Source organism: Tiliqua scincoides, chromosome 9 (genome assembly GCF_035046505.1).
Source record: "Tiliqua scincoides isolate rTilSci1 chromosome 9, rTilSci1.hap2, whole genome shotgun sequence".
NCBI lineage: Eukaryota > Metazoa > Chordata > Lepidosauria > Squamata > Scincidae > Tiliqua > Tiliqua scincoides.
This window is the reverse complement of record NC_089829.1, coordinates 10119052-10189914: the sequence shown is the minus strand read 5'-3', so window position 1 is coordinate 10189914 and position 70863 is coordinate 10119052. Positions and strand designations below refer to the sequence as shown.

The 70863-nt window shown below is 47.2% G+C and overlaps 2 protein-coding genes and 1 non-coding gene across 4 annotated transcripts; 2 read left to right on the top strand and 1 right to left on the bottom strand.

Annotated features, from left to right (window-relative positions):
• The first annotated feature begins 24292 nt into the window (after positions 1 to 24292).
• On the top strand, positions 24293 to 50284 carry LOC136659972 (ATP-dependent RNA helicase DDX19B). Its single transcript, XM_066636885.1, has 12 exons — positions 24293 to 24410; positions 31964 to 32012; positions 32806 to 32859; positions 36459 to 36594; positions 39752 to 39844; positions 40368 to 40470; positions 42320 to 42434; positions 43494 to 43671; positions 44200 to 44437; positions 46035 to 46197; positions 46991 to 47182; positions 48143 to 50284. Exons 1-12 carry the CDS (start codon positions 24354 to 24356, stop codon positions 48202 to 48204), a joined length of 1440 nt encoding a protein of 479 aa, XP_066492982.1. The 5' UTR covers positions 24293 to 24353; the 3' UTR covers positions 48205 to 50284.
• On the top strand, positions 34979 to 35119 carry LOC136660783 (small nucleolar RNA SNORA57). Its single transcript, XR_010794911.1, has one exon. It is a non-coding gene; the product is annotated as a small nucleolar RNA SNORA57 (small nucleolar RNA).
• Positions 50285 to 50655: 371 nt separating the features above from the next.
• UBXN10 (UBX domain protein 10) lies at positions 50656 to 61922 on the bottom strand. 2 transcript variants are annotated; one of them, XM_066636888.1, is made up of 3 exons: positions 61866 to 61922; positions 57978 to 58093; positions 50656 to 54310 (listed from the first exon to the last, which is right to left on the bottom strand). In XM_066636888.1, exon 3 carries the CDS (start codon positions 54293 to 54295, stop codon positions 53417 to 53419), a length of 879 nt encoding a protein of 292 aa, XP_066492985.1. In that variant the 5' UTR covers positions 54296 to 54310; positions 57978 to 58093; positions 61866 to 61922; the 3' UTR covers positions 50656 to 53416. The 2 variants fall into 2 exon arrangements, with proteins under 2 accessions (XP_066492985.1, XP_066492984.1); XM_066636887.1 differs by lacking the exon at positions 61866 to 61922 and adding an exon at positions 59497 to 59698.
• Positions 61923 to 70863: the final 8941 nt, after the last annotated feature.

Genomic DNA, 70863 nt, shown 5'->3' with positions numbered 1-70863 from the left:
GCCTCTGCTTGAAGATCTCCAGTGAGGGAGATGACCTAGCAGTGAGTTGAGGGGGGGCATGATGAACTGATGAGGGCTGCCCTGTGCCTTGGGTCTGCCTGCTGCCTGCAACTCACTGAGCCACTTCAGGCAGCTCTCTGATCCTCTTCCCACTCTTGTGTATGCACCCGGCAATATGAGACCTGCCCTTCTTCCAGATGCTTGCTAACAGTCAGCCTGGCCTGGTTGTCTCATCAGCATTCACCTGTGCCCTCCTTCCATGTGTGAATACACTAACTGACAAAAATATGGTTGGCAACCTTCAGTCTCGAAAGACTATGGTATAAGCCTACAGCACCCGGTATTCCCAGGTGGTCTCCCATCCAAGTACTAACCAGGCCTGACCCTGCTTAGCTTCCGAGATCAGACAAGATCAGGCAAGTGCAGGGTAACAGTTGCTACGCTAACTGACACTGTGTGTGGGAGGGACAATGCTACGTTTGGGTGGGCGGCACCTGCACATTATTCTGTGTGTGCACACATAGAGGGGCCTGGGGGGTCTTAGACATGGAGAAGGAGAAGTCAGAGAGCTGGTTTGGAAGCTCATGAGCATATCCAGCCCCCAGGGATTATGGGAGAGGAGGAGAGTGGTGGGCTAGAGCTGAAGTGAGCACTTCCGCTCTAGCCCACCATTCTACTCTAGCCCACCACTCTCCTCCTCTCCTCCACACTTCTTCTCCCACTTTATCTCCCACTTCCTTTCCAAATTCAGAGAGCAGGAGGGAGAGAGAGCCTAGGAAGCAGGCTATCCCCACCCATCCCTTGCCTGAAGCAACTGCCCAAGGCAGCCCCATGGGCCATCCAGCCTTGAAAAGAGCCACTGCTTCTTGGGTTTCCCTTCAACAAAAGCTGACAGTATATAGTGGTTAAAAGAGTCTGAGCTGTGACTCAGGATGTCCCTGGTTCAAAACTTGCCTCTGCATTGAACTCACTTGGTGGCTTTATACAAAGTCCTTCCTCTCAGCCTCAGTCTTCCCCATCTGCAATATGGGGATAAAGCTGTTTATCTTTCAGGGTTGTTATACAGAAATATGAAGTATTGATATTGAAAGATAAATGGATTCATAACACTTCTAGAGTGGACCAGGGTGGGGGCAATAATCATTTCAGATCACAGGGGTATTTACAAGCATGCCCTTATTTCCAACGAGAAAATTTCTGACCACGTGGCTGTGGAGAGAGGAGAAACACTCTGACTTCGGGAGAAGTCTGTCTTGCGTGACTGCATTGTTCTGTTTTAATAAATTGGGGAACAGATATCCGGAGATGAATTGGGGGTGGCACCTCAAAGGCAAACTCATTTATTTTAACGCAAGCTTCTGGGGACTGCAGCCCACGACATCAGATGCTCGGGAGCCAGGAGAAGCCAGCCATGAAAGAGGGAGGTCAGAAAAGGAAAATGTCAGTGAGATAGCAAGGTCAATTCAGGGGATCAAAGCTGAACCAGTAAATAAGATGCCAGCATCATCCAAGCCTCCAGATGCCTCCTTCTATTTCAGCTACAAGGTACCTCTGAAAGGGGTGACTCAGGGAGCCATCCTAACCAAATTGCCAGCACAGACCTAAGGGCAATGCAGCTCCAAGGTAAGGGAACAAACATTCCCTTACCTTGAGGAGGCTTCTGGGACTCTCCCCACAACTGAAGGATGCAGCACATGCCCCATTGGCATAGCTATGTCAAAGAGCTGGAACGTTGGTTAGGATTTCGGCCTCAGTCTCTTGTCCTTTGCAGGGAGAGGATAACCATTCCAACACAACATCCTTCTCGGGGACTTATTGTTGGTTCCTCTCTTTAAAAAAAAAAAAAACAATTGCAAGCCCCTTGAGGGCAGAGAACTATTTTCTTTTCATTCCTTTTATTGTGCAAACCCTTTTGAGATTGTGTTTCTGTTAACAAGCTAAATAAATAAATAAAAGGAAGCTTTTCTAGTGCTTTTTGTGGCGGCGCATTAATGGCCACATGGGCAGGGCCATAGCTGGGAAGTTTTCATTGACTGTCTTGGGGAGATCCCAGGGCTGGCCTGTTCATGACGCAAATGAGCCTATTCGCAGTGGATTGGGGCCTGAGCAGAGGGACTCCCCCAATGGAGGACGCACTTCCTTCCTGGCCCCTTCCTCTACGGTGCTCTTCAGTCAAAACAGTGAATGTAGAAGGCGGAAGAATGAAGGTGGAGGAAGGAGTGAGATGGATGCATTCTGATCCTTGGAGCAGTGCAATCTGGTTCCTCACTTTTCTCCACCAGGTGCTTTAAAGGTGGGGGAAGGAGCTCGATGGCTCTTTCTTCTGCACAGACTCTTTAAACAAAGGAGGAAAGGATCGGCAACTTATGGCCCATGGGCTGGATCTGGCCTGCCAGCCGAAATCCATCCCATCTGGAGCTTGATTTGGGAGGCAAAGCCTCCCGCCCAAGTTGCTGCACGCTAGACAGGGAATGGTGGAGCCACTTGCCCGGCTCGTAACGTCCCTCTGCCACTGTGCTTTGCCTCTCAAGCTGAGCTCTGCATGGGCTATTTCCAGGTGCTTGACAACCTGGATGTTCAGCAGTGATGTGATGACATCACCGCTGAATGTCTGGCCCTGTAAAAGAAAAAGGTTGCTGACCCCTGCTCTCATGGGTCCGCACTGGTGCACGGACCCTTTCAGAACTGCCACACCAGAGCCCAGTGGTGTTTCCAGAAGTACAGTGATGACATCACATGTCATTGCCGGAATTCTGGGAATGTCAAGTTCTGAGCTGCGTGGAGCTTGGCTTGCCAGGTTTTGTGCTGTGAGACAATGCCACTTGGAAGGGAACAGAGGGCAGAATTCTCTGGAAACTTCAAAAGTCTGCAATGAAGAAGGAGTCAGGTAAAGGGGGGGCAGTAGAGTTATATGCACACAGTTTCATCTGTTGCTTTTGACCAACAGCATACAGGAGATCCTGTAACTGGTAGGTGCTTTGTAGGGATGGGGGACTCAACTTGGAAGACTTGTACTTGAGTCTCAAAACATGCATTTTCACTGACTCATGCACATGCAAGTCATGCATGTTTTGAAATCGGAAGTGACTTGGGACTCACAGGTTTTTCTTGAGAACAAGTGGAATTGACTCAAAAATCACTGCTAAACTAGGCATGCCAGGGTTTCCCCCACCCTTTTAAAGATCTGGTTTTGGGGAGATTTTTCTGGCGCCCAGTGCCCTTGCAGTGCCAACCTTTCCCATGCAGACTGGCAAAGTGGCACTGGCCAGCAGGAACAGTTGGCGACACAGTTGGGGATGCCAAGCATTTCCTCTCTGACGTACTCGCAGTTCCTGTCCCATTCCTTTTTTCAAAGGTTACAATTTCACAGATCAGCTGTGTAGGAGGAAGGAGGGATTGAGTATGGACACAGATACGGACAAACATCTCCCACTTCCCCACCAAATGGCTGTTTGGCGAGATTTGAGATGGCCAGGTCAGATGTAACCAAAAACCAGAGATTTCTGAGGTGGGTCCTGGTGCCATCACAAGAATGCCAACCTTTGAAAAATGAGGGGAGGGCATTCTGGTACCAGGGCTGAGCCCGGCAACAACCCCCTCAATGGACTGCGATGGTCTTTTGCCCACTGTCTGAGAAAAGAAGACAGGGAGGTGACAAGGAGGGACAGGGTTGTAATCATGGGGGACTTCAATTATCCTCATATTGACTGGGTCAATTTGTGTTCTGGTCAAGATAAGGAGATCGGATTTCTTGACGTGCTAAATGACTGTGGCTTAGATCAGCTAGTCACGGAGCCCACCAGAGGGCAGGTGACTCTGGATTTAATATTGTGCAGTACACAGGACCTGGTTAGAGATGTAAACGTTACTGAGCCAGTGGGGAACAGTGATCATGCTGCGATCTGTTCTGACATGCACGTTGGGGGAAGAATACCAGGCAAATATCTAACAAAAACCCTTGATTTCCGACGGGCGGACCTCCCTCAGATGAGGAGGCTGGTTGGAAGGAGGTTGAAAGGGAAAGTAAAAAGAGTCCAATCTCTTCAGAGTGCATGGAGGCTGCTTAAAACAACAGTAATAGAGGCCCAGCAGAGGTGTATACCGCAAAGAAAGAAGGGCTCCACTAAATCCAGGAGGGTGCCCACATGGCTAACCAGCCAAGTTAGAGAGGCTGTGAAGGGCAAGGAAGCTTCCTTCCGTAAATGGAAGTCTTGCCCTAATGAGGAGAATAAAAAGGAACATAAACTGTGGCAAAAGAAATGTAAGAAGGTGATACGGGAGGCCAAGCGAGACTATGAGGAACACATGGCCAGCAACATTAAGGGGAATAATAAAAGCTTCTCCAAATATGTTAGAAGCAGGAAACCCGCCAGAGAAGCGGTTGGCCCTCTGGATGGTGAGGGAGGGAAAGGGGAGATAAAAGGAGACTTAGAGATGGCAGAGAAATTAAATGAGTTCTTTGCATCTGTCTTCACGGCAGAAGACCTCGGGCAGATACCGCTGCCCGAACGGCCCCTCCTGACCAAGGAGTTAAGTCAGATAGAGGTTAAAAGAGAAGATGTTTCAGACCTCATTGATAAACTAAAGATCAATAAGTCACCGGGCCCTGATATTACTGCTGATCTCTTGACTAAGATATGCAACTTGTCCCTCAAAACGGCCACGGTGTCAGAAGATTGGAGGATAGCAAATGTCACACCTATCTTTAAAAAGGGAAAGAGGGGGGACCCGGGAAACTATAGGCCGATCAGCCTAACATCTATACCGGGTAAGATGGTGGAATGCCTCATCAAAGATGGGATCTCAAAACACATAGATGAACAGGCCTTGCTAAGGGAGAATCAGCATGGCTTCTGTAAGGGTAAGTCTTGCCTCACGAACCTTTTAGAATTCTTTGAAAAGGTCAACAGGCATGTGGATGTGGGAGAACCTGTGGACATTATCTATCTGGACTTTCAGAAGGCGTTCGACACGGTCCCTCACCAAAGGCTATTGAAAAAACTGCACAGTCAGGGAATTAGAGGACAGGTCCTCTCATGGATTGAGAACTGGTTGGAGGCCAGGAAGCAAAGAGTGGGTGTCAATGGGCAATTTTCACAATGGAAAGAGGTGAAAAGTGGTGTGCCCCAAGGATCTGTCCTGGAACTGGTGCTTTTCAACCTCTTCATAAATGACCTGGAGACAGGGTTGAGCAGTGAGGTGGCTAAGTTTGCAGACAACACCAAACTTTTCCGAGTGGTAAAGACCAGAAGTGATTGTGAGGAGCTCCAGAAAGATCTCTCCAGACTGGCAGAATGGGCAGCAAAATGGCAGATACGCTTCATTGTCAGTAAGTGTAAAGTCATGCACATTGGGGCAAAAAATCAAAACTTCACATATAGGCTGATGGGTTCTGAGCTGTCTGTGACAGATCAGGAGAGAGATCTTGGGGTGGTGGTGGACAGGTCGATGAAAGTGTCAACCCAATGTGCGGCGGCAGTGAAGAAGGCCAATTCTATGCTTGGGATCATAAGGAAGGGTATTGAGAACAAAACGGCTAATATTATAATGCCGTTGTACAAATCGATGGTAAGGCCACACCTGGAGTATTGTGTCCAGTTCTGGTCGCCACATCTCAAAAAAGACATAGTGGAAATGGAAAAGGTGCAAAAGAGAGCGACTAAGATGATTATGGGGCTGGGGCACCTTCCTTATGAGGAAAGGCTATGGCGTTTGGGCCTCTTCAGCCTAGAAAAGAGACGCCTGAGGGGGGACATGACTGAGACATACAAAATTATGCAGGGGATGGACTGAGTGGATAGGGAGATGCTCTTTACACTCTCACATAACACCAGAACCAGGGGACATCCACTAAAATTGAGTGTTGGGCGGGTTAGGACAGACAAAAGAAAATATTTCTTTACTCAGCATGTGGTCGGTCTGTGGAACTCCTTGCCACAGGATGTGGTACTGGCATCTAGCCTAGACGCTTTTAAAAGGGGATTGGACAGGTTTCTGGAGGAAAAATCCATTACGGGCTACAAGCCATGATGTGTATGCACAACCTCCTGATTTTAGAAATGGGCTATGTCAGAATGCCAGATGCGAGCGAGGGCACCAGGATGAGGTCTCTTGTTATCTGGTGTGCTCCCTGGGGCATTTGGTGGGCCGCTGTGAGATACAGGAAGCTGGACTAGATGGGTCTATGGCCTGATCCAGTGGGGCTGTTCTTATGTTCTAAGAAAATGGAACAATTGGTCTGGTTAGAGCAGCCTGACTTCCCTAGCCAGATTTCAACCTGTGTGCACCTTTGCTATTGTGTCCCTGCAGTATTTGTGCCGTTCTTCGTGTTTATTTTGGTTTATGTTTTCTTTTTGCATTTTTGGTCTGGAAAATGGAAGAAAATGGAACAATTGGCCTGGTTAGGGCAGCCTGACTTCCCTAGCCAGATTTCAACCTGTGTGCACCTTTGCCATTGTGTCCCTGCAGTATTTGTGCCGTTCTTCGTGTTTATTTTGGCTTATGTTTTCTTTTTGCACCTGTGCTGAGGCAAAAACCTAGCAAATTAAATTAACAAGCAAACGTTCTGAGATTTTGCTCAGTGTGGCTATGGCTGATTGCAAGAACACACAACCTGCTTTTGCGTGTGGTTAACTGTGGAATTGTACATCATGGGGAACAGAATGTTATATGAAACATGTGGAATCACAGCGATACTTCCATTTTCAGCTGATTGCAAAGGCCATCACTAGAAGGGTGGGAAGAAGGAAGCAGGGTGGGGATGTGATGGGGAGGGATGGGAAGCCATGAGAATGGGGGAACGCAGAACAGTAGAGGGGGGAGAATGGCAAAGGGTCACTGCAGGGTGTGGAATGGCTTTGTTCATTTATTTTCCATTAATTTTTCCCTTTCTATCCCACCTTTCACTGAAAGACCCAGGGCTGCTAACACTGAAAGACCCAGGGTTGTAGGAAAGCTGTTTGCCCAAGTTGCTCTAAAGAGGTTCCATGTACTTGCAGAGAGCGTCTATCCAGAATCGCAGTGCGGATTCCGAGCCAACAGGTCCACCACTGATATGGTGTTCTCCCTTAGACAGCTGCAGGAGAAATGCAGGGAACAACGACAGCCACTCTTTATAGCCTTCATAGATCTCACGAAGGCTTTCGACCTGGTCAGCAGGGACGGCCTCTTCAAGATTCTCCCCAAGATCAGATGTCCACCCAGGCTCCTCAGCATCATCAGGTCTTTCCACAAGGACATGAAGGGCACTGTTGTCTTTGATGGCTTCACATCAGACCCCTTTGACATCCGAAATAATATATAACATGTTAGTATTATTGAAAAATACCAAGATTTTAACCATTTTGCCCAATGGTGTCACACACAACCCCCTTGTGTGTCACCCAGTGCAGTCCACACCTCCTTACCAACACCACTGCACTCAGTTGCAGTCTTTCAAATTTCTTCCCACAGACTTTTGCAGAGAAAAAGAATCAGGAGGCAAACTGAGGCATTTGTCTAGGAGCCCATATTAATGTCTCATCACCTTTCCCAAGGGTTGCCTGAAAAACAGTATGTAATTTATATTACATTAAGGACTCAATCCTAACCAACTTTCCAGCACTGATATAACTATAATGCAGCTGTGAGGTAAGGGAACAAATGTTCCCATACCTGGAAGAGGCCTCTGTGACTGCCTCCCCACCACAAGATGCAGAGCATGACCCAATGGCAGGGCTACACCGGCACTGGAAAATTGGATAGGCTTGGGCCCTAAGGTTGCAGGTCAAGGCAAATTTACATGAGTGAAAGTCCTACTGAACACAGTGGAATTTTTAAGTAAACTGATAGTCAAGCACCCTCACAGTGTAATCCTACCCAGAGTTACTCAGAAGTTAGCCCAACTGTATTTAATGGGGCTCACTTCCCAGCTAAGTATGTATAGAATTGTAGCCCAATACCTTTTTTTAGATTTGTCAGAATTTTTTTTTTGTAATTCCATTCTTCAGTTTTCATACTTTTGTTTTAAACTTATTGCAACCTACTCCAAACTTTAGATCTTTCAGTGAAGCAGGTCAAAACAGGGGTATGTGGCAGCTGAAGAAAGCTTTCTCATTCAGAAATGTAAAGTTGATTTTTTTGTTGTAGCCTTAGAGGGCCATGGCTCTTTCTGTGCTAGGATGAGCTCTTGCATTTCAAAATCTACCTCTCTCCACTTCCTTGGCACATGCCAATCAAACCCGGCTCAATGACAGCAAGAGAAGATGAGTCTCCCTTGAATATCTTCACAGATGGGTAGATTCATACGCATATTTTAAACACATCTCCATAGCAACATCCAATACAGAGAATACTAGCACATCCAGGAAAGGCTAGGCATCCTGGGAAGCCCAGCTTTTCTTTAAAGAAAAGACATTCCTACCTCATGGCCTCAGCAGGCCCCAAATTGCATGATCAATGCATGGTGGAATCTCTATAGCTACAGAGAAGAAGCTCAAAATCAGAACTGAGATGCCATGCTGGGGAGGTGGATGGGTAACCATTTTCCCAATCTGAATTTCCTCTTAAGAAGTCCCCATGGCAGGAATGATTTGATGGATGGATGGATGGATGGATGGATGGATGGATGGATGGACGGAAACTTTTCTTGCTCTACTCTTCACTTGACAAGTATCCCAGAGCATCTTATCTAAAACTTCTCTATACCAGGCAAATAGCAGTGTGGGGGCCATTTAATTGGGAAAATAGGGCTGCAGAAAATGTTATGTCTCCTTCCACCAGGGTCCCAGATTCATGCCCCCAATCCCTGGGGATGCTAATTTTGTTTTTAAGCTTCAGGAGACCTGATAACCAATCCTATGGTGAGGTGAATATCCCACTGATTGGGTCAGATCTAAAGTAAAAGACATCAATGGCTGGTGAGAAAATGTAGCGTCTCTCACCTCCCCTCACACCATTTTCCCTCTTTAAATCGTCCCCCCCCCAAACCCCACATTTTATGTACAATTCTGGCTGCATCTATATGCACACTTTCTTCTGAACTTACTTCCAAGGATACATGCATGGGATTGTTTTGTTTAAGTGACCTATCAAGGAGCCATCACTGTTTGGCTCTGAGACACAACTCCTTCCCGGCAGTGGGCAGGCCTGTCTGAAGCACAGAAGGGTCATTCTTGCCACCAACTGAAGGACGATGCATAGAGAAACAGAGACATCATAATGAGGAGAGAGACAGCCCTGGCACCCAGCCCAACCTTCGCTCAGTCAATTAGATCAGGTTTCTACATTAACTTGTCAAAGCAATGCAGTGCCCCAATGCTGCGTCCAGGTTTCCAAAAAGCAAAAAGGAAGGCATCGGGTTATACAGTGGTTTGTCTGATGCCTGACTGTGGAAAGGGGCCATTAGCAATGCTGATCCATTGCTAATGCCCCCCCCCCCAGTCATCCCCAGTTAATGCAACCCATACGGTGGCCTGAGGCGGCAAAATTCCCTCCAGTCTTTAATAGGTGAAATCAGAGCCAGGCTTTTGATCCTCATTTCTTTTCCTTAGGACCACTGACGGAACCTTTTCCCCACTGCTGCACACTGTGTTGGTTTACTCTGCAGTAAAGTGTCCTCCATCGAGTTAAAAGCTAAGAGGTTGATTAATCAAAAGAACATACTTGCAAAAAATGAATTGTGTTGCAACATTGTCCCTGTTGCCAATCCCCATTGGGCCCTGGTGGGCTTATTGGCTAAGGGTGGGTAGCAGCTGTAGTTGACAGTGAGACAGTGTTTTTGACAATGTTCTCACTGACAGTGAGCCATTAGTTGTTTGTTTGATTTTCTCTGTAAACTGCTTTGTGAACTTTCCATTGAAAAGCGGTATATAAATAATGATAATGATAATTTTGACAGTGAGAGCCCCCCAGGCCCTGGTTTACTGGGTAGTGGGGGGGGGGAGAACAGTGGCAAGAGCAAACCCTCTGGAATTGGCACATGCCCCACCAGACCTCACCTGTGGAGCCATCTCTGATCTTACGTTGTCACTGGAACCCAGTTACTGACATAATGCTATCCATAATGCTATCCTCACCAATCAGCTACCTGCGGTGTCTGCCCTCAACTGGATTCAGAGATGGGCCAGCATTGTCAGGAGTGATGTAGCAAGCATGATATGGTGATTTACAATGTACATAAAAAGAAAAGAAGCTTGGTGCACAAAATCCAAGGGGTACAGGAAGCAAATGTACTGATCCCCACTGCATTCATCCCAGTGAGATTCAGAGAAATAGCTCTTCATCCAAGGACTTAAACCTTTAACAATATCTCTGTCAGGCTGGTCAGAATCTGCAGCATTTTATGTATGACCCAGTGGAACCCCACAGACCTCTAGCATCACATGGTTCCCACTGTAGTTCTGCTTCCTGACCACCCAGGTGGTGTCGCTCAAGAGCAGCAAGGAGCGGGTGATGCAGTCCCTCCCCTTACAAGCCACCACAGCGCTGTAGGGAATATGCCTCCCTTGTCAAGAGATGGGGTTTGAGACCCCAGCCCCTTGCAAGCAGACTCATGGGAAAAGGCCCCTGGTCTATTCCTGACTCACCAGGACAGGACAGGACAGGACAGGAATTCACCATTTCCTCTTCCCCCTTGCGCCTGCCAAATATGACAGCCCTATTAGCTCTTTAATTATTATTTAATGAAACTAGATTTGCAACCCTTTGCTTGATTGGGGGAGGGGAAGGATGTTCTCTTCCTCTCTCCTTTCAGCCTCATTCACCCTCTCCGATGCTGCCTTTTCCCATTGACAGTCTCCTTGTGGTTGTGTTCTTCAGCCTCCTCTTGGGTCTAACGACACGTTGCCATGGCGAGGCCTATGATGTCACCTTGGAAAAACAAGGCAGCGAGACCCCAAAGTTCATTTCGGTGCATACAGTCGGGACGCAAAAGTTAATTAGGCAATGGGAGGCGGGGGAGCAAAAACGCAGCTCCGTCCCTCGTACAAAGGAGCAAATATACCAGTTAATTACAGAGCCAGGAACGGCAGGCAGAGAGAACCAGTGACAAGTTGCAGGGAGACAAGAGGGGAAATTGGATTCCGCGTCTTCTCTTTTATCTCCTGATAGAGCTCCTGTACTCTCAGATCCATCTAACAGGCAGAAACCGACAAGGGTCTCCACGATCTGAGTATACCCATAAGGGCTGCCAGGGCCCCACATAGGTTAAGAGAATCAAAATTCCCTTTCCCCAAGGAGACCTCTGGCATTATATAATAATAAAGAGGAGGAGGAGGAGGAAGATCTCCATTATCAGCATGGTTATCACATTAACATAAGAACAGCCCCACTGGAACAGGCCATAGGCCCATCTAGTCCAGCTTCCTGTATCTCACAGCAGCCCACCAAATGCTCCAGGGAGCACACTAGATAACAAGAGACCTCATTCTGGTGCCCTCCCTTGAATCTGGCCTTCTGACATAGCCCATTTCTAAAATCAGGAGGTTGTACATGCACATCATGGCTTGTAACCTGTAATGGATTACACAAAGAACTTTGTTGAACTTTCCCAGAGCAATTGAACACCTGTGTTTTGGGGCTGTAAGCCAAGTAGAAAGACATGAGAAGATAAGAGCCAATTATAGAGGAACCGAGTTGAGATTATTAAGAGGGTTTGTGAAGAATAAGATTGAGGAGTTTAAGTATTTAAGTATTATATAATAAGTAGCAGAAATGAATTGGTTAGAAACTTAAAAGATGGGCAGCCCAATCCTGAGCTGCCCAGGGTGCCCAGGCTTGGCAGCACCAAGAATGGCTGCTGCCGGATCCTGCACACCCCGGGCTACCACACGAGGCACCTCCGGAGAAGGGGACTTTCATCCCCCTTCAGGTCCAGCCTATTTATACACAGATTTTTTGTACACAGGTTTGACTCAACATGAACGGCCCCTGCAGATGGGAAGGAATGTGATGATCCCTGGAGAAGGGGAAAAATGCACCCCTTTAAAATCAGTTTAAAAAACTGAACAGTCCTTTAACAATAGCCTCCTTAATGAGAGAGAGAGGGCAGCTGGCTGACAATCCATCAATCCTTCTCTCTCCGGCGTTACCCTCCCTTCCCCCTGAGCACGTGAAAGAAAGGTGATCACTTTGCATTGGTGAAGGGAGTGGCTGAGTGTAAGCTCTCAGCTCTTTGTAAGCTCTTGGAGGAGAACTGATTGATGGATTGTCTTCTTAATTACTCTTATCTTACGTCATAAAGGTCATCAAGGCTGTTTTTAAATCACTGGAGCAAAGAAACTTTGTTTTTTAACTTGATTTGCTATAGTGCGTTTTTTGCCATCCACAGTGAGTGCTTGGAACAGAACCCACGCGAATAATTAGTCTCAACCTGTATATATAACAAAATTGAATAGAAAAGGACAACAAATACAGAATCCTTTTATTTCTGAAACATTAAAAATATGGCGTAAATACATGAAAATCTTTGCACCTCCTATATCTCCTTTATGTCCTTCTTGGATCATCCAAATTTCAAGTCCCAGGAGAAATATATACAATTTAAACATTGGAAACAAATTGGAATTTATAGAATTAGAGATTTATTTGAATCAGGGAAACCAATTACAACCAAACAATTAGAAGAAAAAGCAAGTCAAATAAAAACTAACTGGTTACAAATAAAATAAGTGAGGAATTTTGTGATACAATTATATAAAAAATGTGGCCCTATGAGACCATTAACGGAATTTGAACAATATTGTTTAGAAGAAAATAAGAATAATAGAAAAGGATTAACTTCATTAATATATAAACATATTATTGAGAGAGAATATGGAAAGGGTCAGGGAGTTAAAATAGTTTGGGAAAAAGACTTGAATATTGATATACCAGAGGAAGTATGGATGAGAATATGGAACAAATACCCCTATAAATCAATATCAGCTAGAACGAAAGAAATGGTTTTAAAGGTAGTTCACAGATGGCATTTGTGCCCCACAAAATTACATAAAGTTAATAGAGATATTTCAGATATGTGTTGGAGGAATTGCGGAGGGAAGGGGACATTGGAACATATATGGATTTTTTTGCCCTAAAATAGAAAAATATTGGCATGATATAATTGAATGGATCAGAACTTATTTCCGATCCTGGAGCATATTTGAGAGGCTGCCTTCTATAGTCCGGTCCGTTCTCTGAGGTCATCAGAGGGGTCCCTGTTGGTTGTGCCCCCATTAAGAGAGGTGAAGGGGATGGTGGCCAGAAACAGGGCCTTCTCGGTGGTGGCACCTACATTATGGAACTCTCTCCCCTTTGAATTGAGGACAGCCTCCTCACTATTAACTTTCCGGCGAGGCCTGAAAACTTTTTTATTTAGGAAAGCCTTTGAGATCTTATAATGGCTGCTTTTATTAATTCAATGTTTTTTCTCTGCATCTTATTGCTGACTGCTGTGTATTTCATATTTTTTGTTTTTAATTGTTTAATATTGTTTTTATCTGTATTTTATATTGTATTTTAATCTATTGATTGTGAGCTACCTTGGGTGCCCTTCTTTCATTGCAGAGATTTCTGAACAGGACCTGGCAGTAACTTTGATGGAGAAATTGACTAATAAGGCCAGAATGTATAGGGGGAAAATAAGACACAATCATTTTGTGAAAATTTGGCAACCTTTGTTGACATTGTTAAGGTTATTTTTGTATGGGATGGTTGGTGTAGGATCCCTGCTTTGTCCCAGTGTGAACAGGTTGCAAGAAAAACAGCAAATACAGCAGAGTACTTTCAGCAGATATATTTGAGCAAGGGATATCACAAGTAGAGTGGTCAGTAAGCAGTCCAAGAGTCAGCATGAAGAGCAGTCAATCCAAGTATAACAAATCCAAATCAGTTTCCAACAATACACAGTCAAAGGTTCAGTCCATAAGTCAGTAATAACATATACATACAGTATCCAGCCTCCTCAGTCACTGGCAGCAGTTCCTCAGTTATCTCCAACAACTCCCCTACTGCTGCACTGGAAGCTCCAACAGACTAACCTTATGTAGTTAGCTTAGCCAATCAGTGCTGGCTTGGTCACACCCAGGGTGTGTCAGTCCCAGGTGCCTGCTGATTCAGCAATCTACACCTGCTCCCTGAACCAACTTGTAAGCTGTGGTTCTGCTTCCCTCTGAACTCAAAGCTAACATTCTCCTCCTTGGTTCAGGTCATCTATCATTCTCAGACCCTTAGTCCCAGCATCTCACAGTTTTCTCGATGCTTAGTAGTTCCTTGCACTTTCGTCAGTGCGTCCGCCACGTTCTGGCTTGAGTCACAGTATGTTAGGTTGATTAAACCATCAGACACACATTGCTCCACATTTTGGAAGCGTACATCTGTGTGTTTGGACCTCCCTCTCACACCAGGTGTCATAGCCATCTGGATGGCTGCCTGATTATCCTCCATTACTGTAATTGGTTTAGGTACCTATATGCCAAGATCTAACATTAACTGGTTGTACCAAATAAGCTCCGAACACATCAAACTCAGCGCAGCAAATTCTGATTCACATGTGGATAGCGACACATGCCTTTGCTTTACAGTCTTCCATCCCACTAAGGCTTCCGCCAGAAATAGTGTCTTGCCTGAGGTTGACTTCCTTGTCTCGGTGTCTGAGGCAAAATGTGCATCCACATATGCTGTAATACTCAGACCACCCTTAGGTTCAAGGTACAAGGACAAGTCTATTGTTTGTTTTAAATACCTCAGGACACGTTTGGCGGCTAGCCAGTGTTTCTGTTTGGGTTGGCTTGATGCTCTGGCCAATAAATTACAAGCCATCACTATGTCCGGTCTACTCCACTGGCTAATGTACATTAAACTTCCCAGTAAGGATTTATACATGTTGGTGTCAAACATGGGACTGGGTGATTCATCCTTCTCGAAGTCAGTCTCCATAGGTGTCTTCACCCCATTGCACTGCTCCATGTTAAACTTTCTTAGCAAGGCGGCTATTTTGCCTCTTTGTGAGATTTTATAGCCATTTAATACTTTGGTAATATCCAATCCAACATAATTGTGTATCTCCCCCAAGTCACGCAATGTAAACCTTTTTCGCAATGCTTCAATAAGGACATTTGCTTGTTCTGCATTCTTACATAGTATTGCAAGGTCATCAACAAAACATAGTACAATGCATTTCAGCTGGCCTTTACCCCTGGTAAAAATACATGGGTCAGCTGTGCCTTGGTGGAATCCCTCCTCCTTCAGTGCAGTAGAAAGGCATTGGTTCCACTCGTAACCAGATTGCTTTAGTCCATATAGGCTCTTTTTAAGTAGCCAGTATCCTTTATCAGTTTCAGCAGTCCCCAAAGGTTTCCTCATGTAAACAGTGTGTCTAAGTGGCGCATGTAAATATGCGGTCTTAATATCTAAATGCCTAATTTTATACCCTTCCTTCGCTGCTAACACCAGCGCACTATACAAGGAACAATTTCTGAGAGTGGGTGCGAACAGTTCATCATAATCTGTCGCTTCCTGTCCAAATCCTTGTGCGACTAGTCTGGCCTTACATTTTGTCTGATTATTTGCATCCCTCTTCACCTTGAATACCCATTTGCACCCAATTGCTTTCTCCCCTTGTGGGAGATAGGGTTCCTCATACACATTTAACTCTTGCATAGATTTCAACTCAGCATTGATAGCTTCCATCCATGCTGTTTGTTCACTTAAAGGCATGTCCTTATGAGGAAGGTTCAATGGACACTTGACAAATAGTCCCTGGTTTGAACTGATCAGGTTCCCTACGTTCTCTGGTGGATCGACGGGGTATACTGACATCCTCATCAGTCTCATCAGTAGGTTGTGGGTCTGGTATCTCAGTCTCAGGTTCTGGCTGCAATCCTTTTTCATCCATATCAGGGAATGTCTCCTCATCCCTAGGCTCCTCCTTCAGTATAGGAGGTAGTTTTTTAGGCGATTTCAGTTTTACTGGGACAGATTTCTTTGATTGTAATCCATTGTAATCTGCCATCAGGTAGGATGTGGCAACACATGGCCCCAAACGTTCCCACCCTGTAGTGTCCTCTAAGAATTTTGCACTTGCACTAATAACAATGTCCTTTGAGTGCAAGTACCCAAATCTGTACGCCTTGTGGTTCGCTTTATACCCAAGGAAGTACATCTTCCTGCTTTTCTGTTGTCCTTTACGCCTTTGTGTCTTAGGTATGTGTACATATGCAGGGACACCAAACACATGTACATAGTCCAGAGAGGGTGTTTTCCCATGCCATATCTTATATGGTATCTGTCCTGTGCCAGAATGCCAGATCACATTTAAAGTATGCGAAGCACACATCATTGCCTTGCCCCAATATTTAAATGGTAGTCCAGACATGTGCTAACAGACACAGCTAACAGCTAACAGACATGTGCTATTGAGTTGAATGAGAAGGAAAATGATACAGGAGGTAATTTGGATTGTTGGTTTCTGATTTTTTAGGATTAAAAAAAAGGGAAGAGCTATGTGTATGTGAAGTAAGCTCTTTGTATTCAATAGTTCTATCTCTCTTTGAGTTAACTTTTGGTTGTGTTTATTTGGATAGAAAGCAATGGTCTATAGTTATTGGTGATTTTGCAATTTTTTTATGCCGTTCCTTTTGTTCATCACATTAATGTATGTCAAATAAAAAATTTTTAAAAACAAACAAACCAGTACTGCATTTGACTTGAATTGTGCTTCAACAATCACATCTCATTACAGCAGTTTGTCATTGTTTCCTCTTCATGCTGGCTTATAAAAAGGCACAGGCTGTATCAAACTACCAGCTCTGCAAAACTAGCTTGTAAGGAGCCAGCACTTAAAACTACTCAGAGCTCACATGATCAACCAGCTTGGATCCAAGACTGGGCAGGAGGTCTGGTCTAGAGGGTAGAGCCTGCATTAGCCCGAAGATAACATCTGAAGGTTGCCAGTTCAAGGCCACCTTCAGCTCCATGAATGGCGAGACCTTGATGCAGCTGACAAGCTGAGCTGAGTTATTCCACCTGCTCTTTGGTGTGAGCGAAGAAGCACTGTGTCACCAGAGGCCATGTTGTAGGGGCCAACAAAGAGGCAAAAGACTCAGCCCAATCCTATGCATGTCTACTCAGAAGTAAGTCCCATTAGAGTCAATGGGGCTTACTCCCAGGAAAGTGTGGATAGGATTGGGCTCTCACAAAGAAGAACATCAGAGCTCATCTGACTGTCCATAATATGAGGAACTCTAAGATCATAATAGGCCAGTCCAAACTGGATTGATCATCGTCTGAAGAAATCGAAAAGTTCCAGGATGTCTGTCAAGGTGGAAACCAGGAACAGAATAGTACCATCTGTTAATGAATAAAATGTTCACCATTTAAATAAATAAATAAAAACCCTGACTCAAGGTGACACTCAGAGACAGACAGTGTGCTTATCACAGCCAACCTTAAAGGGTTGAGGCAGCTGGGTGGTGCTGGCAGCTGGCCCACAGGCCAAGGCCCTAGATAGCTTTAGTAAAATCCAGAGGGTTTGCCAGCCAGGCTCATTGAGCCTGTCAAACATCATCTGAGCAATCATGGCTCATCTTCGAACTTTGCTACCTCAGAATGGACACCCAAACATAAACCTACTCCAACCCTAAAAGTGACCAAGGAAATAAAGCCACAAAAATTATACCCAACCCATCATCAGTCTGGGGTAGGCGTAAAAACCACCAGCCTATGGTGAATTTGGCAACACTCTGGGGTGGGCAGGGAGGAGGAGAGGAAGAGGCAGGCAGGTGGGGAGCAGGAGGTAGTGCTGGGACCTGGCAGTGATGTCGGATCCCAACCCTGTTTCCTGAGCACCGCGGAGCAGCTTCAAGCCACTCCGCTCTCCTCAGACTTGCGCCACCTCAGGAGACCCATAGGGGCTGCAGTGTCGTACCCAGGGTTAAGGGGAAGAGCTTTCTTTGGCTGAGCCACTGTGAAGAGAGAGAACTAATGTGCGCCTGAGGCCAGTTTTTTTATGTTTGCTGCAAATCTACAGAATGGTTTGCAAGGATTTGTAAGGATTTTAGCTTGGCATCTTTTATTTTTTTGTTTTTAATAAAGCTTGTTTTGCAGTTGACAAAAGCTGTCTGAATGTGGCTCCCATTCAGGACAGAAAAACCCACTGCTCTGGAGAGAATAGACTTATGTCCCAAATCCTATCCCCCACCATCCTACTTGATTTAGCCACACTGCCAGAGCCGAAAAACATGCTATAGATGGGGGGAGTGGATCAGATTGCCAGGGAAAGGCAAGTCAACCCTTATGAAACAAAACTCTTGCACTGTTCAGTGTTTGGGCTACAGCTGAACCCTACATGAGTATTAATAATGTTCAATAGCAAAGTGCTTATAGTGAATGCTTAATAACAAGTAACTTATAAACTTCCATCATTTTGCTCTATCACTGATCTCAAGCTGCTTCCCGCCAGTCCCACCCTGCTCAGCCCCAGCTCCACCACCTTCTGCTCTCTTATATGGTTTCTCCTTTTTGCAGGTTCTTAGATGCCAACTCAGGTGTGAGCTGGTAATAAAATTCTCTCCACACTCCAAGCATTTGTGTTATTTCTCCCGTGTGGGTTGTTCAATGCACAGTAAGATCATAATTCCTAGTGAAGCTCTTTCCACACTGCAAGCATTTGTATGGTTTCTCCCGTGTGGGTTCCTTGATGAGAGGTCAGGTTTGAGTTCATAAGAACGTAAGAACAGCCCCACTGGATCAGGCCATAGGCCCATCTAGTCCAACTTCCTGTATCTCACAGTGGCCCACCAAATGCCCCAGGGAGCACACCAGATAACAAGAGACCTGCATCCTGGTGCCTTCCCTTGCACTGGCATTCTGACATAGCCCATTTCTAAAATCAGGAGGTTGCACATACACATCATGGCTTGTAACCTGTAATGGATTTTTCCTCCAGAAACTTGTGCAATTCCCTTTTAAAGGCATCCAGGCCAGATGCCGTCACCACATCCTGCGGCAAGGAGTTCAACAGACCGACCACACGCTGTGTAAAGAAATATTTTCTTGTCTGTCCTCACCCTCCCAACATTCAATTTTAGTGGATGTCCCCTGGTTCTGTTGTTATGTGAGAGTGTAAAGAGCATCACTCTATCCACTTTATCCTTCCCCTGCATAATTTTGTATGTCTCAATCATGCCCCCCCTCAGGCGTCTCTTTTCTAGGCTGAAGAGGCCCAAACGCCATAGCCTTTCCTCATAAGGAAGGTGCCCCAGCCCAGTAATCATCTTAGTTGCTCTCTTTTGCACCTTTTCCATTTCCACTATGTCTTTTTTGAGATGTGGCGACCAGAACCGGACACAAAACTCCATGTGTGGCCTTACCATCGATTTGTACAACGGCATTATAATATTAGCCGTTTTGTTCTCAATACCTTTTCTAATGATCCCAAGCATAGAATTGGCCTTCTTCACTGCCACCGCACATTGGGTCGACACTTTCATCGACCGGTCCATCACCACCCCAAGATCTCTCTCGTCATCTGTCACAGACAGCTCAGAACCCATCAACCTATATGTGAAGTTTTGATTTTTTGCCCCAATGTGCATGACTTTACACTTACTGACATTGAAGCGCATCTGCCATTTTGCTGTCCATTCTGCCAGTCTGGAGAGATCCTTCTGGAGCTCCTCACAATCACAATCACTTCTGCTCTTCACTACTCAGAAAAGTTTGGTGTCATCTGCAAACTTAGCACAGGTGATGCAGCACAGGTTCCAGCCCCACATTTCTATACTAAATCCAATCAGTGAGAAACAAGAAGATGGCGAATTCAAGCCTTTGTTACCTACCCACCAGAAAGAAAGGGCGTCCTTACCCAGAGAGGTCGAAATCTCATAATTCACCAGCATGACCTCCCAGTACAGAGCCTTTCATGCTTTCATGGCCAGTACTATGAGTGTTGTAGTAAGAATTATTTGGGCTTGATGGCCATGGTCTGTGAAGTATGAAAAATTTCATTTCCTAACATTTTGCCCACAACTATGCTGGACGTTTTCAGAGGACTAGAGTGAGAACCACAGATGGTTCTTCTGCCTGGGAATACCAGGTGCTGTAGGCTTATACCATAGTCTTTCGAGACTGAAGGTTGCCAACCATAGTAAATGTCAGTAACTGTCCACTAATCCTCCTCTTGTTCATGTGTTTCTTAAAAGACTATGGGCTTTCTTTCCTGCATGAATGTTTAGAGTTATGTATATGATGTTGTTTGGGGAAGAAAGATGGAGAGCTGAAGAGTGGGTAGCTGCTAAGGACAGCAGATGTGAGTGGTCCATGCTGGTGTCCCTAACAACCCCTATCTTCAAACTAGGGCAGCATGCAGACGGCCAGATGTGGACATTTTTTGTAAGATGAATGTTGCTGCCTCGACAGCAGGCCAAGAAGGGCACAGCGTGAGGTAGCCCAAGCCCCAGTTTTGGGCCTGTAAGTGTTTGCTTGGTACTTCTTCCTGATCTTGCCAGATGTGAACTGATATCCAAAACAAGCACAGGGTCATGGGGTTACAGGAGAGGCGAGAGGGCAAAAGGGCTGCCCAAACCAATTTTAAGGTCAGTGTTGTCTATGGCCTGGATTCCTGCAAAGCTGGGGAGACGAGGCTCCTCACGCCTGCCATGCAATACGAGGAATCAAAAAAGAGAAAGTGCCCCCTCAAGAAATACTCAGCTTAAGAAATCTCTGACAAAACACGATGACAGTCATACAAAAAGAGGGTTAGTTACAATACTCTGCAGGTCCACTGATGGGCGTCCTGGCTCTTGCACCCTGAAGTTCACACTCTTTGGCATGGGCTCCTTCGACTAGAGGAGGATCTTGCAGGACTAGAGACCACAGGAGAGAAACACGCCTACAAAAAGTAGGACACTTCCCTAGCTGTGCCTCCAACATTGCCCTGGTGATCTGTCCCTTACCTGAGCAGGCTGCCCAGATTCTGTTTCTGCTCCAAGCCAAAGTGGAGACTGTCTGGAATGTGACAGACACTGTTCTACTGTTCCACTCCCTGTGCTGGAGACAAACGTGATGGAAGACTTTGGTCAACAAGATGCCTCACCCCACAGGGATTCTGCCGGCAACCACCCCAAACCCAGAGCCCCTTGCCCAGCCCCACCGCTCCCAGGAAGAAAGTAGACAAGAGCACCCAGGGGACTGTGGAGAGAACTATTCACTCAACAATTCACTATTCACTCACGGAAAGTACTACAGACAGGGCCCTCCCTCCCCACCCTAATAACCTCAGAGGGGAGAGCCCCACCTCTCCTCCAGCAAGGCTCTGCTTCTCTAACGCAGGCCAAGGGTATCCACAGCAGGCAGGCCTGGAAGGCAGCCAGAGCTAAAGGACCAGCAGCAGAGCCAGGCCGAGGGAGCCCCGAGCAGGGGGAGCAGGCAGCTTCTTTGCACACGACCTCAGTCTCTGCACAAGGCCCTCTGTAGGCCTCAGGCCTTGCCCTGCCCTTTCTTACTCTACAGGCTTCCACAGTCTTGGGGGGGGGGGGAAGTCAAGCAGGGGCCAAGGCAAGAGCTCCAAAGTCACTGTGGAGGGTGAAGCCCCCAAACCACACTTGACCCTCTGAGTGTCACTCCTTGAGCCTCTTCCGATCCTCCCTCTCTGATCCAAAAGGCCCGACTGAGAGGAGCCCCACATGGCCGGATTCCTTTTCTTCCCCCTTCCCTCCTGCCCCCTTCTCTCTTCCTCCCCCGCCTGTCCAGCTGCCTCCCTCCTATCCAGGAAAGCCCCTGCAAAAGGAGGTTCTGCTCAGCCTTTCCAGGCCCACCAGAGGACCCGCCTTCCCTCCGCTGCCTTCTCTGTCTTCATTCCATCCTCCTGCTGCCTTCCCACCTCCAAGCCCAGTCCATGCGAGTGCAACTTGGTGTGGTGGAAAACCCCCTTGGACTGGGAGGGACTGGGAATAAGTGGCAAGGAGCAGGTGAGACCCACAGAATCCGGAGGACATTTGGGGAAGATTCGGTGCATGTTCAGAGGCAGAAGAGGACAGTATCCAGCAGGCACCAGACTCCTGGACTACGTGTTTCAGCCCCTGTCTCGGTCCCCCATCTGTCTCTCCACACCCAACTGCCAACTGCCAGCCTCCAACTGCCAAGGTTACTGTCACTCTGATTGGCCAGGAGACTGGATTTCTTGACATGATAAACGACTGTGCTTTAGAGCAACTAGGCATGGAGCCCGCCAGAGGACAGGTGACTCTGGATTTAATATTGTGTGGTACTCAGGACCTGGTTAGAGATGTAAGCGTTACTGAGCCATTGGGGAACAGTGACCATGCTGCGATCCGTGGGAAGAGAGCCAAAGAAATCTGACACAAAAACCGTTGACTTCCAAAGAGCAGACTTCCCTCATATGAGAAGACTAGTTAGAAAGAAGTTGAAAGGGAAGGTAAAGAGGGTCCAGTCTCTCTAGAGTGCATGGAAGCTGTTTAAGAAAACAGTAATAGAGGTCCAGTGGAAGTATGTACCGCAAAAGAGGAAGGGTTTGACTAAGTCCAGGAGGTGCCAGCATGGCTAATGAGCCAAGTTAGAGAGACTGTACAGGGCAAGGAAGCTTCCTTCCATAAATAGAAGTCTTGCCCAAATGAGGAGAATAAAAAAGAACATAAACTGTGGCAAAAGAAATGCAAGAAGGTGATATGGGACACCAAGAAAGACTTTGAGAAACGTATGGCCAGCAATATTAAGGGGAATCATAAATGCTTCTTCAAACAGCTTTAAAAAGCTTCTTCCTGCTTCTTTGATGTTAGAAGCAGGAAACCTGCCAGAGAAGCGGTTGGCCCACTGGACGGTGAGGGAGGGAAAGGGGAGATAAAAGGAGACACTGGGCCCAATCCCATCCAATTTTTCAGTGCCACTATAGCCATAATAATGGAGCATGCACTGCATCCTGTGGTGAGGAGGCAGTCACAGAGGCCTCCTCAAGGTATGGAAACATTTGTTCTCTTATCTCGGGGCTGCATTGTGGCTGCACCAGTGCTAGAAAGTTGGATAGGATTGGGCCCTTAGAGATGGCAGAGAAATTAAATGAGCCCTCTGCACCTGTCTTCACAGCAGAAGACCTTGGGCAGATACCACTGCCAGAATGGCCCCTCCTAACCAAAAACTTAAGAGCCCAATCCTGAGCTCTGTGTGCCGACTCACCACCAATGTGCACTGTTGCAAACATGCTATAAGGCACTTTTGCGGGCCCTACTGCTGGGCAAGCACTGGTGCTAGCCTGGCGCTGGGTGAGCGCCAGAGCTCTGCCGCTCAGCGGTAGCGTGGACCGCTGAGCAGTGGAGTGGTAGCTAGGGCATGGGGAGAAGACGGGGAGGAGGTGTTCCATGGAGGGGGGAAGTGGAGGGAGGGTAGGGAGAAGGCAGGGAGGAGTGCTGGGGGAGGGAGGGAGGTGGGAATGGTGGAGCAAAGCTCCACCGAATCCAGAATCTCCACCTGACACGGAGGCTCTTGATTCACCACCAACCTTTAGGTCTGTAGAGAATCAAGTAGCCCCACTGTGGGGCTGATGACAGCCCCTTCTCCCAAGGAGCTGCTGGTGGCTGCCTGGAGTGTGCAGGATGCGGCGGCGGCCATATTCGGCACTGCTACAGCCTGTGTGTTGGGTCACTCAGGATTCGGCTGTAAGTCAGACAGAGATTAAAAGAGAGATCTAAAGGACAAAAATTGAGTGTTGGGAGAGACAGAACAGACAAAAAAAGTTCATTATTCAGCACGTAGTTAGTCTGTGGAACTCCTTGCCACAGGAAGTGGTGATGGCATCTGGCTTGGATGGCTTTGAAAAGGGACTGGGCAGATTGGTGGCAGAAATGCCCATCCAGTGGCGTAGCTGGAGGGGGGCCGTATGGCTCTGTTCCCCCCCCCCCGCTGGTAATGGCTCCGAAGGGAGGGGTTGCTCGCCCATCCCCCTGCCAGGCTGAGTGCTCCGCCCCCCCTCTCGCTATGCCACTGGGCCCATCACGGGATACAAGCCATGATGACTGCATACAACCTCTGGGCTTTAGAGAGGGCCTACCTATGGATGCCAGTACAAGGGAGGGCACCAGGATGTGGGTCCCCTGAGGGCCCCTGATGGGCCACAAGGGGTGGACTGGAGGGGTCCTGGCCTGACCTAGCAGGGCTGTCCTGAGCGTCTTATCTAGAGGGGCAGCAAAAAGCAAGTGGCGGAACTCTCAGTCCCCGGAACGCTCGAGGGCGGGGCCGCGGTTCCGGGAGGGACGCGTTTAGACGCTGCACCTCATCCTTGCCGACTCGCCTCGTGCACATGCGCAGTTCTTTCTGGCGGCGCCGTTGCGGTTGGAGGTGTGCGCCCGGCCCGCTCCTTCCTGCCTGCACTCTCCGGCTCCAGCATGGCCACGGACTCCTGGGCGCTGGCGGTTGACGAGCAGGAGGCGGCCGCGGAGTCGGTGAGCGGCTGGGGGGCGGGGGGCAGCCTCCTGAGGAGGGGGCGGGGCCTCGCCCTGAGCCAGGGTGACACGGGGCTGTCCCCCACGCACGTGTGAGTCTCTGGACACGTGTATAAGGCACGTGTTCGTGCTTCAGGGCAGTGACTTGGAGCCTCCCCTGCTCTGCATGCAGGAGAACATAAGAACAGCCTCACTGGATCAGGCCATAGGCCCATCTAGTCCAGCTTCCTGTATCTCACAGCAGCCCACCAAATGCCCCAGGGAGCACACCAGACAACAAGAGACCTAATCCTGGTGCCCTCCCTTGCATTGGCATTCTGACATGGCCCATTTCTAAAATCAGGAGGTTGCACATGGCTTGTAACCCGTAATGAATTTTCCCTCCAGAAACCTGTCCAATTCCCTTTTAAAGGCATCCAGGCCAGATGCTGTCACCACTTCCTGCGGCAAGGAGTTCCACAGATCGACCACATGCTGAGTAAAGAAATATTTTCTTTTGTCTGGCCTAACTCTCCCAACACTCAATTTTAGTGGAGATCCCCTGGTTCTGGTGTTATGTGAGAGCGTAAAGAGCATCTCTCTATCCACTTTATCCTTCCCATGCATAATTTTGTATGTCTCAATCATGTCCCCCCTCAGGCGTCTCTTTTCTAGGCTGAAGAGGCCCAAATGCCGTAGCCTTTCCTCATAAGGAAAGTACCCCAGCCCAGCAATCATCTTAGTCGCTCTCTTTTGCACCTTTTCCATTTCCACTATATCATTTTTGAGATGTTGGCAAGTCTCGAAAGACTATGGTATCGTGCTCTGAATGGTGGTTCTGGAACAGCATCTAGTGTGGCTGCAAAGGCCTTTTTGAGATGCGGCGACCAGAACTGGACACAATACTCCAGGTGTGGCCTTACCATCGATTTGTACAACAGCACTATAATATTAGCCATTTTGTTCTCAATACCTTTTCTAACGATCCCAAGCATAGAATTGTCCTTCTTTACTGCTGCCGCACATTGGGTCGACACTTTCATCGACCTGCCCACCACCACCCCAAGATCTGTCTCCTGATCTGTCACAGACAGCTCAGAACCCATTAGCCTATATGTGAAGTTTTGATTTTTTGCCCCAATGTGCATGACTTTACACTTACTGACATTGAAACGCATCTGCCATTTTGCTGCCCATTCTGCCAGTCTGGAGAGATCCTTCTGGAGCTCCTCACAATCACGTCTGGTCTTCACCACTTGGAAGAGTTTGGTGTCCTCTGCAAACTTAGCCACCTCACTGCTCACCCCTGTCTCCAGGTCATTTATGAAGAGGTTGAAAAGCACCGGTTCCAGGACAGATCCTTGGGGCACACCGCTTTTCACCTCACTCTATTGTGAAAATTGCCCTTTGACACCCACTCTCTGCTTCCTGGCCTCCAACCAGTTCTCAATCCAGGAGAGGACTGCCCTCTAATTCCCTGACTGTGGAGTTTTTTCAGTAGCCTTTGGTGAGGGACCTCCTTCTGAAAGTCCAGATATATAATGTCCATGGGTTCTCCCGCATCCACATGCCTGTTGACCTTTTCAAAGAATTCTAAAAGGTTTATGAGGCAAGACTTACCCTTACAGAAGCCATGCTGAAAAACCAACACTTTTCATGTGTTCCCAGCACTTTTGTGGATGTGTGTGAATCCTTATTTTATTTATACTTTTTAAGTGCCATTGCTTCACATACTACCTTTACATATGAAAGGTGGAGTCTTGAGTTTATTAATAATAATGTAGTCTTTGGAACAACCCTGAAAATAAGTACTGTTATTCTCTTATTGCAGCTGAGGCTGAGAGGGAGTGGCTTGCCTAAGGCCACCTGGTGAGTTCATGGCTGGGTGAGATTCAAACCAGTGGAATCCTGATTTGTAGCTTAGTCTGTTTTGCCTATAGAACTCTATATGGCAAAACTGATGGCCCTGTATTAACAATGAAGCAGTAAGAATATCTGTAGTACTTTGGAACATTCAAAGCACTTTAGGTCCATTTTGCTATTGTCATTCTGCCAACAACCCTGTAAGGTGGGTCAGTATTATCCCATATTTCTGGTGGGGGGGAGATCAGCCTGCAAGAGAGTGACTTGCTTAAATCCACCTAGTTTGAGGGCCAGTATTTCCAGTCAGGGGTTTCTTAGTTCATTATTAGGTCTTTGAGACCTTGTGCTTAACTATCATTTTAGTTTGATTGTGTACATATATATAGATCATGTTTATGAATATGTATAAGATAGTATTTAGAGGTTTTGGTATTGAACTTAGACCTGGAAGACCCAGGTTCAAGTCCTCACTCAGCCATGAAGCTTCTTTGGAGCAAACATCTTCTTTCTCTACTTCAGTGGTGTTCTAACTGGGGTGTTGCGATGCCCCAGCCTGTGGGTCCTGGCCTCTGCCCCCTTAAGGGGCGGGGGCAGCCAGGAGACAGGGGGAAGGCAGCGGCACAATCTGCAGGATCGCGCCTCTCAGGGGGACTGCAGGGGCTTGGGTGCACTTGCCCAAGCCTCCTGCAGCCTCCTGGGGGTGCGGGGAGCCCTGCGCAACCTTCGGCAGGGCTCCCCAGGTCAGGAAAAGTGAAAGCAGATTGATCGCGCTCTACTGCGCAAGTCTGAAAGTGGAGCACGATGGCTCTGCTTTCCCTTCTGACGGGGCTGCAGGGACTGGGGTGCACTCACCAGTCCCCACAGCAGCTTCGGAGGCAGAGCAGATCTCTCCACTCTCCCTTTCCCTGACCTGGGGTGTCCTGCAGGCACTTGCGCTGAGCTTCCCGCACACAGGGATGGCTGCTGCAGGGACTGGTGAGTGCACCCCAGTCCCTGCAGCCCCGTCAGAAGGGAAAGCAGAGTCAGACGGCTCTTATGAGCCAGACCATGCTTTTTGATGTTGCTCTGCTATGATGTCAGTCACTGCTCAAAATGTGTGGTCACTAAGAAGTTCTACCTAGCCTGTCAGCCTCTCTCCCCCCCCCCCAATCTTTCTCCTAAGTATCCATTTTGCAAAAGGTTGTAATATAACCAATGGCTTGAAGGTCATTCTCAAATCTATCTAAACAGTCAGCATTTTAACCCCCTGGGTTCCAACTCAGCAATATATCTGACCTCTGCTCGACCAAAAGCCAGCATCAGTAACTGAAACTCATGTTTTGTTTTGGGAATTGCATTCTGCCACCTTGCAAACTCACAGTCACAGTGGCTGATAGTTCCTGGAAGCAGTTCCCTTGCCTACTGATGACTTTTTAACAGTCTGCTGTGGCTGTGTGCCCCTAAGCAGGCGCCAGCATATTAGCATGTGTTTTAAAACACAAGTGGATGTGTTTAAAAATATTAACCAGATAGGGTGTTGTAGAGACCATGCAAGTTTTACTGTGAGCTCATGTTGTGAATCTGCGTTGTGGAAGATCAGCTGAGGAGATCATATTGACCTCTATGAGAAGCAGGACTGTCTTGGCGTATCCTTCCAGGGTCTGTGCATTTGTCCTGGCCCTTCTGGCCTTCCACCTCCTGGTCAGTGATGAGCTTTTGGTTGGGTTTGGGCCATAGCTCAGTGGTAGAGGCCTTACTCTGCTTACAGAACGTCTCAGGTTAGGTCAGAAGGTCTTACCGTGCATACAGAAGGATTTGCAGGTAGGGCAGAGAAAGTTCTTCATCTGAAACCAGCTTGAGCCACTGCTAGTCAGAGTTGTCAGTACTGAGCTGAATGGAATGATGGTCTGACTTGGCAGCAGGCACTTCTCTGTTCTTTCCCCTTTGCCTCTGTTCCTTTTCTCCTTCTCCAAAACTGTAAGCATTAGGTTTCTTTATGAATAATTCTTATTGGTTGGATTGCTTTAATGTTATTGTATTGTAAACCACTTTAATATCCTTTTTGGATGAAAAGTGATATACAGATGTGCTCTGGTATTCACAGGGGATGTGTTCCTGCCCCCCCTCCCCGGATACTGGAAACCAGGATATGGAGACCCCCGTGCACCCATAAACCTTAACAGGTGAATAAATCTTCCTTGCACTGAGCGCTGTAAGCCTACAGGCTTACAGCACTTGCAAGCTGCCTCTGGGCAGCCAGTGCATTTAGGAAAAACTGAAGGAGGTCAACAGGAAGTGCTAACTTCACTTCCTGTTGACCTCCTTTTAGATTTTTTGCAAGTGCTCCAGCTGCAGAAGCACTTGCAAAAACTCAAAGGAGGTCAAAATGAGTGCTCCTTTTGACCTCCTTTGAGTTTTGGCAAGTGCTTCTGCAGCCAGAGCACTTGCAAAAAAACTAAAAGGAGGTCAAGGAGTTAGGTCAACTCTAAGGAGTTAGCACTTCCTGTTGACCAGTTTTTCCTAAATGCACTGGCTGCTCAGAGGCAGCTGTCAAGTCCCAGCTCTGTATAAGGCAATGTGAGCTGCCTCCAGCTCAGCGTAAGGAAGATTTCTTCACCTGATAAGGTTTTAAACCAGGTAAATGGGTGCGGGGGGGGGGAGTGCATCTGCAGATACCTGAAATTGCAGGTATGGGATCCATGGATATGGCCCCCCATACAGATTTAGTAAAATAAATTACTAACATCTGTTCCCTTACCCCAGGTAGAACTCTACTGGTGCCAATGATTCTCCTCGGAGCTGCACCTGCTGTTTAGTGGGTGCAGGAGGGCTGTGTCAGGTGGCACAGCTTGGGAGGGGGCATAGAATTTGGCAACAGCTTCTGCCACTCTCCCTCCAGCCTCCCAAGCCCAATCTACCCACTGGCCCTCCCTTCCTCTGCCCAGTTCGGCCCCCTCCCCCAAAAAACCTTCCTGCCCAGCACTCCTCAGATGGATTCATCCTCCTAGTATGGAGGCCCTGGCTTCTCCACTAGTGGGAAAGTGCTTTATGGCACTTTTATGACACCCACTGCCAGTAGTGGGGCTGGGGCACCAGTGGTATGCTGAATAGGATCAGGCCCTTAGTCTCCTTTTCTTTGGACTGAACAGACCAGGTTCTTTTTTTTCCAGACCACTCACTATCTTTTTTTCCTCTGACCCTGCTCCAGCTTATCAGTGTCCTTCAAATGTGGTGGCGGAAACTGGACATGGGACTGCTAGTGACGTCTGACTAGTGCAGATTAGAGCTATGATTTGCTAGAAATGTTCTGCAGTACAGAAAAAAATTGGGAGGTGCTGAGAGAGCCTACCAGGAGACTGCCTTGGTAGCCAACCAAAATTTGTGGTTGCCACCAAACCTACCCACTCTTGTGGAAGGGGTGAGCTCTTATCTGCATGGTCCTACAGAGCATCAGAGGTGCTCGCATACCCCTGAGACCCAGTGCAGCTCTGGGTACAAGCTCCCACTGTCCTGTCCCAGTTCAGCAAGCTGGTTTGCAAGCCTAGTTTAGAGGGGGAGCGCAGCGTGTTGTCGGCTAACTCAGGTGTAATGGCAACCTGTGGTTTGCTCCCAAACTGGAGGGGGAGAGAGAATTGCAGTGTTGCAAGTCTGAGACTCATTTATATAGTGCCAAGCTGTGACTTCGCATTGTATCTAAACTGAGTCATTGTCAGTAGCATGAAGAGTGTAGGCTTGGAGACATTGTCAGTTTAAAAAAAAAAAATCCAAAAGCCTCGTTCCTCTAATGCATTTGTTAGAACCCAGCCATAATGCTCAAAATTTGGGCAAGCTTTGGGTTCTCCAGAATTTCCTCAGGCTGGATGCTAAGTGAAGGGAAAAGGGGGGAAGGGGAGAGCAGGTGGACACCTCGCCCTCAAAGCCTCCAGTTAGTGACAAGATGATTCACTAGGATTCGTTGATTCATTTCCCTAGGCAGATATCTGGCTACGCCCCAGACTTCTGGGACAACCCAAGAACAAAATAGCTGTTGCTTCTCTTCAGAAAATGACATCCAGCAGTTGCTATCTTCTTTCTCTAGTGCTTATTGCAGCACACAGGTCCCTTGGAAGTCAGAGAACAGAAGTAAAAGAGGAATGTGGGAGCTGTAACGATAGCAGAGCTGGAGATGAGTGAAGATTAGCAAAAGCTTTGTTGGCTCATATTGGAGCTTTTGAACCATGCAACAGGGAAGCAACCTGTTTGTGGATTTCTAAAAGCAGCAGAAAAGGCAGGGAGAGAACCGGCTGAAAAACAAATCCACCCGTTTAGGTTTAATTGCAGTGCATCACAACAAAGTTTTTTCTGAAATTGGGGAGGGAGCTGTGTGTCTGATCTCGGTGCACTGACATGACATCACTAGGGACAAACATGACTGGCCAATGTGGAGTGTATGTGGTGGTGATGAAGGAGGGCAGGATAGTTGAATGGCGAATTAGGCTAAACTGCCTGGGGTTTTGTAGTCCAGGAAAAAAATCTGAGCAATAAAGGACATCACCACATCTTGCTACACACAGTGGGAAAAACCTTGCTTTTATCGGTCCTGAAACTACTTCCAAATTTGTTACTGGCTGGAGTGGTGAAGAAACCAAGCTGCCAACCGGGATTTCCCCAGTCTGAACCTCAACTCTGCCAGGAATTCTTACTGGCTGGCCTTAGGCCATCCGCTCCCTCTAAGTCTTCCCATCTGCAACATGGGAATAGTATCTGCTTTTCCCTCAGGGTGGTTGTAAGGGTTACAACAAGATACCAGTGAAGCACTTTGAATGTTCATAAAGGGCCACACAAATCCATATTAAGTAGGTGATCCGAAATTCTGGCACTAAGCGTTTAAAAATATGGTCTCCAACACATATGTATGTAGCAAGATGTGGTGATGTCCTTTGGGACAGATGATTTTGGGAAAGGAGTGGACAGATGAGAAGAAGAGGAGAGGTTATCCCCAGCTCTTAGCCTTGAAAGGGAAGCGAAGCCTCTATGTTCATAGACAGCATAACTGAACAGATGCAAGGGCCAAATGGGTTGACCGTCACCGGTCTGACCTCTGGCAGTGGTCAGAGGCAGTTGGCTTTTTTGAAGAGCAGAACTTTGGCTTGATCCAGCAGGGTGGTGCTCATTGTACAAAGAGCTGTACATAAATGAGTGCTCAACTATTATGTGGTATCACAATTTTTCTGGTGGTAGATCTGAGTGAAGGAGGAGCAATTTCTGCACATGTTCTGTTCCACCAGTGTTGCTGAATCTCTCATTCTACGGATGGGCATTTCATTTGTACCACTGTGTCATTCTACATATACATGTGTGTGTGCTTGCAGGTCTACCCATGCCTTCTAAATAGTGAAAGCTGCAAGCACGATTAAACCGGAAGTGGACTTTCAGGTTTTGTCGCACTTGCAATTTTCACTATTTAGAAGCTACGGAGAGACCTGCAAGTGCTCTGCGGGGCTCCCCATAGCCCCTGGACCCTGAGTGCCCATATGTTTAGTTTAAAAATAGCCCCCTTCCCCCACAAGGGCACGATCCTGGGTATCGCTTCGCTGCCCCCCCCCTGCAAAGACTTACCATAGGAGTAAATCTCACAGGAAGTTTGAGAACCACTGTCCTAAACAAAACACTCACCAATTCTGTGCTCTTTATCTTTGTGTACCTTGTATAATGTAGTTTGTGTGACTATTTTTTGCTCTGCCTTCTTCTAGTTGGGCAACTTGCATCTGAAAGATGAGAAGTCCAAGCCAGCCTCCAATGGTGAGTCTGGTGTGGAGGGGACACGGCACAGTCTTAGCACCTCCACCTTGTTTGGCTCAATCCCTGGCAGCACATCCAAGGAGGGCAGGGAACTGACTTGGATTTGTTCCAGTGAGTGTAACCACAATTAGTGGGTTGACCCAGGCTCCTGGGACTGCCCCTTCTTTCCCTGTCTCATTTTCTCCGGAGCTGTCCACTACAGAAGATAGTGTTAACATTGTGCCCTGTTTTAGAGGTAAGATATTTAGCTTCATTTGTATAAGATCTGGACTAGGAGTCTGATAAGTCCACAAGAAGAGCCCTGCTGCATCAGGCCCAGGGCCCATCTAGTTCAGCTTCCTGTATCTCACAGTGGCCCACTAGATGCTTGAGGGAGAACTCCAGGCAACACCTGTATCTTGTTCCACTCCCTGGCATCTGTCATTCAGACATAGGCTGCCCTTAAAACCCAGAGGTTGCATACAATATCATGATTTGTCGCCTGTGATGAACTTTCTTCCATCTATCTGTCGAGTCCCTTTTTGAAAGCATCTAGGCCAGGTGCGCTCACATGATGTTGATGATGATTAATAAGAATATTTGTATACTGCTTTTCAACAGGATTAGTTCTTGTTATATCTTGTGATAAGGAGTGCCACAGATTAAGATTCCACAGACAGTATTATCTTTTATCCGCTCTGATTTTTCACCAGTCAATTTTAGTGGAAGTTTAGATAGATGCTTGGGAGTTGCATGCACAGGGTATAGTTAAGGAAGACTGAACTAAGCTGCATTATTGTCTATTCACACTTAGGTGCCGTAGTCAAGGCAGATGAGAATGCAGAGAAGACTGAAGAGGAGGAAAAAGGTGAGTGTCGCATGCTCCCCTGGTGAAGAAGCAATGGTTACTGGAATGTGTCCTTGTGTGTAACCAACCCCAGGTTCAATTCATAAGTTCAAGGACAGCCATTGCTGTTTGGAGCCCGGGATTGCCCTGGGCTGGATCCACCAATGGTCTGATGTTCTGTATAGGACAGTGTTCCACTGGTGAGATGTTGCACAGACAGGTTATGTGTGTTTTCTCTGAAGGAACTGTAGCCTAGGTTGACATGGGGTGGAAAACAAAAAACAAAATGGGTTTACTTGCTGAAAAGGTGCCACAGCTCTGCCCTGGCCAAAACCACACTACTGTCCTTGAAAACTCAGGTCCCTAAATGTCATGTGTTGAGGGAAGTCAGCCTATACGTGCTCAGAGAAGCCCATAAATATTGTATTCTTCAACTCTGGGCCTCGCTATAGTAGATAAGTTCCTGGGTTCAATTTGGATCTCTGAAAGTGCTCCCCCTACTGCGGCTTTGTCTTAAAACAAACAAGCAAAATCAACCCTCTCCCATTCCATTTTTAGGATATGCAATTCCACAGAACCTCAGTGCTTCTAAGCAGCCTCCGTTCCTGATGTCTTGAACTGGCAACTTGTGCAACTGGGAGCATTTTTCTATGAAATGCTTTTGGGGGCGGGGTTTAAAAAAATTTCCATGTGATTGGGCACTCGCTGGTGTAATATTTCTAAATTGCTTTTCTACTCACTGCACCCTCAGGCAACATACAATGAAAGTTTTAAAACAGTTCAGCAATTTAACACAATTTTAAAACAATCAGTGAAATGAAGCAGAAGGGAAACAAGTTGTCTGAAAAAAGAACTTTGAAGATGAAAGTTTTTGTGCCAAGTGGGGGCTTTGTGGCCGCCTTCAGGAAGGCAGTTGTGCACAGAGGGACATGAGTGCTGGGCTGCCACTGGATCAGAACAAGGGGGCCCATCCAGTCCAGCTTCCTTTGGTGACCCACCAGCTACCACAATGAGACATCCACAAGCAGAAGAGGAAAGGCAGACATGTTGCATGTCATTGCACCCCTACAGTTGGCATTCAATGGTAGCTCATATTCATCATGATCAGTAGTCATCAGTGGACCATGAATTTGCCTCTTAAAGCCATCCAAGCTAGTGGCCGTTGCTGCATTATGTGGCACAGGCTACTGGTTCCACAGGCTACTGGTGTGCTCTGTGGAATCTCTGCTTTTTGTCCATCCTTCGCTTCCCACCAACCAATTTGATAAAACTGGTTTTAAACTGGATTATCCTCCTCCCCCCCCCCCGTGTTGTGAGAGAGGGAAAAAAAACCTTCCCCTAATGTGACCACCTGACAGCTGGCATTTAGAGGTATACTACCTCTGGACATGGAGGCTCCATGAAGTTCTCATAGCTAACAGTTGAATAGGCTTCTCTTTCTCCATGAATTTTTCAAAAGTCATCTAAGAAGGTGGCCATTGCCACATTTTGTGGCAGTTTGGAACGCACAACTGGGTCTGTGTCTGCCCCAATGCGTGATGGGTAGCCTACTGCTTCAAAATGTGGCAGTGACTTGCTGCGTCGTGCTAGCATTGTGGTAATTTATCCAGATTCATGGGAGCTTGCAGCCTCATCAGATTGCTGGCCTCAACAAACGTCAGTTTTTGTCAGCAGGGGAATTCTTGAACTCTGTGCTGAGCAGCAGGGAAAAAAAGAGGTTCCTGGATAAAGCCTGGCCCTTCCAGCCTGACTCGCTGCCATCCAAATAGAAGCAAAACATTCCCATACACTAGAACAGTGATTTTCAACCAGTGGTGCGGGTACCTCCCGTGGTACTTGAGGTGGTGCCTGGTGGTACTCGTTGGACCCCTGAATCCCCGCTGCCTGGCAGTGAGACCAGAAGCGCCACACAACAAACAGCAGTGAGAGGCTCTCCTTGGTGGGCAGAACTCCAAAGCAAACTTCTGCTCTTGAAAAAGCCCTCCTGTGTGCCCTGAGCTTCTCACCAGTGCTTGTTGCCTCCCAATCCCTGGTGACATCATCCCCAGTTACTTCTGGTGGTGCTTTGAATAGGTGAACCATGTGAAGTGGTATGACAGAGGAGAAACCTTGGGAAACACTGCACTAGGAAAAGCCACAGCCTCCTTTTCTTGGCAGGTCTGGGCGGCTCAGTGCCCAGGTCTGTTATGTCCGGAGGCAAAGTAACCTCAACCCAGTGCTCTGTCTTCGGTGCCAGCGGCTCCTCCATCTGCTGGTTCTATCCTCAAACACTGGGACAAAAAAAATTAGATGCCATACCTGCAGATGCTACCAGGGGTTGATCCAAGGACTGTCTGTCTTTGAAGCAGGGGCTATATCAGAGAGTTACAGTCCCGTCCTGCAAAGGCAACTGGCATTTTGAGAGAGAGAGAGAATAAAGATGATGGTTCATAATCTACAAAGCAAAACAGGGCTGGAGCAAGACAGCCAGCAGGGGAAACAGTTGTTGGTCTTCATTGAGCATCCAACAGAATAAAATGTGTGTGTTTGACTTTAGGAAGCTGACAACTAGGGGGCCAGGCAGCATACACTGGAGAAGGAGTTCCATCCACCCTGAAAAATCCCACATCTGTGTCTCTTGCAGAAGTCAGGGGAGAGCAGAGCAGGGCCTTGGGACATGAACTAGCAGTAGGCAGACCTATCCCTGCATTTTGTGACATGCCACATTGTCCCTGCTTACAAACACAGACTGGGATCCCAAATCTGTCCCAGTCATGACTTCAGCCCACCACTCCCATAGCCTGCAGTCGTGCCAACGGAATGCATACTACATGTTGTGGGGATGATCCCACAGAAAAGTAGTTTTTTTAAAAATTGCCTCCTGTTAGGCTCTAACCTAATCAGCTGTGGGGTCCAAGAAGAACCGGGTGGTTTGGCAAATCGAGGATGGGATCTGGTGTGTTGAGATCCACCCCTCAAGTCTGCTCCCCATCCCAAATCTCCCCCTCCGCACCCACAGTTCACCCCTCCATCTCCTTACCTGCTCTAGTGCAGTCTGGGCGGGCCATTGGCGTGCGCTGGTTGCTCCTGGTGTTTTCCTCTGGTGGCTCCCTGGTGCCCAGCAGCACTGTGCCATTTACAGCTGTGCTGTTTACTACAGTGGAACGTAAGTTCTGTTGTGGTAACTTTGTGATAGGATTGGGCTTTAATTCTCGCTGACGTCAAATCCCAGTGATTGATTGTTGCCCCTGAAGAAAGGCAGCATACCTAGATCATAAGGGCAGAGACTTGTGTGTCCTCTCTTTGTAAAGCACATTGTGCACAGATGGTGCTGTATCAATAGTAAGTTCCAGGGATGTGTTGGCCTGCTTTCAGTGGGACTTAGTTGTAGCTGGCTTCTTTAGACATGATCGATACAGCTCATAAGGTCAATGGGGGTTGAATGGAACCTCTGTCGTCTCATAATTAAAATGAAGCCTGCACTAACAGTGGTTTTGGCATAGTTTTTAAAAGCCAGACTGAAGGCAGTGCCTTATACTGTTGAGTGTGCATCTCTCCTGTGTGCTATTTTGTTGTTTGTGGGGATGACCGTGCAAAGATTTTAACTCGGCTCCTTTCCTCCCCCACCCGCTCCCCCTCAGAGGACCGAGCCGCCCAGTCGCTGTTGAACAAGCTGATCCGCAGCAATTTAGTGGACAACACAAACCAAGTGGAGGTGCTGCAGAGGGACCCAACGTCCCCCCTGTACTCGGTGAAGTCTTTTGAAGAGCTGCGGCTGTAAGTGCATTTCTTTGCTACTCCTGTAGGGGGCTTGTGGTGGTGGTGGTTCTTTATTTCACATGGCCCACTCAACTCCCTTCCATTTTTCTCAGTAGACTCTTCAAGGGGAGCCTTCCTCTCTTCCATTGTTTATGTAGCACTATCAGTGTGAATGATGGAAACAGAGAGGGAAAGGGGGTGGAGGTGGGGCAGACGGGGGAAGCTGATGCCATTGTTTGAGCATCCTGGATTGAAACAAGTCACTGTAGGGAATGAGAATGAGGACAGGTGCCAAAGCCTTTGCAGAAAAGGTGGGGGTTGAAAGGAAGCCAGGGAGGAGGCGTCCTGCTGGTGTTCCAGGAGGCAGCCCCAAGCAGGAGGGGCAGCAAGGGAGGATGTTCAGACTGTTGCCCTGCACAGAGTTTTCCTGGTTTTCAGTAGGCTTCCTGGTGCCAGAATGCCCCAGCTGGCATGGACCAGGGTGGTAGTGTGCTAGACTGCACTGCTTCCATGTGCTGGTGGGGAGGTTGCTTTCAGATGTGTGCCTTTCCCAGGTTTCTTTCCTGCCTTTTTTTGGTGCCCCTGTCCCGCCCTTCCTTTCAGGCTCTTTCACCTACCACTAGATGCTACAGCAGTGGCAAGTGGAGCCTGGCTGGCAGCACGGGGCAGACAAAAGCAAGCATCTATAGCTTATTGCTTCCTCCGCTGCATACCGAGAGGGAGATGGAGAGCATCTTATGTAAGGAGATGCAGCCTCTGTGCATCTCAAAGAAGCAGAGGAAGCTTTTCAGAGAAGCAGATGAGTTCCAGGGGACCTGTAAAGAAGTCCTGAACAAGAGAGCATTAAAGGTACCAGGCAAAACTGGAGCAGCTTCTTTCTCCTCGTCCTCAGCACAAATACATGGCAAACCCTAATGCTGGATTGCCACGACTTGTGCTACCTGCTGATTTTCCTGTTGTGCATGAATGTGAGGGGTATGTGTGCTTGTTGCAAGTACAAACTGTGCTAACTGCCTTACTGAGTTCCTAGTCCTCATGGGTTTAAAGAAAAGCATGGGAGCCCATGGGCATTGTTGACTGAAGCTGCCGAGAACATGAAAGGGCTAACCAAAGGTGGGCAGTGTCCTCCTCCACGCTGATGGATATTCCTCCTCCCTTGCTCCTGTCACTGTGGGTCTGTTTCCTTTCCCACTTATGGGTTCAAAGGCAAGCTCTGTCTTCCGTACTTACAGTATTTTTGTGCCATGATTGTACATGGCACTTTATATAGAATGAAGTCCCTGCCCTGAGGAACTTAAATTCTATATCAGTGACCTTCAACATTTTGGTGCCACGACCCCAATATAGAAATAAAGCATGAGACTGGGGACCTCACTGTCGATCCTGTCTTCCTCCCAGGACCCTATCCACCCACCCCCCCTGGTCATAACCTGCTACCCGCCCCTGTTATGCCCTCCTAGCACTGTTCACTATAACCGGATATTCTTATTAGAGAACAGAAGAAGTCAACATGAAGCTTGGCACTAGTGAAAGCTATTTTAGCACAGTTGCTAAGGTCCTGAGCAGGACTGGGACCTTAGGTATGTGAAGGGTACACCAGATGCCTCCCCCTTACATGGTGGTTCTCTAAGGTCATCAACTTTCTGCATTTCCATAAGATGCTGCAACCCCACAATTGAGGCTTCACAGCTCCATTAGGATTCTGACTCAACTGTTCTAGAGAGACACAAGAGAAGAAATAGAGAGACATGGTAAACAAGGAAAATACGTAATGGATTCAATTACATATACCTGGTATTAGTTGCAGAGTTATTTGGGTGGAGCAGAAGGTTTTTTGGTAGTTGAGGGTGGTGGACCTGGAAGAGCAAAGGCCATGAGCTATTGTGCAGCAGATGAGAGCTAAGAGGTGGGGGGGGGGACAGGAGGGATTTTGAAGGCAAGAACAAGACGCTTTTGCGAGATCTGAGAGTGAACAGAGAACCAGTGAAGGGATTTAGGGACTGGGCGATGTAGTTGAAGTAAATACAGTCACTTCACTCCGTCCAACCTCTCCACCTCCTCCTCCTGTCCATCTTTCTAAAGACCTACTCCTGAGTTCCTATCGTGATCGAACACCATGCACGTTTACTGACAACTTCTCTGATTTTGAACTTGGGGGGCTGGAGGCAGCTGTCAAGGCCCCACACTTTGGATAGACCTGGCATACATTTTCCCATTATCTGCATCCTGGATTCTCTGTTCATCCACGTTGCTGAATGCTCTGTTGGCAACTGAAGGGGTGACTGCTTCTCTTTCCCTGTGGAGCTCCCTCTTTAATTGCCTTCATTACCCAGTTCATACTGGCTATTCTGGAGGAGGCTGCCTCCTTGCCGCAGAATGGAGCGGCTTCGTTTTCATCTGTGACTTTGTCACTACAAAACTTGTTTGAGATGATGTGCTTTCCTCTGTTCCGGGAGATCTGGAGCCCTCGGGTGAAGACACGGAACCTAAGCAAATGATAGCAGTGTTTGGAGGAGTCAAGTCTCCCATTCTCTCCCTGCAAGTTGTTTCCTTGGCAACTGCTTTGCGAGAGCTGAGCCCCTGTCAGTTTCCCAACTTAACTTTTCAGAGGGCCAAACCAGATGCGATTGTGGCCGACCCATCTTTTTATTTAGAGGTCTGCCTCAGTACTTTATGAAGCTGGTTCTGGGGGGTGATGGTACAAAGAGTAAAAGGGATGTATAAGTGACAGTTTCTGAACCTGGGGCCGGCATTGGGGCAGACCAGGCTGGGTGTGGCTCCAAGACCATTAAAAGGCCCACCCAACTGAGCCCCAGTGCCTGCTTTTAGAGGGTGGCAGTGCAACTTTTGCGACCAAGAGAGTTGCTCAATTGTCTGCTTCTTTCGCTCGTCCCATGTGCGGAAGGGCTTCCGGAGAAAACCTGGTGATGCAGAAGCAACTCACTTGGCCGTTGCTCTGGTGGTGCTGTTGAAGGTGAAAGGACCTGTGCTGCAAGGCAAGCACACACACGTAGCTGAGCCCCAGCAAGCTCACTTGAGTGATGGAAGGCAGCAGTTGACGCTCCATCGGTGGCAGTGTCTGGGCTCACCCACCTTAGCACCCACAATATCAATGGCTGTTCTCTTTCTTTGCACCCTCACTCAGCACCTCTTGTACATTCTCTCTTTCTCCTAGGAAGCCACAACTTCTCCAGGGTGTCTATGCGATGGGGTTCAACAGGCCATCCAAGATCCAAGAGACTGCACTGCCGATGATGCTGGCGGAGCCGTATGTATTCGTTGCTGCTGCAATTGGTGGGCTGAGCCGGGGGGGGGGCTTATGCTCTGTGAAATTCTGCGGGACCCAGGCATTCGTGTGACCCACACCAGGCTCCACTACATGTACAACCTGTGGTGGATTATGCAGTGGGCCACACCTGCTTGCCCACAGGAAAAGTCCTGCTCCTTCTCACCTGTGGGAAGATTCCTTTTGGATCCTGAATCTGGAAGTTCAGTTAATCTGCCTCGCTTGTGATGTTACTGTGGCCAGGTAACTGAAGATTCATGGATGAGAACCCCAATAATCCAGGCCCCCAGTAATCCAGGCTACACCACTTTGGAAGTAGCACAAGGGCCCCCATTATCCATATTGGAATGTGTGTGAATTCTTCGCATCTTTGTATCCCTTCTGTCTCCCTCCCATAATAATGGGATTTGAATTAAAAGGGCTGTAATTAAATTAATTAAAAGGGCTTGGCAGCAATGTCCCTTGCTACTGTGCTGTTTAATTTCTTCTCCTCTCTTGGTGTCAGCCCCCAGAACCTGATTGCGCAGTCTCAGTCTGGAACTGGTAAGACGGCGGCTTTCGTCTTGGCCATGCTGAGCCGGGTGGAACCTGAGAACAGATACCCGCAGGTAACAGGCCTTGGAGCACAAACTCATGCATAAGGGACATGCCTTGTATTGCTCAGCTGTTAGCATTGGTAAACCTCACCTTTCTGGTTTTTGTTCCTTGCTCAATGGTTCTTGAGAGTGATAGTTGGCTGTTCAGTTTGCCAAGGCCCCTTTGGTTCTGATGCGTACAGTGAACAGGAGATGAAAGACAGTGCTTCAAAGGTGGTCTTTCTGTTTGACAATGAACTTAGTTGGGTTGAACGTAAGTTAAAGACCCATCAGATTGGGGGGGGGCGTGAACAAATGTGCAATCAGACCCACTGGTTCATCCCAATTGTATTGTCTTCTGACTGGCAGTGTCTCCTTGGAATCCCTTGACCTTCCCCATCACTTGCCTCCAGGGATCCTTTAACTGGGGCCTGAATCAGGAACCTTAAGTATGCACTCTGCCACTGAGCTGTGCCTGTACCCCCAAGGTGCACTTCTTTCTTCTCACTGACTCACTTAGGGTTTCAACCAGTGACCCACCTCTGGCTATATTTGCATATCCCTGCCCCTTCATCCGCATAGTCCTCTGCATCCTACTTCTGGTCCATGCATTCCAGGATCCAGTGGAGATGTAGTGATAGGGGTTTGGGTAGGGAAGAGACCTGGACTGGATCCAGATTCATGGAGGGGGGGCAGGGCATTCACAAAGGCTATGGTGGTAGGGTCTTTCATAGGAAGCTGCTGCCTGACCCAGAGTCAGACTTCAGTCTCTCTGGCCAGGTATTCTCTACACTGAGTAGCAGGGGCTCTGCAGGGTTTCAAATGGGAGTGTCCCTGTATGCCTTTTCCAGCCCTTCCTGCAGATGCTGCTAGGCACTGGGACCTCCTGCTTGCAGAAGACTGTGGGACTTGAGCCAGAGCCTCTTTGCCCAGAGACTCTATGGGATTATATGTTGGGAGTCTGAAAGCTTGATGGGTGCGCTGTGTACTGTAAAGACATGATTATGCAAATTCTGCAGAGGTTAATGGGACTGCTGTGCCCCATCTGGGCTGTTTAACAACCTCTTGAGCCATTTGTAGCCTTCCATAACATGCAACTCCCCCCCCCGCCCCCAGCCTAGATGCCTGCATCAAAATAGAGTAAATGCTCTGCTTTTTTTTTTTTTTTGTGGTCCAGCACCATCTAGAGGAGGCCACCTGAACTGTTTAAATATCCCAGAGAATGCGCTATGTCTGATGCGCAGTCAATGGGTCTCCCAAGAATGGGCTTCTGCGCTCTTAAGCAGCATTTTAAAAGTTTCCAGAGAAGATGCATCCTGTGATTTCCCCACTAGTTTCTCTTGTAATGGCAGTTCTTAAAACTGGGTGCCGATATTCGCTGTCGGGGTCCATGTCATGCATGGAGCTCAGCTTGGAGCTGTGCAGCTCAGTGAGAACAGTGCTGGGAACCCATTGGTCCTTGGGGTACACTTTTTGGGTGGCCCCAGAGTTCGTGTGGGTTTGGGTTTTCCGCATCTGCTGATTTAAATTTGTTTTTAAACTGGAATTTTTCCTCTTCAACCACGCATGCAGATGCAGTGGAAACTTATAAAAGAACCATTATCAGAAATGTTTCCCAACTTGGGTGGGTCTGTAGCTGTGGTAAAGCCTTTGCGTGGTGTGCAGAGTCCCAAAAAAGCCTAGATAGGGCTGGGAAAGATTTCTTATCAGGGATGCTAGGAATAAATGTCGGTTATTCACTGATCTGGCAGCAAATCAAGCCAGGCATAGATGGACAGCACTTAGGGGTGATGGGACAATGACGACACCTAACAAATTAAGAAGTGTTTTTGGTGAGCCTTCCACAGACTAGCATTCCAGACCCGCCTCCTTTCTCTTCCAGTGTCTCTGCCTCTCCCCCACATACGAGCTGGCCCTTCAGACGGGGAAGGTGATTGAGCAGATGGGCAAGTTTTACCCAGAACTGAAGCTGGCCTATGCGGTTCGAGGCAACAAACGTGAGCATGGACCTTTCGTGTTGGGAGTCTGGGGGTGGGTGGGAAGAGATTGGAAGCAAGCCGGAGTAGATGGAAATCTGGGAGACTGATGGGTGCTGGGAAAATAAGAGGGGGTTGGGTGTAAATGCGCCACAAAGGTGCAGCTGTGCAAAGCAGGTTGTCACGCATCCGGTGACTCCTCTGCAGGAATTGGAGAATGCATTGTGAAGGGTGATGTAGCTGTTTCTCAATGAAGCAAGGTCAGTCAGAACTTGCCTTTAGGCCCACCATCTACTGACCCTGCTTCGATAACTTACCTACACTGTCTGGGATGCAGTGGGACCTCCTTGATCCTGGAACTGAGGAATTCCCTCTCGAGGGAAGCTGGGTTACATTGTCCTTCTCTGGCTTTTCAGTGCTAAGTCAACAGGCTTTTCTTTCAGAGGGCTTAACTGATTCTGAAAAACCTTTAAACTGAGTCTAAATGACAGTCTTGTAGCCCTGTAAAACCTCACCAGTAGGTGCCATGAGACTCATTGTTGGTTTAGCTGCTGCAACCAACATGGCCTCTCCCTCCAAAAGCTTTTAAGCAAACTGGCCACTGCAGTGTCAGTGCCAATGACTGGTTTCTGTTGGTGGCTGTGTGTTGGGTTTGGAGCTTGTGAGGTACCATAAGTCACCTTCTAGATTTATGTGGGTCAAAAGGCAGGGGATCAGTCTCTTAAAAGAATAAAATAATCTGGATATAGCCCTTAGTTTTACTCAAGCCTAACCTTGCCAGGTTCATGAGCTTGAACTGGCCTCTTAAGCCTGTGATATGATGGGCAACCTGTTGGCTTAGCTACTTAATGTGCATTTTCTCATGGCAAGATTGAAGCATCCTGTAGATCTGAGCCAGACCTGAATCTTTGGTTCAGTGGCCGCTGGTGGGCAAAGGCCAAAACGGCTCAAACAGGAGTGGCACAACCTACTCCAGTGGGGCTTGCACAGGAAACGTTTTTGTCCATATCTTCTCTGGAGGAAAGAGAAAGCTCTGGTGTTCTCCTGCTCAGGGCAGGTCTTGATCCCATCTCTTCCCAGTGGAGCGCGGACAGAAGATTGCGGAACAGATTGTCATTGGCACCCCAGGCACTGTCTTAGACTGGTGCTCCAAGCTGAAGTTCATTGATCCCAAGAAAATCAAAGTCTTTGTCTTGGATGAGGCTGACGTCATGATTGCCACCCAAGGGCATCAGGACCAGAGCATCCGTATCCAGAGGTGAGACAGGGGGCCTCTATTACTGTTTGTGCTGATGTCAGGTTTTGTGGTGCAGTTGCTCTTGGACCAACTTACTGTCTTGCATTTGTCTCCCACTCAGAGGGGCACATATGGTCCCTCTTCTGTTTTATCCTCTCAACACCTCTCAAGGGAAGGAGGGTGGCTAGCCCAAGTGGTGATTTAAATTCAAAGCATCCTAGTCTGAATCTAGTGCTCTGATCACTACACCACACTGTCTGTAATCTGCACATCACAGATTGCAGCAGAAATCACACTGTATTGGCCTTGAAGAATTTGGGACCCGTGTCATAGATGTTTGTAGCCATTTCAAGAACTTTGTAATCAAAAAGTGGGGTACAAGATGGGGAATGGGGTTTGGAAAGCTTGGCGCTAGAGCCCCCTGCTTTGCATACAGAAAGCCCCTCGGCTGAGTAGACTTTGAGCCTGATCCAGCAGGGCTGTTCCTATGTACTGAATGCAAATCCAGCTGAGAATACAGACATGGCTCTTTTCTCCCTGATCTCCCAGGATGCTTCCCAGGGATTGCCAAATGCTGCTCTTTTCAGCCACCTTTGAAGACTCTGTGTGGAAGTTTGCTCAGAAGGTTGTTCCCGACCCCAACATCATCAAGCTGAAACGCGAGGAGGAGACTCTGGACACCATTAAGCAATACTACGTCCTGTGCAACAGCCGTGAGGAGAAGTTCCAAGCACTTTGTAATATCTACGGCGCCATCACGATCGCGCAGGCGATGATCTTCTGTCACGTGAGTGGTTGGAAAGAAGAAAACCCGTGTCTGGAGTAAAAATGGAGATTCAAATGTGGTTGCTTGTCTCAGAATTTGGCTTCCTGAAAATCTCTCCTTTCACTTCTTTCTAAACCCTTAACATGGCAAACAAGTGTTTGAGTGCAACCAACAGTTTTCATAACTTGCAGAGTCATAATGAAAAAGGAGGCAGCAGAAAATCTGTCTGGTGTAGCGTACAAGTCCAGCCTATTTATACTCTGATTTTTTATACACGGATTTGACTCAACATGAATGGCCCCTGCAGATGAGAAGGAATGTACTGATCCCTGGAGAAGGGGAAAAATGCACCCCTTTAAAATCAAGTTAAAAAACTGAACAGTCCTTTAACAACAGCCTCCTTAATGAGAGAGAGAGAGGGCAGCTAGTTGACAATCCATCAGTCCTTCTCTCTCCGGTGCACCCCTCCCTTCCCCCTAAGCACATGAAAGAAAGGTGATCACTTTTCATTGGTGAAGGGAGGGGCTGAGTGTAAGCTCTCAGCTCTTTGTAAGCTCTTGGAGGAGAACTGATTGATGGATTGTCTTCTTAATTACTCTTATCCTACATCATAAAGGTCATCAAGGCTGTTTTTAAATCACTGGAGCAAAGAAACTTTGTTTTTTAAATTGATTTGCTATAGTGCGTTTTTCGCCATCCACGGTGAGTGCTTGGAACCCACGCAAATAATTAGTCTCAACCTGTAATTTAGATAAGTGTTTTTTGCTTGGCACAGAGCTTCTTGTCTTGCACAAATCCCCACCAGAGTATGCCAAAAGCAGGCATGTGGTGCAAACCTGCACCTAGAAACTTTCCTTGCCACAAATAAACATTGACCTCTAATTGGTATATGCTTGGTGGAGAGCTTTGTGAGATTCAGAAGCCTGCAACCTTTGACTGGCTAGAGAATTAAGGAAGAGAGTCTTTGTAGCCTGAGAAGAGAACAAACTGGAGCTATCTGATAACCTTCTTTTGAGGTCCTGCAGACATAAAAGTCCCTGGTCCCCTCCCATTGAGCTGTGCCACCTTGTACTCCATGTACTCTTCCACAACCAGGCCTTGATTTGTTCAGAGGTGTTTCAACACTCCCAGCCTCTCCTCTTCCCCCATTTTCTCTGCATGTTTGAGGGTTGCACTTACTGGAGCCAGTATGACCTCAATTGAATCACAGGGGGATTTTCCAGTTTTTGTTGTTGTAATTGTATTTCCATGGAGCTTTCTGTTGAAGGAAAAGTGCATTATTAAGATAACTTATTTTTCTGAGACCCCAAGAGAGTCAAAGTTGGAGGCTGTTGCGTACTCCACTTACTAGGGACAGTGTGTGAAAGAGGTCTTTTCCCCTGCAAAAAATAAGTGGGTGGCACTGCTTCCCTTCCCCATCCCCTCCTCAAAAAAGATCCAGGAGTCATTGAAATTTGTTTGACAGTGCTTGAATGGAGGCCTGAATGACCCCAGTAGTGGATGTAGGAAAGAAGCACTTTACAGCAAGATGAGCGATGCGAGACAGTATGCCTGCGATAGAGGTTCTCACTTCCATCCGCAAGAGTCCTTAAGAGCTCCCTATGATGACCCTTTGCAGACTCGCAAGACGGCTGGCTGGCTAGCAGGGGAGCTCTCGAAGGAAGGTCACCAAGTGGCCCTCTTGAGCGGCGAGATGATGGTGGAGCAACGGGCTGCAGTGATTGAACGTTTCCGCGAGGGCAAGGAGAAGGTCTTGGTGACTACCAACGTCTGTGCCCGAGGTAATGGCGGGGGCTCGGCTCTGGAGGAGTGACTGGCTGTATTTTTAGGGCAATCTGTGCACTGTGTGTGTTGGTGTATGCAGACATTCATACCCAGGTTTACTGTGCCATGAGAAGTCCTTTTCTGATGGCTGTCGAGGGATGCGTTACCAAAGCTCCAGGTGTTGGAGGAAGCCTATCTGACTACCAAATGCAAGGGAGTGGTAACAGGTTGCAGGTGTCCTGGGTGCTCCCTGAGTGGTCTGGTGGACCCATGTGAGACATAGGAAGCTGACCTAGATGGGCTCTGTTCCTGATCCAGCAGGACCTATCCTTGTATGTTAAAGTTCTTGAAGATTTTTGACGGTTTCTGCTGCTTCATGCATTTCTGCCTCTCTAGAAGTTGCAGTAGCGGTAAAATACATTTATAGAATTCTTCACCTTCTTTGCCACCACCTTGTAATAAGGCCAGTTGCTGGCCCCTCTAGATTGAGGGGGGCTTGAGAAGCAGGGGTTTGTCTAAAGGTGAAACATGAGTTACATGGGCAAGTGCAACAGCCCCTCTACCAGCACGTGATGGGATTTCATGAAAAGGGAGAGTTTTCATTTCAAAATAAAATGTGTGCAGCTGTTAGAAATGGCAGCAGGCAGCTCCATCAGTATTTTCACAACATATTGGCTGGGAATTCATTTTGAACACTTGGGAGTGAGAGATGAAAAGGGGTCTCCTTAAGCTGTGAATGTTGATGCTACAGCATCTGCAGCATATAGCAGAATTGCAGTCCCCTCAATCTCCAGCACTTTCCCCCTCTAGGGATCGACGTGGAGCAGGTCTCTGTTGTCATCAACTTTGACCTCCCGGTGGATAAAGACGGGAATCCAGACAACGAAACGTATCTTCACCGCATCGGCCGCACGGGGCGCTTTGGCAAGCGGGGCCTGGCCATCAACATGGTGGACAGCAAGCACAGCTTGAACATCCTCAACAGGATCCAGGAACATTTCAGTACGTCCTTTCTGACTTCCTCCCTGAGTGGCTCACAGGCTCTGAGTTGTTGCTGGGCTCTCTGTCTTGGAGGCTGTCTTTGTCTAGTTCTGCGATGTGCTCAGAGTTAAAGCCATGTGTGCCATTCTGGTGGTTCCCCTTTTCAGAAATAAGTAAGGTTAGAGGGCCAATACTGGTGTGCCTAATGCTTTGTTAAGAACAGGAGGTCAGACTCCTTCCCTAGGAGCCTACAGTTTGTAGTCGAATGTAGGGGAGATGGCAAAGAAAGAGGAGGGAAACTGAGGCAGGCATAAACAGCAAATGCAACGCAGAGTTGTTGCAAATCCCTGTAATCTATTGCTAGGCAAGTAATCACAAGGATTGTTCTGGGAAGGGTAAAAGGGAAATGTAGGCATTTATTTTCTGGACATGTAATTCCTGGCAAGGGAATTTCCTGGGAGATTACACCCTAACACTTGAACCTCTTTCACACTTCAACTGCTTCACACTTCAACAAGAGGTCTTTGTGTTGGCCAGCCCTGGGGGGAAGCTTCTGGGAACATGAAAGGCACCCAGGTGTCCACCACAGAAAGCAAGCTATTTACATGTCATTCATTCAACTGCATTGCGCCTGCAGCTGTTGAAGTAAAGGATTTGGAGAGGAAGGAAGGTTTGGGGAAGTGAATAGAATCAGCCATAATTGTACAGTTCTCTGAACTTAGGCTGTGGCTCACTGACTGGCTTCTGCACTCCTGTAGCTAGATAGATCGTGGTTAGTGTGCAGGTTGTTCCATGGATGTTCCCCCCCTGAGCGGGGGCTGCAATCCCCAGTATCACACTGCTCAGGGGGGCTGCATGGGGGCTTGGGTACACGTAAGGGTGCGGGGAGCCTGCAGTGCCCTGTTCCATGGATTCAGAGAACTTTCCTTTTGCGACGGTTCTCATCCTCCCTGATCCTCTGATTCTGTTTCCTTTCCGCAGACAAGAAGATTCACAAACTGGATACAGATGATTTGGATGAAATAGAAAAAATTGCAAACTGAAGTGTGGCTGCTGGATCTGGTGTGCACACCCTCCCGCGGTAGCTCTCCCACTACAATTTGGATCAGCATCCTGATTGGCACAAATCCTTGCCAATCACACGCAAAGGGACGTTTTTAAAGATAACAAATACACAGAAATTACCTCATCTTTTAAAAAAGAGAAAGAAAAACTAATAATAGTGGCTGGACTCAATTTTAGCAAAAATGTGCAACTCCTGGGAAAGAAGCGATGTTTACAGCAACTTTTAATTTCTTTAGTTTAGCCTTAAAAATGGGAAGATCTCTTAAATTCTAAAGATGTAATGATGCCAAAAATATAGCCAATTAATAAGTAGGAGGGAGACTTGCCTGCTTTTATCTCTGATCAAGTGGGGAGTATGTTTTTAAACAGCCCCAGGCAGACCACTTATCCCTAGGTGAACTTTTTAAAAGGAAAAAATGTGGAGTCTGGTTGAAAATGCAGGCCTTAATGAAAGAGGGGCTTCACCTCTGGCACACGTTCCCAGAGATTTGCATTCTTTTCATAGAATAGATGGCCAGAGATTGTTTTCTTACTGCTTGGCATCAACAATTTAGCTTGCATTCTGGGAAATGTAGTCTTGCAAGGAGTCAGAGATGCTTTGTCCAGAGCCCCAGTTTGAGTTCCTGGAGGGGATGTCATATCTGTGAAAATGCACAGTGCAGAAGGTACCTATAGAGCAGTTGTTGCATTAAAGAACAGGGCAATGGTGAAAAGTGTCAGCTTTGATCCAGGGGACAGTAGAACATATTTCAACTTTGCTGCACCAAGTGGTCAACCTGTGAGCAGAACTGGTTCAAACCACAGAAGGGACAGGCAGAGATAGGGCATAAAAAATCTCCATGTTGTCAGTGGTGACACAAGCAGCTCCCTTGGTCACTGCCTGACAACCAAGAGACTGCTGGGGATTGAGGTATGAGGATGTGAAGGTCAGGTAGGACAAGGCAAGCGGTGAGATCAAAGGTGAAGACTTGTACTGAGAGCTCTCAATTAACCTCTGAGCATCTTTTGCCTAGAAGGACGGGGGGGGGGGGGTCACATTTTGGAAGGGTTCCTTTCTTAGACAAAAGGTGCTAGTTTTTCAAAGCACTGTGTGAGCAGCTCTGTGCATTTTGGGATATACCACCAAGCAGTGGTATTGGGTGGCCTCTGTATATATGGCATGTGCTTAGCTATTAACAGAGGTCATGCAAGAACTCTGGTTGGTGGATTGTGCCCAGGGCTGCTAGACTTCAGACTGATCAGCTGCTATAAAATAGATTAATGTTTTTATTTGGGTGTGGGGACCACGGTGACAATTGTTTTAACCAGAACTGTCCCTTGGGGTGGGCCGCATCTGCCCTTTCAGCATTAAAAGCAGCTAGTCAAATGTATTCTAAGAAGTGGGGAAGACCACCAGTCCCACTGTGAATCTATTCTTTTGTTCCAACAAAGATTTTCCCTTTAGTGTTTGGGTTTTCTTGGTCTGCTATAGCAATGGTAGATGCACAAGGAGGTTTGGGCTTCCACCTGACTTTTGTGGGAAAAATAATTTCAACTATTTCTCTTCACAGTAGATGGAAAATTGAAACCACCATCAACCCCCTACTTGGTGCAGGAATCCCTTCTAGACAAACCAATTGTGAATTCTGAGTGCTGAGTGTTTCTCCTCCCTTGAGCATTTTGGCTGTTACTGATTCTGTTCAAAGACAGAAATGTGGATTCTTTTACCAAGTAAAAAAGAGAAACGCAGACATACAAAACTCATTTTTAAACACGTACCTAAAATTTTAGGAAATGTGCATGCAGCTGCCTATCAATTTATGTAAATGGCTTTAGTGGTGGTGGGGTAGACTGAAAAACCAACCACAGATTTTGTATGCTTGGGTATATCTATTTTTATTCCACAAGAAGTGGCAGGTGAGCGTGTGTTTGTGTAGCAGAGGGTCTTCAGCTGCCTCCTTTGGGTACTGCTGCATGACAGTGTGATGGCAGCAGGCGAGCGTTGAATGGGCGCAGACGCTGCTGGGCCAGTGTACTCCAATATACTTTTCAGTGGGAATAAAGAACACAAAAGATTGACATTGGGCTTCGGTGCCTTTCATTTCAGCATCCTCTGAATTGGGGTAGGCTCTCTTGTCAGGCTGACAATAGGTTGCCTGTGTCACCTTGCTTTGCAGCCCTGAAGTGGAGAGAGTAGCAGGTCTGTTCTCCAAAACAGGTACAGTGGGGCTGGTGGAGGCTGAACACCCTTCCCCTTGCCTTGGGAGTTAAGGACAGTGGTAGCCAGCCTTTTGGGCACCAAACAATTCAAACAGGGGCCTTAAGCAGAGTGAGCTATGAGCTTTGGCCCCATCACTAACACTGGATATGGCTTAGGTGTCAAACTCATTTCATACAGTGGGCCGAATAGCATTCATGCTGCCTGCTAAGGGCCCAAAGTGATGTTATTAAGCAGATCATGACCAGAAATAAATGCAAATGACAGAACAGACAATATGCAAATCTCATATATTCAAGATGTGGGGTGCCCTTTCAGCAGTGACAGCTTACTACTGAGAGCCTGAGGGCCAAATAAAGAGCTTCTGAGGGTTGCATCCAGCCCCTGGGCCTTATGTTTGACAGCCCTGGTTTAGGGTCATTGTCCACTGCTGGCACCAAGGTTCTGCAGCGGTCACATCCTCAGTGTCTACAAATACCCTGACAAAAACTGTTTCCTCCACTGTATTATGGCCTGAACCAAAAAAGTTACACTCAACGGCTTTGGTTTAACAGCACACACAAGTTTCAGATTTATTTAAATGCAAAAAGAATACACTCCTTTTGAACAGTAACCAGTTTACTGTGTTAAGTCTGATTTTGCCCCTCGCCCTGCCTGTTCCTGGGTCGTTTGACTAGTTGGTTCCAAGGTACAGAAAAGGAGGTTACAGGGCTATCATGCCTACAGTTCCACCCCAAGGGACTCTCATCCTTCTGTGGCTTGTAAATCACTTGCTCCTCCTTGCATGGAGAGATGCAACCCCTAGTACTCGGGTACTGGCTGCCTTTCCAAAGAACATCACATTTTTTTTTAGGTCAGCATTTGTACCCCCAATATAGATGATATCTTTCAAAAAAAAATTCCTTCTGTGGAATTCAATTATGTTTACACTGAGCAGAATACGAACAGTAAAGCTCCTCGTGGACTGTCCCACTCCAAGCTCTATGGAAGGATAACATCTGGCTGTTTACCCATCTACAAAGTTCCTTGAACTTACAGAGCTCAGGGGAGAAAGGGTTTAACCTAGCCTTGCCCCTGATGTGTCTTCCTATGCACATGAAGTCCGTCATGGGGGTATTCAACATGCAACCCCCCCAACAGCCTGAAGTGGTACAGCCCAAGAAACGTTTCACCCCCTAATACATTAACTCCTCACTTCACTACCCAAGGATAGAGTCTCCCTCAGCCATGTTCTCTGCTCCAATCTTCCTACTGCCTGCTTCCAATCAAGCCTTTGGGCAAAGAAACGTGAGCAAACCAGGCTATTGCTAAGTGCTCCATACAAGGTCCTGCATTAAACACAGACAAAACCAGTGGCTAGTTTCGCCGTCTTTGCCCCTATGTGCTGTGAGCATGGGCTTTTGCACTTCTGCCACACTTCACCCTTACCTCAAAACTGCTTTCCAGTAATGACACTGCCTCAGCCTGGGAGAAGGGCTCAGAGCAGCTAGCTGTTTTTCTCCTCTTTCTACCACAAACTGTCCCACAGGGCACACACAGCTGTCAACATAAGGCGCATCGCCCCATGCTGCTCTTGGCTGCTAGCAAGCCTCCCAGTTAATGTGGTCACTGTCTTACAGCTGCTAAGAAAGAGCAGCATGGACACTTCTGCAAAAAGAGCTAGAGAGAGTGGCTCTGGCCAAAAACCCACCAGCTGCAATCAAAGCAGGGGCAGATATCCTGCAAAGCTAACCTGTCAGCGTTTTGGGGGGCACACATACCAGAGAGATGAGGCAGAAAGGCTCAAACCCTGAGCTCCACAGCCTGTGTCACAGTGTTCACTCCTGGCCTGACAACACTGCTGTAATTGAAGCCAAGGGGGATTTCCTACTGACCTCGGAGGCTAATTTGGCCATTTCACTGAGGGAAAATAACACGCTGAGGCAGACCATTTTGGCAAGCTGTCCACTTGCTGCGCTTGATCCATCTTCATATAATACTAGGTTCCAAACCCTGCCTGTGGACACAAAGTTTTTTTGTTCCATTCAATACAGATGTTAATATCATCAATGGCATTTTCATAAACAAACAGGCCCAGTTTTAATCAAACAGGTGAAAAGTGAGTAAAGCAACTTCGGAGAAAAGCCACTGCCTCATACTCATATCAAGGCAAAACTAGGTTTCATTAATAGAATACCAACTCAAAACACATGTTTGCTATCAACGTATTTCTGCTGCAAAAAAGCAAAATTTCTGTACCAGTTGCCAAACACTGAAATTCAAATTTGCACTGAAAAATTCATATTTAGCTAGTTTTTTCTGCCATAATCTTGGAAAAATACATTTGATTAAAAGTACATTAAAATCTCTAAGCAAATACAGCTTTTTTCATCAAAAGAGAGACAGAAAGTATTTGCCACTTCTGTCCATCCAATCCAGACGTTCTCTTTGCATCCTAAACTAGAGGACATAGGGGGAAAAAACACACACAAACTGCCAGGCACAGCAACTGGAAACATCTCCCACAGGATCCCCGTTGAAAGGGAACAGAAGATCCACAAACGCATGGCAACTTGGTTAAAACAGGGTCTGCTTGGGAGAACGTTCCAGATGGGCTGTGCTTGTCCATCCAGCTTACCATCCCCAGGAGAAAATCTAGGAATAGGAAATCTATTCCAATAGCCAAAGCAAAGTGGCAAATGAACCCTCCTGTTGAAAGAAAGTGAACTGGAAGTAAGATTCCCTAGCAGAGCAGATTATCTTGAAAACCACTGTGCAACTTCCCAGATGAGAAGGGACACATGGGAAGATTCAGGGGGGGGGGGGAAGAGAACTGAACTGAAACAACTTTTAAGTACAAAATGGTGTACTGCACTCTTTCCCTCTTGGATATGCAGATAAGAGCTCTGAAGAAAAGCAAGACCAGAGAAAGGCATTGGTTGGGCCTAAAGGCAACGCAGATGAAAGCCACCTCAGATGGCATTTAATGCAAAGCACAGCCCACTCTGGGGGCCCTAAAGCGTTCCCTCTTGCCTTTCCTGCTGGATGCACAGCACAGACTTGTGGGGGATTGCACACTCTTGCAAGGACCTGGTGAGGTCAGAGAAGGTCCTGCGAGGCACCTCCACCGTCTCAATACTGCAGCTTTCATACACGGTTGAGTTCTTTTGCTCTGCCACAGCAAGGACCGCTTTCAGGCTGTCTGTTGGCCTGAAGTGCCGTTCAAACCTGTGGCCTGAAGGAGACCTGATGGCCAAGAGCAACCTGGGTTCTTTATCAGAGGGCTCCTCCAAATTCAGGGTTGAAAAGGTCCCTTTTCTGGTCTGACTCAATGGCTTTGCTTCCAGTAGAAGAGGTGGGACCTGAGCATACTCCCCTCCTCCTGCTTCGTGTTTTGCCATGGGAGGGGTGGGCACCTTCCCCAGTGAAAGGTCTTTAAAGCCCTTCTCTTCCTCCTCTAGCTGGGGGCTCCCTCGGAGTTGGTCAGCCAGCATGTCCACTGCACTCTTCCTCAGATCCCTTCTGTTGATGGATGGGAGCACTCGGTACTTATTCAGAGACGAGGAGGTCCTGGTGGGCACTTGCTGCAGGAGGTCTGGCATGTCAACAGGAGATGCCTGAGCAGATCGGTGCAGCTGCTGAGATGAGGCTGCCTTCCGGCCACTGACAGTTTCTTCACAGGGCATCAACGGCTGAGGAGACAATGGCACCTGATATGAGTAGGCCTCTACGCTGTGGGAGTGATTCAAGCTCGACCTCGTACGCCCCTTGGCGGATTTTGGCCGAGCAACATGCATGGCGGTGGATTGTGGCTGCCAGGAAGAAGGCGCTGTGATGCCCAAGGAGGTCTTCTGTGTGAGTGGTGCAATGTTCAGGTGAGAGGCAGCAGCCATTGCTTTTCAGGAGACCTGTGAAAGCAAGCAGGAGACAAAAATGACAGGCGTAAGGAGGTTTGTGGCTGCTTTATTGCACCTCCCATAACACACCATGCTATGTTTCAGCCTGGCTTTCAGAGAGCTAAGAAGGAGCTAGTACAAGCCCATTCCTTCATTCAGGGAAAGAACGCAAACATGACCACTTCTTTTGTACCTTTTATACAGTACAAGCTCAATGTCTGCTCTGGGTATGGTCCAAGAGCCCAATCTCAGACATGTACCACCACCAGAGTTACTTCACAGGGCTCCACAGGTCTAGCCTGAATGACAACTGTTCCAAGAACAGTTGCTAAGCCTGCTGTCCAATTTTAAAGCACACATTCTGTGAACTTCTACAGCCAAAGCACAGTGAGTATATGTACTTCCAGGGGCTGGCAACTATTCAGACAGTGCTCTAGAAGTGCACCTTGCTGCATAAGCTGGAGAGGATATGTAAGAACCAAAGAGAAATGCAGTCCTCAAGTGCAAAGTTTCTGCCTCTTCCACATCATTTAAACAAGTTTATTTTCCTTGAGAAAGAAACTGGGCCATATTCCTTCCTCATTCCTTAATTAAAATTTGGCAGGACAATGTAGAGAAGAGATATTACTGCAGATACTCGCCTATAAGTCAATCTCACAGATAAGTCAAGGGCAGGTTTTGGGCCAAAAATCATGGAATTCTCTATGACCCTCAGATAATTCGGGGGTTAAACTTAAGGGGTGTCTGATTATAGTTTTGTCTGATTTCACCCGAGGCCAGATCCTGAAAAAAACCTACCAATAATTGTTTACCTAAGAACTGTACAGTCTATAATTTATTTAAAACATAGTAAAATAACATAAGAAACATTTTTATCCTTTTTAAATTCTGGTCTTCACCACCTTTTTGTAAACACTATCAGAGTAAGTGCACTGTAAACAACATACTAGTAAAACAGTGGTTCCCAACCTGGGGTTCATGTACCCCCAGGGGCACTCAACAGGAGTACTTGAAAAAGAATGGAATACTGGCAGAAAAAGGGAGGTCATGCTCCAGAATGCCTTGCAGGACCAGCAAGGCAGGAAGGGAGGTAGCTAGCTGGCTGTGAAAGCCCCACCAATAGCTAGTTTTTGGTCATCAATTCATGTATGAACCAGTGATTGAAAATCAGCACAGTAACAAAGCTGAAACATAATATGGAAAGTGACCAATCGCCCAGAATTTCTTAGGACACTTAGCTGCCTTGGTTCCCCAGGTCCCATCCCACCCAAGATACCCAAGAAAGAGAGAGATATAGTTAAACAATATGGTTTGACCACAGATTGAAAGTGGTGAGCAAAGAAGAGAGAGCCATGAAGAAGAAAGCCAAAGCTCTGTGCTTGTTCAATAAGGTGGGGGGGGGAAGCAATTTTGTCAGTGGAAGTGGGGGGGGGGGTCAGTCTGTGTGTGGTCCTGTATTTGAATTCTCTTCTTGAAGTCTAAAGCTGCAGTGTGAATCCCTTCCAGATATTCTCAATACTTTTCTGTTTGAGGAGACATTCAACAGTCTGGAAGGTGTAAATTTCAGATTAGTTCTAATTCTGTATCACTATTACTCAGTTATTTCTTCAACTGTCAGTCAAGGGAACAAAACCACAGCCTTAACTAACCCTGCTGGTATCACTGGGTTGTTATTAATTATTATTATTATTATTATTATTATTAACAGTATTTATATACCGCTTTTCAACTAAAGTTCACAAAACGGTTTACAGAGAAAAATCAAATAACTAAATGGCTCCCTGTCCCAAAAGGGCTCACAATCTAAAAAGATGCAAAAGAATACCAGCAGACAGCCACCAGAACAGACACTGCTGGGGTGAGGTGGGCCAGTTACTCTCCCCTTGCTAAAAAAAAGGAGCACCCACTTGAAAAAGTGCCTCTTACCCAATTAGCAGGGGTTAGATGTGTGAAATGTTGTGAACAATTATTGCAGCATTTTTACAGCCATTTCTCTCCCCCCCCCCCCCCATTTTGCCTGGATTGTAATTTTGACACTATTGTGCTAATTCTGTATTTTAGCAATTTCAGGCTTCATTTGTTAAGGAAAATAGGGGGAAAATGCTGAATTTGTCTGAACATTGCAAAAGTCATTTGCCTCTCTCACTGCTCAAACCAAACCACATCGCAGGAAGCCCAATTTATTTATATTTATACAGGTATTTATATACCGCCTTTCTTTGGTCATCAGATTTCTCCTCAGATTTTAATCCAAGGCGGTTTACACAGGCAGGCTGTTCTATGAAAGACTAGAACTATTCAATTGTAAAAATCCCTACGGGGGTTTATAACTCCTCGTTCCAGCTGGGTTCCTTCCCGGTCTGGCCTCTCTCTGGCCCTTCACCTCCCACGCTCCACTTGACAGCAACTCCTCTCTGCCACGGAGGGTCAGCTCATCAGTATATCAGCGTGTCATCAGTTCTTGGGTACTTCTGGTTGTTTCGAACTGGCAGCCTCAGATCTTCAGGCATACAAGGCGGCACCTCTACCAACTGAGCCAGACCTCCTGCCCAACTGAGCTAGTTTCCTGTCCATTCCCAAATACTGCAGAATTTCTCATCCTCACCTTTAGAGCCCTCCATGGCCTTGTTCTGTCCCACTCCCATTCACTTCACTTTCTCATCTTTCATTGCAGCCTGTGATCTTCACCCTTCCAACTCCACCACCATCAGCTGTCCTGCTTCCTCAAGCTACTCCACCCTTTATCCTCGTTATGCCTAGAACTGCCCCTAACAAAGGAAAAAAAGGCATGCCACCTCCCTAATTTCTTTTAAACTTCTCTTTGGGACCACCATTTCCATTAAGCATTTGACCCAGCCCCCTAGTACCTGTAGTCCACTGTAACTAATTACAAGATCTATGATCACATGTTCTCCCCCAATCCCAAAGGCCCACAGTCTGAAGGAGACACAAGGGAGACCACAGAGGAAAGGAAAGGAAAGGATGCACCATCCTCTGTGGTCCCTCTTGTGTCTCCTTCAGACTGTGGGGCTCAACGGTTGGGACCTGTCCCTCCACTCTCTGTAAAGCACCATGCACATGGACAGAGTTATATAAATAAGAATTTTCACACTGTGAGAAGTGTGAGAGAACAGCAACCCTTATCACTGGCCCTTCAAGGCATCTGTGCTTCTAGTGAGTCACAGGGAAAAGTGGGTAAAACCTTGCTGTTTGATGGCACACTAGTTAGCACTGCCTCCTGGGTGCTCAGGACTGGAAGGTCTGCTCAAGTCTGTAAGCAAAGGACTACCATTACAACAGAGACAGAGAAACTGACTTTTGACTGTCCGGTTTGTTCTGCAGAGAGAGGGCTCTCAGAGAGTTAGTTAGCACACTAGTTAGCACACTAGTTAGCACTGCCTCCTGGGTGCTCAGGACTGGAAGGTCTGCTCAAGTCTGTAAGCAAAGGACTACCATTACAACAGAGACAGAGAAACTGACTTTTGACTGTCCGGTTTGTTCTGCAGAGAGAGGGCTCTCAGAGAGAGGGCAGTCTACAACTGCCTCTGGAGCAGAAAACTAAGAGAACAATGGCAGCAGAATTACAAGTCAGAGACGGAAGTTTCCCAGCCCTTTTCAAAGCTGGGCACAGTGGATTCAGCTGTGTTGGCAAAGGACACATTAGGAAGCATTCACTCACATGCAGAAGATGCTCCATGGGCTCAAAAGGGCGGATGGCTCGAAAGCTCTCAAGGATCAAGAGATAGGATCTCAAATGGCAGCTGTATGGAGTCACAGACTTCCAAGTCTAAAACCCTGCAAGCAAAGACAGAAAAGACATGACATTTCTCTCTGCAAGGAGTCTGTTGAGATGGAGGCCAGAACAAGTGGCTGAGGCCACTTCTCCCCCAGCAGCTTCTGCACATCTAGCAGCTGCATGAACAAATTTATGAGCAAGAAGAAGCCTCAGTGACAAAGCATCAAAGCAAACAGGAAACAAATAGCTGAATAAAGCATCTGTACAAGCTGAACAGCAGGGTGATGAGGCTTGTCACTAACATTCCCACTTCCCCCCCCCCCCAATTAAATTCCCTGAAATAAAATTAAAATTAAACCTTCACTTTCCACATAAACAAGTAATAAAAGCCCCTACAGAAAACTGACGCAAACAATAATATCGAGTTCTGAAGGTGGAAAGCCAGGAGTGTGCATCAGTGCTTTCCAGTCCACTGCAGAGTGCCAAATACGCGACTACCTTCCTGCTGGGCAGGACAGGGCATGACCTCAGCACAATGAACTCCTGGCTTTCAGGGAATACATCTGTTCCCTTGAAGCCAAGGTAGTCAACCTGCACACGCTGAGAGAGGCTAATTGAGTGGCTAACACCTTCAGGGATGCGACAGAGGCATCCCACTCTTAGGCTGACAGTTCTGCTACTCTCACGCAGGAGACATCATTCCGGGGAAGAGGGAAACAATCCTTCTAAAGAGATCTAAAGCACGGTGGCACACACACACAGAGCTCAGCTTACTGAAGACAGGTATGTCCAGAAATGCTCACACAATGGCGCTTTTTCCAAATATCTGCCCAACCCCAGATTAAAGTTTTTCAACTGAGCACCCCTGGATTAATCTGCCCAGGACCTGCTCGCCTGTTAAGAGTGGCCACTGCTGCAGCTTCAGTAGACAGCAGCTGGGGAAACTGCCTTCCTTGTGGTGGGGCCCAGCATTGCCACACTCCTCCCTAGGCTGCTGGCCCTATACTGCATTTCTTGAAGTGAGAGACAGGCCGATGACCTTTCCGTTGGCCCACGCTTTTAATGAACTGTAGCTCTGAAGTGCTGCTGTGTTCTGTGTTGATCAACTGACTGTTTTACTACTGGATTTATGGGCTGTATTTCTTTTTTAATATGGAAAATATTTTACTGCTGAAAAGTGTCACCATTAAAATGGAGGGCTAAATGCTTCTTTTAAAAAAACTAAATACAAATTTCAAATGGTCTTTTGCCCCTAAATGCTTCTCATATTCCCTCCAACCCAAACCCAACCCTCCAAGAACAGATGCCGCCCCGCCCCCCCACACACACTCCTGCTTCCCTTGAACTGGAAAAACTACTGGCAGCAGAGCTCCGTTCATCCTCCTGCTTTGAGGCTTCAGGACACAAAAATGGGCACCAGAAACATTAAAGGGTAGCTAGACCTGACTGAGCCAACTCTTACCACAAAGGCAGAGATACCACTGCCAAGTCTCTGCCTGAGAACCGTACAGCACGTGGTTCGGCCAATTCCATACAGAAATAAGCCAGTTGCAATGAGGATGGGTGTGTTCCATTTCCTGTTTCACATGCTAAGCAACCAAAACTCCAAGGGAGCCTACAGGCAGCCTAAAGCCTTGACCAGGCGAGAAACTGGACAAACAGGTCCAAATCTAAAAACAATGAAAAAGTATATTGAAAAAGTATATTGACTCAGATTAAGAGTTTTCCCATACAGGTTTGCATTCCCAAAGTCCAGCTGGATATAGGATCTCTTTCTGTTTCTTCCCCCAGTACTACCAGTTGCTTTCAATATGGGGCAGACTTTTAAACATGGACACTGATAGCCCCCCCCCTCCTTTTTTTAAAGAAAATATTAAATACTCGATGGTTTAGAAGGGAGCTTCTAAAAATGGAATGTGGGATATCTGACACTGTTTGGTGTGTACAAACTGCAGATCTATTACAAAAGTTTCAATCAATCAAGACAGTTATACAGTAATACACACAGGTTTATCATTTGGGAGCAAAAATAATCCCTGTAGTATTTAATGTACATCCTGGCTAGTTTAAGAGGCCACTGGGCGCCCATTGTTCCCTTTCCACAACACATTGTTCCCTTTCCACAACACCTACATGTTGTACATTCACCCTCTTCTCCTTCACTCTTTCCTAAAACCATATTTTTGCAAAGCCTCCCGTGTAACCGCTACTCATCACTGCACTTACTCAAATTCATTCCCTGAGACACTCTTGATTGTGCTGCCCCTCATGAATATTTCAGATTGCAAGCATCCTAGGGCAAGAAACATTTTTTTTGTTCAGATCATGTTGCTGCCCCCTCCCCTCCCCCTTAAAGACTTATAGGGTTCCCAAGTATCAAGTAGGACTTTGGGAATGACTGGTATAAATATCATGCTATGAATTGCACGCGCACACACACACACACACACACACACACACAGAGAGAGAGAGAGAGAGCACTGTAGTGCTTAGCAGACTAAGGGTTCAATCCTATCCAACTTTCCAGCACCGGTGCAGCTGCAATGCTGTTCCCTTACCTTGTGGAGGCCTCCATAACTACCCTCCCATAACAAGATGCAGCACACACCCCATTGGCACAGCTATACCTAGGCTAGGAAGTTGGAAAGGATTTGGCCCTAAGGCCCAAATCCTAACCAACTTTCCAGTACTGGCACAGCAGTGCCAATGGGACGTGTGCCACATTCTGCAGTTGGATGTCATTCATGAAGTCCTCCTCAAAGTAAGGGAATGTTTGTCCCCTTACCTCAGAGCTGTGTTGCCGTTATGTTGGTGCTAGAACATTGGTTAGGATTGCGCCCAAACAGAATCAAGATTTGGGTTCGGTTTAAGCTCCCCACTTGGGGAATCAGAAACTGAATGGGTGACCTTGGACCCCCACTTAACCCACTTCACAGGGCTGCTGTGCGGATAAGAGAACAGTGAAGAGCCATGCAAGATCAGGACACAAGCCCATAAGAACATAAGAACAGCCCCACTGGATCAGACCATAGGCCCATCTAGTCCAGCTTCCTGTATCTCACAGCTTCCTGTATCTCACCAAATGCCCCAGGGAGCACACCAGATAACAGGAGACCTGCATCTTGGTACCCTCCCTTGCATCTGACATAGCCCATCTAGTCCAGCTTCCTGTGTCTCACCACTTGATCAACTTAAGACCATCCTGCATGGGTCAAGACCAGGACATCTCAGGAAACATCTCCTCCCATAGGAACTCCCTTCCCTTCAGGTCAGCAAGGTGAACCCTGCAGCATGCCAGATCTCCCAGAGGCTGGACTGACAGCCACAGGCACTGGGCCTTCTCTGCAGCAACACCTTCACTCTGAAAAGGGGGGGGGGCTATCAAGGAGGCTTTCCCCCCCCCGCCAGCCTTCTGGGGGGGCTGAAGACTTTCCTGTTCCAAGCCAGCCCTTTTCTTCCTAGCCGGTCTGTGGCTACGCTCTGCATTTGACTTTGAAGCAGTGCTTCCCAAACTGGTGGGTCAGGACCCACCGGTGGGTCGCGACGTGATTTTGGGTGGGTCCCCAAAGGGTGAGGGAAAGGTCAGATAATTAACTGCCTCCAGCCCTGAGACTGTTCAGAAATCAGATGCTAGAGCTGCTAACTGCCCTGCAACTAGCTCAGCTCCTGCAGTTTGCAAGGCTGTGCGTAGGGAACCCCCGTCCCCCCAGGAGGCTTCTCCAGCCACCACCAGGCCTGACACCCCCTTGAGCCGGGAGGGGAGGCTGCATCCCTCCCCAGGGACACAATGCGGGGGGTGCCCCCCCTCACACGGAGCGCCCGGCCTCTCACCTGGCCCCGGCCCCATCCAGCACCCACCCGCTGCAGGCGCCGCGCCCTCGGTGATAAACAGCGCCGCGTTTCCACGGCAACGCCAGGTGGAAGCCGACTTTCCGGCCTTGACCGGAAGCAAGAGCGAACTCCCTCTACCAGCGAGCGGGCCGACGAGAGCGGCCGCCGCTGGAGGAGCACCCGTGTGCAGAATGCAGAGCTACGAAAGGGCAGAGTGCGGTTGCCGCAGGCCGCAGAGGATACTTCCGGGTTCTCATAGAAGGAAGCCATTTTGTGTCAACTGCACAGGGCTGAGGTGTCCCTAGAGATCTCTGGATGAACCCAGGAGTGTCCTCCACCTTCCCCCCCCAGCCCAAAGGGTGTACCAGCAAAGGGGGGAGTTCCTGCTCCTTCCATCCCAGGCCTTGTGTTGCCTGAAGGCTGTTGGAGCTTCAAGCTCCACTGCCACCATCAGAACCAGTCAAAGCACTCAGTTAGAGCACCCCCCACTGCAGAAGCTGAGGCTGGGCGGGTGGCACACAACAACCCTGCAGGGTAGGCCGCACTCAAAGTGGCAGGTGGCTCTTAAGCTCTCACTTAAAGCACATACACACTCTAGGGACATATGGTGGGAGGGGAGGCAGGTGAGGCAGAGCCTCCCCACTGGAGTCCTTCGAAAAGTGCCGCCACCCTGTGAGGCACCCAAGCACCCACCACCCACGCGTTTTGAGTCTGGCACCAGGGGCCACCCACTTCATATGCCAGTGAGCTGGACACACAAGTGTCTTCCTCTGGAAGGACACATTTCTCTCTTGTGTGTGTGAAAGAGAGAGAGAGAGAGAGAAAGAGAGAGAGAGAGAGAGCACCCAATGGGTACTCTGTTCCTTTATCAAGCCCCACTGGGACATATCTGCAAACTGGCAGCCCAATTCTGTCCACACTTTCCTGGGAGTAAGCCCCATTGACTCCAATGGGACTTACTTCTGAGTAGACATGCATAGGCTTGGGCAATATGGTAGTTTCAGAGGCTGTCTCAGGACCTTGCACATTTCAAGAGGATTGTGATGACCGTAGTTCTCAACTTTAGGGTGCAATCTTAACCCCTTATGTCAGTGCTTTCCAGCACTGCCATAACAGTGCCAATGGGACATGTGATGCATCCTGTCACTCACGGAGGCCTCCTCAAAGTAAGGGAATGTTTGTTCCCTTACCTCAGAGCTGCATTGCCCTTATGTCAGTACTGGAAAGTAGTCTGCAATGGGACTGTTGCAAGGTTCAAAAGCAAGACTCAGTAGGCAAGAGTGGTGATCGTCTCCAAGCTTTATTGTCTCAAGGGACTCCTGTCAACAAAGCTTGGGTAACTTTTTCCCTCTAAACTTGACCCTTTTATTACATTTTTGGTCCTTTGTTTGAAGAGGTGTACACTTCTCATCAGCTGGGGATTGGCATCGTAACTGTGAGGCAAGGCCATGAAAGCCATAAGCCATTATGCCATGCTCATAAACACAAACACATTATAGTTTATATGTTTAGCAGTTTAATAGAGAAAATGTTCAAATGTTTACAAGTTTAATGAACCAAATGTTAATGCTATGTTATGTGTTTATAGCTAAATTAGTTATTACTTTATATGTTTAAGAAATAGGAAAAATGTTATGTTTATTTGTATGCATGCTCATATGTTTAAATTAAAAGCCAAGAAGCATTTCTCTGGTCTCAGTGTGATGTAGAAAGTGCAGGCTAATTGGCGGTTTTACTGAGATAGCAAAGGAATGTCTCTTTGGCAGCCTTCCAAGCAGATAACGATATGGGAGTTAGGGAATGACACATTCCCTTTTGCTTGCAGCTATGTGAAACACAGAGTTGCTGGAAAGCACCCAAGTCATCTCAAGCTTTTGAATAGAAAAAGCACTTTTGCTTTTTAAAAACCTAATTCCTTCAGGCTTCTTCAAATCAAAAGGACAGAGTCAAATGCATATGGAGAGCTGTTTAGGGTTATTTAGACCAAGGTTTCATAGAAGTTCTAAGGAGATTACAATGCTTGCTTGCTGGCAAATATTTTTCAATGCCTTAAGTGTAACCAATATATAAATTAGCTATTAGAGTAAAGCTTAATTGCCTGATGTTATTGAAAGTTAAATAATAGTATAGAAATACACAGAATAGTAAAAGCAATTAAATTTGACTATTAAAAGGCTTAAAGTCACAAGTTTGAAAATTGTAATTCAGATGCAACCTTGGCAGAAGTAATCTGTCTCACAGACAGCTCACAGATATGGAATATAGGAGCTGTATCCCTGTAACCTTGAGGAGGCAGATGTCTGGCAATGTTAATTAAGAGAGTCTAACAAGGAGACTCTAAGAAAAGTTACTCCTCACAAGATAAGAACTCTGCATATCTCTGTAGACTCAAAGTGACAGATTTAGATACTTTTAATTGGAACTCAGAGACAGATTTACAACTTACAGTGAGATTAGATACAACATACAGAGGAACTAGGGAGTAGCCAGGAAGCCATATCTCTTGGCATCAAGAAAGGTTACAAACAGGTTAGAAGCAGTTTTAATGAGGAGATCTAAGCAGACAGTTTATCTTGTTTGACAGACAGAGACAGAGCTTTCCAAGATACAGACACCTGCAGAAACAGCTGGACAGGAACAAGATAATAAAGCCCCTAATTAGCAAAACATTCTTGAGAGCCTCTGTCAGAGCTAAAAGCTAGCAGGAGGGGCTAGATTTAATTGAAATAAAGAGAAAGGTCTCTTAAAATCCTTATTTACAATAAGAAGTTAGTTTGTCTTGTATTAAATATAAAAGTATGCCACTATACATCACAAATAGAGAATTACACATAGAATAAAGAGAAAACCAAAAGCTTAGTTAAACAGAGGTTGGCAGAAAGCTTACAGTGTTTGATGAGACCAGACAGAAAGGAATTTGGAAAGATAAGGCTGATAACTCTGTCAGAGTCAGAAATAAACACAAGACATACTAAAGGCCAATAAATGAGTAAACAGTGCCATCTAGTGGTTGTTGGAAACAATGTTTTCTATAATGTCTCAAATGTACATTTTGTCTTTTTTGGAGTTTGTAACTTGAAGCCAACCAATCAAATGCTTGTAAAGCTATCTGTGGCCAATCCTGAGAAAGCCCCCATTTCTGATATCACACACCAGCCAATGAGAAATGTAAGACTCCTCAGACAAAGGAGCCAGAATCAAATATAAGGGAGAGGCTCACACTGGAAAATTGCTTTTCTCTGAGAGCTCTGAGAGTTCCCACATAGCTCTCATTGCTCTCTTCATTTTGGACAGGAGTCCCTGAGAAGCCCGTTGCTGGCAACGAAATAAAGCTTGCAGACGATCTCCACTCTTGCCTACTGAGTTTGCTTTTGAACTTTGCTCTTGACCTTGCAACAACTGGGGCTTTGACATCAGAAATGGGGCTTTAATTTTCATTGGCTGGAGATAGCCCTAGACATTTGATTGGTGAGTTTCAAGTCACCAGTTTACAAATAAGGCAAATCCATACATTTAAACATACACAATTTAAAGATTTCAACAACCAGTAGATGGCACTGTAACCTCAATTTTGCTCAAAACTGGCCTTTTAGACCTTATCTCATGGCATACCAAGTGACTTTGTTGCAAGAGCTATCTGTGCATTATCTTGTCTGTGCATTATCTTGTCTTGTCATTCCTTCTCTGGTTCCCAGCAAACTTTTTGGGGCTTTTTGCTAATCTGTATTGAAGCAAAGTCCCTAGGACCTTCCTTATTCTATGCCTTATTTAATGTAACTGGGGCTATATAATGGGATATGTTCAAGCAAGCAAAGATTTCTTTTAAGAAATCTTTCTTTCATTCAATTTTAGCTAAATTACATCTTTCTCTGTTAGCTTTTAGCTCAAAACAGGAACTTTTCCCATGAATATTCTGTTATCTCCTGCATAGCTAAGAAATACCTTAGTCAAGCTAATATTATTCTTCCCATCATAATGTTGCAAGTCCAAGTATTTATCTATCTTTGCAACTTATTTTGCCCGAATTCCTAAGCAGTGACCTTTTAACAGAACTGCTTCCTAAGCTTTTTGTCTGGGAAACTAACTTTATTATTTTAATGTGTTTCTTCTTTACTAAACCCTTTTTAAGAAATCAGGCACTTAAAACTCACTAAAACAGCTTTGATATGTCTAGATATATTATTTACACCTTTTAGGGTCAAAACTATTCAAAATATTTTAAGAATAAGTAGAAGTAAGCAAACTAGTGTTTTCCTTTGATATTTCTATGAGATTTTGTGTAATACTTACTAAAATACCTCTCCCAGCATTTGTATGCAATCTTTTGCTCTTAAAAAGCCTTTTAATAGGCCTTTTAAAAAGTCTAATAATAATAATTATTATTATTATTTAAGGATAATATTTCCAAACTGCAAACTATTAACTTTTTTTCCTTAGCTGAACACTCTCCACCTAACAAAAACCCATTGTTCTAACTGTTATCTCTCTTGTTCCTCAAGCATTCCTCAAGCATTTTGTCCGCTTGCTTGCAGTTTCAAACAGAACAGTTTTTTTTTTCTTTTTCAAACTGAGACGGAGAAAATGGCTTTTTAAGCTTTCACTCAAAGCATAGCATGTCAGGATGGATCCCCTATATTACCTTCTATCAGGACTACTCACTTTAGCGGCGACTATTTGGTCGCCGCTAAAGTGAAGGCGCTCGTGTAGGGTGACCCGCGGACCCGCCTCTCCCCCCTGAATGCCCCTGACCACGCCTCCCACCTCCACAGAACGCCTCCCCCACACCCCCGGGAACGTCCCCATTCTCTGTTCCACAGCCTGGCAGTCGCAGGCACCGCTGAGCTGTGGAACGTGGATGCCTGCTGGATGGTGGCTCAGCGCCAGCTGGAGCTGAGCCACCTCCGGCGGGAGCCCAGCGGTAAGCCCTGCAAACGTGCCTTACAGCATGCTTGCGACTGTGGTCCGCACTGCAGAGGCGCAGTGCAGACCATATGATTGGGTCCTTAGACACCCGAGTGCATATCTTTTCCAATACCCAAAATATACCGCAGGGAGAGATCGATTCTTAAAGAAATTGACGCATCAATTTTCTATGTTTTCAGACTCTTTAAGATTGAAATTACTGTTAAGAAGTCTTTGCAAAGAGTGTGTTGTGGATATAGCCAAATTCTGTTTCTATGTGGTTTTAAACTCTGGTTGTAAGATTTTAGATAAATAGGTGTATGGCTCATGTGCTGATCAACCTAATGAACTTGATCACAGGTGAGTAATTATGGGATCCAGAGCCATTCTTGCTTTTCTAAGAGTCCTGTCAACTGTTCTGTCCATCATCTCCTGTGGATACAATTCCAGAATTCCTGAAGGCTCTACTCCCAGGAAGTGAGACCTGAACATCTCTGACATGCTGTGCAATGAAGGAGAAAAAAAGTCTCCTTCTCAATGGCCTGTCTTGTTCATGATCTCACATTATCACCTTCAATTGCCTCAGCTCCGCTTTGTGCCAAGAAGGGGGGAACCTCCGAGGCGAGAGAAGGTGGTTTCTCTCCACAGGAACAGACCTTTCCTTAGACTACGAGGTTGTGGAGTCCCTGCCTTATATGGCGCCTCTCTTTTCCGGAAAAGAAATGGGTTCAAATAAATCATATTAGAGGTTGCCACGAGAGCTGAGACACAAGAGATGCTGGGACTGTGCTTGTTGCCAGGTCAACAGGAAGAGAGAAGGCCAAGAGCACTTAAGGGTGAAAGTAGCCTTACTTTTTCCACCAAGGAGACCTCCAGCCTGCTCATAACCAGTATAGGATAGTGTGGACCACTCAGCAATTTACAGTTCATGCTTGATCTTGGTCTCTCACCTTTTCCTACCCATTGTCTTGCCTCTGTCCTATCAACTGTCCCACTCTCCTTCTGCCTCTATCCCCTGCTCTCCACCATCTCCGCCAGTCTCCTTCCTCTTACCTTGTCTTTTCTCTTTCTCCTTGCCTCCTTCTCGCCCTGTCCTCTTTCGGGGCTCTCGCCTTCTGCCTCCCCTGCCCTTTCGTCCCCCCTGCCATTTTCTTTCATCTCCTCCCACCACCCTTCACCTCGATTCTACTCAGCTTGGTGATGTTTGGCTTCTCTCCACATGTCGACCCCAAGTGGTAATGCCATAGCCACACCCTCAGTCTTGCTAGAGCCTGCTCCCTCCACCTTTCTAAGTGTGTCCCAGCTGTGGGTGAGGCTGTGGGTATCACCCTTTGTCATGAGGACCACAAGGAAGAGGCTGGACCATGGAGAATGGATCTCCCACCATGATCGTTGTATCTTCCAAACAGTGCTGTATCCCCCCCAGGAGTGGAATAGGTCAGGGCAAAAGTCTGAGGGTGAACAACGTTTCCAAGGCAGTCCCCTTCCCCATTTCCTTTCCACGACAGTCCCTTTTTCATTTCCCTTCCAAGCCAGGCCTCAGTGTTTGCTACCAACCGGGACCATTGCGATGCTGCCCCCTTTCCCCCTCCTGACCTCACCCAATGCTCTGCCTTCAACCACACTGCACAACTTCCTGACAGAGTACAAGCAAAGCTCCTGATCTGTCAGTGCTGGGGAAGAATTGTGGGTTCTCCAATCTGCTGTAGCTTCTCTGCATTCCTCTGTTTCTGAACAAGACAGTTCTCTCTCTCCCTTGCACAAGATCAAGTGCTGACTTCATGGAATATTATCACCAGAAGGGCAGATGACCATGAGCAGCTCAATCTGGGGTTTGTGGGAATCAAAATATAGTTGGGGAAGGAGCGTTGGTTCCATTTAGCTTTCCCTTATACCACCACCAAAACAAATCCTATGTATAGTCACAGCTTGTTTTATTTCAGCTTATTTTGAGCCCCACTTTCTTTTTGCTCTGAGATGAGTTCCCCATCCCATAAGGCTCACAAAGACAGATGGGCAAATCTCACAGCTTTTAAGGACACGTTGAGGATTGGCAGTCCCTTTGGTTGATTGTTCTGTTTTTGTTGTTGTTGCTGCTGTTGTTGCTGTAACTATTTTTTTTTTTTTTACCAAAAGCTGCAGAGTAGCATTAACTATTTGTAATGGGATGCTTCACTATGGGAATGTTTCCCATGATGTTGCAACTAACTTCCTGTCCAGTACACCATTTCCTCTTTCTTATAAAAATGTTCAACAAAATGACAAAGAGTTCTAGTGAGCCATGTGGCAGGGCGGGTGTAGGGCACAGAGCCCCTTACTTCTCCAGGGCCCAAAAAACTTGGAAATTTCAACAGGATTATGTGGCTTCCCCAAATCAGAAAATTGGTTCAGCAACTTGCACGGTGAGAACCTCTGGCTTTCTTTCTTCCTTTTCAAAGGAAAAGTTCGCAGATAGGCATTTATCACCCATGTGACTTATCGGAAGTCAGGCTATGAGGTTAGGGAGGGGTGGCTGGGGTGGATTCCCACTAGGTTCCCGCCAGAGACTGCCCTGCACAGAACTTTTCCTTTCACTTTGAGTAGCAAAATGTGTTGAATTGGCAACATTTATTGCCACTGCCAATCCTATCCACCATCATTGGCCCCAATGCAGTCTTGCTGGGGGAGCAGGGGCAGGGCAGTTACAGCCCAACTGTTACCCTGCAGGTGCCTGATCTTGTCTGATCTCGGAAGCTAAGCAGGGGCAAGCCTGGTTAGAACTTGGATGGGAGACCACCTAGGAATACCAGGGGCTGTTGTAGGCTTATACCATAGTCTTTCGAGACTGAAGGTTGCCAACCAAGGTTGTGAACCAGTGGCAGGGGGGGATCAGACAGTGAGCAGGAAGTAAAAATATTACTCCTGGCAGGTTGCTTGATCACGTATGGATCTCCTTGGACCTACGCCAGACATTTTGCTGGTAGGTGTCCAAGAAAAGGAAAGAGGTGGAGCAGTCTGTGAAAGAGGGGATAGGATCTGGCATGCATCAGTGCCACTGAAACTCCCCTTGGACTCCCCCTCCTAGCCCATGACACACCTCTGTTGCCAACTTGCTGGCACCGGTGGAGGCTTCTGGAGCCAAATGCTGTGACTGCCACGCCACTGCCCATTTGTGGCAGTGGCCCGGAAGCGCAAGACAGCGGACTGGGTTTTGCACCACTGTAAAAGGCCTTGTGCTGCCGGAACGCTTGTTCCAGTAGTGCAAGGATTGGGACCTCAGCCAAGAAGAGCTCTGATGGAGCTGAAGTAAGGCTGTCAACCGTCCAGGATTGGACTGGACTCTTACGGAATCAGTATCCATCTCCACGTGACTTTTGAAAGCAAACCCGAAGATTTTTAGCAGGGTATTGAGGAATCCCTCCCCCCCCCCCAAAAAAAAGGGGGGGAAGGGAAAAAATTTCTCCAGGAGCAACTTCATTTAAAATTAGCAGCCTTAAGCTGAAGATGGGTGCAAATCTGCAGGTTTGTATCAGTTGTCCCCATCCCACCCCCATCTTCCCTGTTTGCCATTTTGAGAATGATCAGCTGAATTTGTTCAAAGTGACTGCAGGCCACTCCTATGGCCTTGCTTGGTGTCAGCAACTATGCATAGCTAGAAACAGACGGCCCAGCTGCACTTCCTCCCAGTGTGGTTGGAAGAGAGGATTTACAACAGCACCAGCCAACTGCTGGAGACACTTCTTCTGGACTCCGCCTTTGCAGCATGGAGCTGCTTGGCCGTCTCTCGGTGCTCCTGGGTAAGTCTCCTTCTCCTCCTCCTCCTGGGAGTTCCTTGTCTTCCCAGTTGGCACTCTTCAGCCCTCTGTACAAACTCTAGTTTTCCTGAGACTTTGTTCCAGCTTCTCTTCTTTCTTGCTGGACCTCTGGTACACCAATGGGCTGGGTCTTGGTGCTGAAGAAACTAAGCCCTGCTTAGAGTCAGGTGGGTACTCTGTGAACTCTCTGCAGAAGCACACGTGGCCTCTGGGACACCAAGTGCCTCTGGGAACAAAGTGGCAGGTAAGGCACCGCGAGTTTAGCATCTGAGCGAGGAGAAGGCAAGTGAGTCTTGGAGAAG

Coding starts and splice junctions, on each gene's coding strand:
- LOC136659972 (XM_066636885.1), top strand. CDS start 24,354: ATGGCCACGGACTCCTGGGCGCTGGCGGTTGACGAGCAGGAGGCGGCC. Junction 32,013..32,805: donor GTCCAAGCCAGCCTCCAATG/GTGAGTCTGGTG, acceptor ATTCACACTTAG/GTGCCGTAGTCAAGGCAGAT. Junction 43,672..44,199: donor CAGAGCATCCGTATCCAGAG/GTGAGACAGGGG, acceptor CTGATCTCCCAG/GATGCTTCCCAGGGATTGCC.
- UBXN10 (XM_066636888.1), bottom strand. CDS start 54,295: ATGGCTGCTGCCTCTCACCTGAACATTGCACCACTCACACAGAAGACC.